At 40.4% G+C, this 72,089-nt stretch overlaps 2 protein-coding genes across 3 annotated transcripts; both read right to left on the bottom strand.

Annotated features, from left to right (window-relative positions):
• Positions 1–220: 220 nt before the first annotated feature.
• slc22a6.S (solute carrier family 22 (organic anion transporter), member 6 S homeolog) lies at positions 221–14,172 on the bottom strand. The gene is given in 10 exon segments (NM_001094194.1): positions 221–822; positions 2,483–2,683; positions 4,462–4,570; positions 5,732–5,946; positions 6,413–6,531; positions 8,234–8,357; positions 9,803–9,971; positions 10,338–10,492; positions 12,393–12,496; positions 13,711–14,172. Coding segments are annotated over 10 exon segments (1,659 nt in total). The 5' UTR covers positions 14,086–14,172; the 3' UTR covers positions 221–734.
• Positions 14,173–26,138: 11,966 nt separating this feature from the next.
• slc22a8.S (solute carrier family 22 (organic anion transporter), member 8 S homeolog) lies at positions 26,139–61,072 on the bottom strand. Of its 2 annotated transcripts, none has more exon segments than NM_001094192.1 (11): positions 26,139–26,794; positions 28,331–28,534; positions 33,309–33,417; positions 34,122–34,336; positions 35,647–35,762; positions 37,112–37,235; positions 40,285–40,453; positions 42,629–42,783; positions 42,962–43,065; positions 49,466–49,953; positions 60,897–61,072. In NM_001094192.1, coding segments are annotated over 10 exon segments (1,677 nt in total). In that variant the 5' UTR covers positions 49,850–49,953; positions 60,897–61,072; the 3' UTR covers positions 26,139–26,697.
• Positions 61,073–72,089: the final 11,017 nt, after the last annotated feature.

The raw sequence follows: 72,089 nt of genomic DNA, 5'->3' as shown, positions 1-72,089 counted from the left end.
TGTCTCAGAATATCCCTCTCTACATCATACTAACAGTTAAACTAAAGGTGAACAACCCCAAGAACAGAATAAAGAGCCACTAAAGCCCAAACAGTAGCCAGGATTGAGAATCGGTGCAGGACATGGAGCTGAGGGTAAGTGTGCGGGTGAGAATACTTCCCGGCTTCAGTAATTCAGAGAGAAAACACACGGTGCGCCTAGTAATCGTATTTTATTTTTATTTATTGCTTATATTTCTGTTTAGGCCATGCCGAGGTTAAATATAATGGTTGGATTGAAACAGTGTCCCTGGTGGCAGTTTATTCTTAGCTGCCATTCTCAATAGGTTTCTAGAGCTTATCTATTATAATAATAATACTATCTATAGAAATTTTTATTTTTAAAGGTATGATGTCCAAACTACAGAAAGATCCCTTATCTGGGCATTCTGGATAACAGGTCCCATGCCTGTAATAATGTTTATTTCCTACCAGGTTGACGGGTTCGTTGCAGATATATATTTTATTAGTCTCTGCTATTAGTTCTCAGTATGAGGCCGATTTTCCCCACGTATCAATCAAGCTGCATTTTAATCCTGATGGCAAGTATCTCTTTACAGAACCGGGTAGTAGTATAAGTAATACTGCAACGCTGTGTAGCTCACAGAGGAATTCAGTATTAGAATGGAAGCTCCTGTGGTTCTCCCTGTTGTGCTTTGTGGCCTCCTACTTTGAGGAGACGCGGGGAATCCATTTTCAAACTTCAGTTTTCATATTGTACAACTCTGTTTCTTTCAGAGGAATCTTTGCGCTGACATTGACATCTTTTTGTTGCTTATCGGGACTAAATACAGAAGGGAAATAGAGTTAATTGCTGGAATTAAATGGGAACTTACCAAAATACAAAAAAAAAATACAATTCTGCATAATGGTATAAGTCCAAAGCAAATATAGATCAATTAGGATTCTAAGGGGCTGATTCACTATGGGTCGAATATCGAGGGTTAATTAACCCTCGATATTCGTCTAGGAACTAAAATCCTTCGACTTCGAATATCGAAGTCGAAGGATTTAGCGCAGATAGTACGATCGAACGATCGAAGGATTATTCCTTCGATCGAACGATTAAATCCTTCGAATCGAACGATTCAAAGGATTTTAATCCAACGATCGAAGGAATATCCTTCGATCAAAAAAAGTTAGCCAAGCCTATGTGGACCTTCCCCATAGGCTAACATTGACTTCGGTAGCTTTTAGATGGCGAACTAGGGGGTCAAAGTTTTTTTTAAAGAAACAGTACTTCGACTATCGAATGGTCGAATAGTCAAACGATTTTTAGTTCGAATCCTTTGATTCTAAGTCGTAGTCGTAGTCGACTAGTTACGAATGTAACTGAAAGCATATCTGTCTTTCCATTGCTATTTCTTGACTCTCCTCCAGCCAAGATGCCCATTCCCACAATACCTTATATATATATATATATATATATGTTCTATTATTTTCTGCAAAAAAAGTCTCCCCAGTCATGGCGGTCAGGTCATTCCTAGGGGTAAATTCACTAAGCGCCGAAGCGCCTAACGCTAGCGTGAATTCGGTAGCGTTGGGCATTTTCGTTACTTTGCAAATTCACCAACGGACGCTGGCGTAAATTCGCTAGTGTTACTTCGCACCCTTACGCCTGGCGAATTTGCGCAACAGACGTAACTACACAAATTTGCAATAGAGTAGATAGGGATTGCTTCAAAAAAAGTTCAAATTTTTTCTAAGTCCCAAAAAACGCTGGCGTTTTTTCTTTATTATGGGTGATAGGCTGAAAACGATCGAAAAAATTTTTGGAGCTCCCCTCCTACCCCCCTACATTTCCTAACTCATGGCAACCTAACTATACAGTGGGCACATGTGTAGGGCAAAATAAACATTTTATTTGATGTTTTAAAAGGGTTTCCCAGGCTTGTGTAGTTCTGCTACGAATACTTCCCTTGGAAATTGAATTGGGCGCCGTATGCAAATTAACCATCGCTAGCGTAACTTCGCTTCGCTTGGCGAATTAACGCTAGCGCAACTTCCCAACCTTGGATTTTAGTGAATTTGCGGAGCACTAGCGAAAATACGCCTGGTGAAGTGCGGCGAAGCGGACGCCAGCGCAACTACGAATCTTAGTGAATGTCCCACCTAGTCTTTCCTATTTTTAAACTGACATGCTCCATGGTGGGAATGACTCTAGACTACTTAGCCATGTTCTACTACCTTCCTTGGTTCCATTGGACACTGACAGTTGAGCTCATTTCTGACAATTGGAAGGGAAATGGTGGGAGAAGACTCAGGTCTGGACTGGCGCCCTGTTATTTCTCCATCCATTGTATATATATATATATCACTTCCAAAGCTAAGCTAAAAAATGTTGCAGTATAATTAAAGGCAGTTCCAATATCTCATTAAAACGATAGAGCATATAATAAGAAGCGTGTATTTTTTTTAAATTAAAAAAGAGAAATTCTTCTGACCTTTCCACCTCTTCTATAGTCTCCGGAAGAGGGACCCCAAGAGTCTCTGGCAAAAAACAGCCAGCAATTCCAGACAGTATGGGTAGACAGCCAAAGATAATGAGCGGGAGGGAGTGGTAGATGTCCCCAGTCATTTGAGCAAGAGGAGCAATAATTCCTCCAAGTCGAGCCATCATTGCACCCAGTCCCATGCCTGTCTGCCTGCAACAGTAATAAAGATAATGGGAAAACAGTCTAAGGCACAGATACAATATATAAATTACATAGTCTCCCCCATTCTGCAATCCTTAAGGATTCTAACATTTTCAGGGTGAACTTTTAAAAATGTATTTCACAGGAAGGTGACCATCATTCGAATAACATTCAACAGACAGAGCACATCGTTCACATTATAAGAAATACTAGTGATAGACATAACAATAGAGTACATTTTGTATTTGGAAAGCCAGAAGATGTATTTACATTCTATTGGACTATTCCGGAGAGCATTGGTTAAGTTCCTCTTCAAACAGGCAACTAAAGCCTAACGCACAAGGTAGACTAGGAATCATGCCCAGTGTTATTGTTCTAGTACAGTGATCCCAAACCAGTAGCTCATGAGTAACATGTTACTCTCCAACCCCTTGGATGTTGCTCCCAGTGGCCTCAAAGCGGGAGCTTGTTTTTCAATTCCTGGAGGCAACTATTGGTTGCATAATAACCAAAATGCCAAACAGAGCCTCCTGTAGGCTACCAGTCCACATAGGGGCCACCAAATAGCCAATCACAGCCCTGATTTGGCACCCCAGGAACTTTTTGCATGCCTGTGTTGCTCCCCAACTGTTTATTTTTTAATGGTTCTCACGGGTAAAAAAGGTTGGGGACCCTTGTTCTAGCACAAGGATCCCCAACCTTTTGAACCTGTGAGCAACATTCAGAAGTAAAAGGAGTTGGGGAGCAACACTAGCATGAAAATTGTTCCTGGGGTGCCAAAAACTGTGATTGGCCATTTAGTAGCCCCTATGTGGATTGTCAACCTACATTGTGGCTATGTTTGGCAGTGCACCTGGTTTTTATACAACTAAAACTTGCCTCCAAGCCAAAAATTCAAAAACAAGCACCTATTTTTGATACTTAGTTTTTATGCAATTAAAACTTTCTTCCAAGCCTGGAATTCAAAAATAAGCTCCTGTTTTGAGGCCACTGAGAGCAACATCCAAGGGGTAGGAGAGCAACATGTTACTCATGAGCTACTGGTTGGGGATCACTGCCCTAGACCATAAGCCAACTTTCCAGCCATCTCTTCTTGCTCATGCTCAACCTCTTTATTGTCATAGTCTCTTTTCTTTACATATACAGCCTTCTGTTCTTCCATCTATTTAGCCTCTTTGTTGCCATATAGAAATAGGGAATGGCCACGAAACAGGCCAAATGGTCGGGAGCAGTACGACCCACTGACACTTAGGACCACCAGGAGGTTTCATGGTATTTGTATCTCATAATAAATTCTTTAGGTCAATGAAATCATATTGAAGGAGTAATATTGTCAGTGTGTGTAATAAGTGACCTTATTTAGATCACAGAATTTTTAAAATCTTCCTGTAGTTTAGAATTTGTTTCTTTATGAAGCAGGTGAACTATTGAGTTTAGTGATGTACTAATTGAGTTTATTTAGTGCCCATGTTCCACAGTGGCTTCTACGGCTGTAAATATACAACATTTGTTGAGATTCAGATCTTTGGGTAAAATATATTCTCCAAACGAATGTAACTGTTGGATCAAGTTAGTTAGCCGTAGTGATGTGACAGAATTGCATGTCTATCTTTGCAATGTATCAGGTTTTGCATTCCCTCTGATAAGTAATAAGTAAAGGAATTGAGAGTTGGCCTTGTACTACACAGCAGGCCGTAGCCGTGACTCCCCGAGCAGCAATCGATTGTGGCTGAGAACATTCACTTACCACCTGTAACCTCAGGCTAATGAACAGAAAGCGTTTGTACCTGATCACTGTTGGGTACAACTCTCCTGTGTATAGGTACAGACAGTTGAATGAAGCAGCTAGACATCCTTTTCCAAAAACAGCCATTGCGGTCCGCACTGTTTGAAAGTCTAGGGAGGAAAAAAATTGTCTCTAATATAAAGAAATTGAAGAAGTATATGCACACGTATATAATGGGAATGAAGCTGGATCATTGGTTAATGTTTCATGGCAGAAGAAACACAGCACAAGCTCAAGTCCAAATAATAAAATAATATATATGCGCAGCAAAGCATTAGACTTACCGGCAACTTTGTGAGCTTATTTCTTGTAAAACTGACTCCGAATGGTTCTCTACATAAACGGCCATTTCTAAATATGAATTGGGGATGGTGTTGATTTTATCACCTTCATAGGACAGTCTCTTTTCCCCATTATTGATTTAAATTCAGGAATCTGATCCTGGCTTTGTGGTTCCAGTTACGTTTTTCTTCCATAAACGGTTTTGTACAGGTATGGGACCCGTTAACCCGGAAAACCGTCATCCAGAAAGCTCTGGATTACAGTAAGGTCGTCTCCCATGGTCTCCATTTAATCCAAATAATAAATTATAATAATTTTCAAAAATAATTTTCTTTTTCTCTTTAATAATAAAACAGTACCTTGTATTTGATCCAAACTAAGAAATAATTAATTTTTCCTGGAAATTAAATAGTAAGGCTATTGGGTTTATTTCATGTTTAAATGATTTCTAAATGATTATAAAGTAGACTTAAAGGGGAAGGAAAGTCGTCTTGCACTTGGGGTGCCAAATGTAAGGCATATATCATAGCGAGCACCACAGAACGCTCCTTTTTCCGCCTTCCTCTGTCTTCACGCGGCTGTGTAGAATGAAAAGCCGAACTTTAACTAAAAAGTCGCTATTTCGTTCTACTGCGCGTGCGTCTACCCCGGGAGCAATTTGAAGAAAGAAGACAGAAGCGGATTGCTCCGTGGTGCTCACTGGTATAACCTCGGGCCGGTGCAGTTTTCTGCTGATAGGAGCACCAACCTGGGGTTTCAGGTAAGTCAATACAATCACTTGGGCTGCCTAACATTTGGCACCCCCAAGTGCAAGAGGACTTTCCTTCTCCTTTAAGGTATGAAGATTCAAATTACAGAAAGATCCATTATCTGGAAAGCACCAGGTCCCGAGCATTCTGGATAACAGATCCCATACCTGTACCTAGTAGCCCAATATTTTTATTCAATATGTGTTGATTGAATTTGGTACTAAGTAACCATTTCCTTACCTTGAGGTACAGATATATTGACTAAGATGGCAATACCGGCCAGGATTAGTGTGATTGCTTGTGAGACACGTCTCCCAACATAAGTCGTGATAAAATAGGAGATAAATTTTGCCGGGATGTCAACAGTTCCAAAAATGATCTGGATTATATAGATACTGACTCCAAAACTCTGCAGGTCCAGTGCCAGCCCATAGTAGGCAAAGCTGGTTGAGAACCTAAAAGAAGCAATAAATGGGAAAGAAACAAGCATATTTATTGAAGGTCGGTATGAAACCACGACTAAACTCACAAACTCTAAACCACGATTGGCGTGAAATTTATTGAAAGTTATGATTATAAAAAGTACGAATAAAAAAAAAATCCCTGAACTATGTGCTAAAAGATATCTCAAAAATTTGAGTTTTTCGGGCAATTCCTAGCAAAAAGAAAATCAGAAAACTTCTAAAAGTCCGAATTGATTTCAAATTGGTCCAATAAGATCAAAGCAGCTCCCATTCAATAGGACGTTGACAACTTTAACCTGGTGAAGTTTTTTTTATTAGGGGTTTGTGTTGTTTTTAGACTTGATAAATTTTGAATTTTTTTTAGAGCTTTTTAAAAATGAGAACACCGTGAAAATTTTGAGGTTCCTGGAAAAAAAATTGAAATTCGATTGTTAGTAAATGGAGAGTGTGAACCTACCAAGTACATGAAATACAAAAGGATATTCGTCGAACTACAGGGGTTCGAACCAAGTCCAACGCAGAATAAGTAGAGTTATGGGAAGCGTTGATTTCTCTCTGCATGCTCGACTTCAGGATCTGGATAGGAAAAAACATCAACATAGTTGATTTACTGCTGGTAAAAATATCAAAAATATTTTATTATTAATTGTCAACACATCATTGAAATACAGTTTTTCAGGTCTGTGATTAATAAATACATCAGTTTTCAAATCAACAGTTTTATTTCAACGGGAAATGATCTAATGCAATTAAACTTGGCTAAGGAGGAGAAGGTGGATCAGAGCAGGTCACAATAGGGTTTAGGGTTACAAGATTGAAATGAGGAGGCTGATGTGTAGGGGCAAACTATAACTATTATTAAAATTCACATTATTATCCAATGGGTGACAAAGTGAGATTAGCTCATATTTTATTATCAAATTATACCTTAATGTAGGGATCCCCAACCCTTTTCACCCGTGAGCAACATTCAGGTGTAAAAAGAGTTGGGGAGCAACACAAGCATGAAACAAGTTCCTGGGGTGCCAAATAAGGGCTGTGATTGGCTATTTGGTAGCCCCTATGTGGACTGGAAGCCTACAGGAGGCTCTGTTTGGCAGGACACCTGGTTTTTATGCAACCAAAACTTGCCTCCAAGCCTGGAATTCAAAAATAAGCTCATGCTTTAAGGCCACTGGGCGCAACATCCAAGGGGTTGGAGAGCAACATGTTGCTCATGAGCTACTGGTTGGGGATCACTGCCTTAATGAGTTGAGTAAAAAATAGAAAACCCTAGAGCAGGTGATTGTATCCATGAACCTTACTGGCTGGGACCAACCTCTGACATATGCCAAGAATTACAGGCTTTAGTCAAGATTTCTAAAATAACCACTGGTTTCTAGGGACAAGCCTGGGACGTGAGCCTCCAAATCTGGCTGCTTGTTAAAGGGACCGTCCAGGTGCAATTTCAAAACGTTTACTGATCATTACAATTTAGGTAACAACCTTTACCCGGATATTTTTGAACTGTGTTCCTCTTGGATTTCCTTTCAACCCTGTTGACTTAAATGTCACTATGATTATTGGTCTGAAGTGTTGCTTGACCATTATAATAGGCTTTAACTCCATCTCTCACAATCACATTGTGTCAACAACCAACACATGGGAGTTCTCCAAGGCCTTGGAGATTTAGAGATTAGACATTTTTTAATCTTTCAAAAAAAAAATTTCAAAAGTTTGTAGACCCGTTCAAAAGAATGACTAGACTATAAATTCAGTGTCTTCAAATTTTAATTTAATTCAATTGGCTTTTTTTATAAATAAGATAACATTTAAGTCTTGTGAAATTTCAAATTTATTCAAATTAGAAAAAAATGTGACAATTTCACAAATTTGAATGAGGCCCTTTAGTTACTAGTAAAGACAGTTATGAGCAGTATGGATATTTCCTGGCTCTGTTGGGTTGGGAAGATCTATCGGTGATGAAGATACATTCCCCTGAGCTTTGGAGAAGCATACATTTGCTTATGTCCTGGTATATAATGACTTCTTTATCTTCCATGTGATGAAGCAAACAAAGTTGCCTATAATTCAATATATTCTCATTTAGCCTATATGCATAGCCAACACTCAGACCCATGCACCCTATTTGATTGACATACAAGAATGGAGTCTGTAGCAGAACTTGTCCCAAAATCCCTTGTGTGTGCTTTGAGAATTGTGGCAGAACATTTACAGCAATGACAGTGATTGACTGTCAAACCAACACACACAATAGTCTATATAAATCAATATATACCTCCACTGTGAGCTTTTCGCCTGCCTCTTTCTTTCCATTAATCTGAGCAACTTTCTTCAGGGCTTTACAGGCAACTTCAGGTTTTCCAGAAAGAACAAGCCAACGGCCAGATTCTGGGATCCACCTATTGCAAAGATGGCGGAAGGACTGGTTAATTATAACTGCATTGCCTTTTAAAGAGTTGGAAATAGTGACAAAAAACAGGTACAGAGCTCATAGGCCAGAAGTGCCCATACTTTACTAATGCGAGGTCTACTTATAGTCATGATTTCCCATTATGATCTACATCCATAAAAGCATTGTTAGTCTTAAGATCTACTGATCACCAGCTAAAGGTCTACTGGTAAATCCCGATCTACCTTTTGGGCGCCCCTGTCATAGGTAGGGTTTCCACCCTGGCCGGTAAAAATTATGGTTGATCCCAATGTTGTTAATAGGGAAAAAAGATAAATATATAGGAAGGCCGGTATTTTTTTCTAGAAAAGGTGGCAACCCTAGTCATAGGCCATTGGATTCTAGGATAGAGCTTTGTATTCATGAGGGGCAGGCAGGTTTAATCACATGGGTATCCCTTTGGGTCACCCTCTAGCATGTGCATTATTCAAGGTACTACAGAGCCCTGTTCCTTACACTCATTCAGGACAGGTATTCAGTAGAGGGCTGATGTACAGTGGGTTTTTAATCGGGTACAAGATGCAGAATGCAGACTGCAAAGGCCATCAGCAGGTAAGTGCATGTACCCTACCCTAGAACCATCATTTTGCCCTCTTAGTGCTCTGTCAATTATGCCTGGATTAATGGTAAGGGACCCTTAGTAACCCTTACATGGGAATATATATCTATAATATATATATATATAAATTATATAGAATACAAAGCAGATTGAGACACTCACAGGAACTTTATTCAAAAACAAAAAATCTTTATTGGGCTCAACATTTTGATCCCCCACAGGGACCTTCGCCAGGAGAATACAGCAGTATTTTCCTGACGAAGGTCCCTGTGAGGAATCGAAACGTTGAGCGCAATAAAGATTTTTTGTTTTTGAATAAAGTTCCTGTTAGTGCCGCAATCCAATAAAATCTGCTTTATATTCTATATATCTAGAGAGAGAGAGAGAGAGAGAGAGAGAGAGAGAGAGAGAGAGAGAGAGAGAGAGAGAGAGAGAGAGGGGTCTTTTTGCATCAAAAAATCAATATATTGTGTTGCATGTAAAACTGTAAAACCGACATTTCGGTCCCTATTGGTGAAAATATATACAGTAGTAAACCCTTAAATAACCACCTCCCACATAGTGTGAACATGTGCAATTTAACTCTCGTATTGCTGGAAATCATCCAGCTTAAATATTGGTGCCTCTATTTGGACACAATAAGAAAGTGCCATTCGGCCAAATAAATATCTTATGGATGCCCTAAGGCATATTAAAAAGTGCTAGTGAATGTGTTAAAATCATTAGAATATATCTATATCTATATATATATATATATCTATATATATATATATATATATATATATATATATATATATATATATATATAAAGAGTAGAAGACTAAAACATATCTTACCATGAATACAAAAAGTAGAAGAAGAAAGGAATTGAAGCTGCCAGTTGGAGCCATTGCCAGTCTCTAATTATGAACGCTAGTCCCACCAAGACCAGCTGTCCCATGGTGTAACAGTACCCAGTGGCAGTACTAGTGAAAGCTCGGTTACCTGTGGGGATCCACTCTACAGCTAGAAAGAAATATAATGTGCATTCATTTATATAGCCATATTTCATAATATTTCAGCAACACAAATTCATCCACCCACTTCCCATAGTCTTTGCTATGTTTTCTTATAACCCATCCTCCAAAATTAAGTCAATTATATTATTGTGCATTTTCCTCCACCCAACTAAATGGCGGCAGGGAAATTGCCTGTGAGTCTATTACCACCAGTCTGGCTTAGTTGAGGATAATGGGAGTTGTAGTCTGAAAGACGGGACCACCCAAGACTCCATTTGGACTTGTACTTCCTTCTTACATTTTATCCTGTATTGAGAATGTCCATATTTTATGAGCTGCTGCTGCCCGAGACCCATTTGAGGAGACCACTTACTCAAAGAGTAGGAGTTCAGCACAATTCCAGAGAACGCTACTCCTGTCAGGAAGCGGAAGATACAATACCAGATGTAATTTGGAGAGAAGGCTGCACAAATCCCAGTCACAAACATCTGTAGGTTTGACCAAATATTCAGTGGCCTACGTCCAAACCTTCGGAGGAATTCAAATATTAATTTATTGTGAGACCAGAGTTCAATTCCTTGTATATATATATATATAATACACAAAAGCCTTGAATATCTTGTAAATTATATCCTTATAAACGGTGAGTTCTGATGTCATCAATTATAGACGGTGAGTTCTGATGTCATTTCTGTCACATGACTCACTGAAATTTGTGTATTATAATAAATAAAGTACCCCCTGTTGCAAAATATGAGGATATTAGAAGTTACCTCGGCCTTCGGCCTCGTGTTTTTATATGGTCATGAAACTCCTCGGTAACTTATAATATCCTTATATTTTACAAGAGGGGGTACTTTATTCACTATATATACTTTATATATATAGTGCCTGATGCACACATTGCAAATTAAAATTCACAATTGGTTCAATATTTGACCAAACTGTTTTTGGATGATTTAGGGGCCAATTCACCAAGCTCGAGTGAAGGATTCGAAGTAAAAAAAACTTTGAATTTCCAGTAGTTTTTTGTGCTCCTCGACTATCGAATTGGCGTAAATTGGAGTAGAATGATTCGAATAGATCGAGCGCAAAAACGTTGCGACTATTCGCCATTCGATAGTCGAAGTACTGTCTCTTTTAAAAATACTTCGACTGCCTACTTCGCCACCTAAAACCTACCGAATTGCTTTAAAAGCCTATGGGAAAGTCCCATAGGCTTGTTTTCCAAGTTTTTGGTCGAATAAAAAGGCATTCGATCCTTCGAGCGAATATTCGATCGAGCGCCTATTCGCCTGGCGAATATTCGCCAATTCGACTATTCGCCAGCTCGTAAATTCGCCCGAATTTGATTCTATTCGATTCTATTCCCCAGTCGAATTTCGAGGGATTTAACCCCTCGAAATTCGACCCTTGATGAATTTGCCCCCAGAAACGTATGCCTAGATTCATTTCCTGTCCAACAGGTTTCTCTAAGCACCAATATAACTTGCGATTTGCAATTAATATGAATTAAATAAAGGCAGAGTGACTACAATATGAATTTAATCGTAGTAAAATATATTTAATTGGGTATGCAATATGATAAGCTACAGATTTATACACTTTCAAATGATTGATCTTCTTGTGTGGCATAAGTCACCCATGTAGCAAAGGTTGTCAAGCAGACAAAGTGCAGAAAAACAGTGTTTTAGTGATGAGCGAATTTTTGCCATAATTTTTGGGGTCATAATTTGACATGTGAGCACAGAGTAGAGATAATATTGATTGCAATTAAGCTACTTCTGGTCTGGTCTAAACCGTCTTGCTAATGCTAGTGTACTGTTGTAGTTCTAGAGGTGGGCAATAGTTGTACCACCTTATTAGCCTTCAGGGTATCACTGTTGATGAAAAACTGAAACTAAAATGCAATCAACCAGTTGACCATCTATAGCCTGTAGCAGGGGTCCCCAACGTTTTTTTACCCATGAGCCACATTCAAATGTAAAAAGAGTTGGGGAGCAACACCGGCATGAAAAAAATCCCTTGGGGTGCCAAATAAGTAATTGGTTATTTCTTAGCCCCTATGTGGACTGACAGCCTACAGGAGGCTCTACTTGGCACTATTCTTCATGTTTATACAATTAAGACTTTCTTCCAAGCCTGGAATTCAAAAATAAGCACCTGCTTTGAGGACACTGAGAGCAACATTCAAGGGGTTGGAGAGCAACTGGTTGGGGATCACTGGCCTATAGAAGAGAGAGAGATCTAGCTTTAATTTGAGAATTAAAATGGTCTAATGACTGTTGGAGAACTTCTATTGAGGTTTTGGAAAAAATGTATTTGACTTGAATAGCCCAGACAAGTTGCCTCATAATTCTCATCTTTGCATTCGAAAATTCTCATAATGTGACAAATGAAATGCTTTCTTTTATAAGGTAAAACGTACTTATCTGATAGTCCACCAAACAAAATGGAACCAACCAGCACCCCTGCCATGTAAATGGACTGAGCCACCTGTCTCATTCTGCGGTGATTGCAGACCAGGTCCCACTGCAAAAAAGGGTTATATTAGTTAGTAATATCATTAATATTATGAACAGATCAATTTTCATATAAGGTAAATATATAAGGGTTGTGCACATACTAAGAACTAAATATGTAAATGTATTCCTTGTTGGCATTCTCTGAATGTTGTTTTTATTAAACAATTTGGTTTGCATACATATTCTTTGTAAATATCCTTTATACTGTGCATATGAGTGGAAGCTGCAGTAATAATACTGCCAGCCAGAGTGTAGACCAGGGGTTACCAACCTTTTTTACCCTTGAGCCACATTCAAATGTAAAAAGAGTTGGGGAGCAACACAAGCATGAAAAAAGTCCCTTAGGGTGCCAAATAAGGGCTGTGATTGGCTATTTGGTAGCCCCTATGTGGATTGGCAGCCTACAGGAGGCTCTGCTTGGCAGTATAATTAGTTTTCATGCAATTAAAACTTGCTTACAAGCCTGGAATTCAAAAATTGCACCTGGTTTGAGGACACTGAGAGCAACATCCAAGGGGTTGAAGAGCAACATGTTGCTCAAGAGCTACTGGTTGGGGATCACTGGTGTAGACTATAACATTTATACTGTATAGGGAGATAATATTAATAATGGACATTTCAGAGAAGGGTTGGTTATGCCCATGCCTTATACATGCTATAGGTTAGTAGCAAGCAGGGATGATATATATGTATATGATATTTAGGGGCCGATTCATCAAGGGTCGAATATCGAGGGTTAATTAAACCTCGATATTTGACTAGGAACTAAAATCCTTCGACTTCGAATATCGAAGTCGAAGGATTTAGCGCAGATAGTACGATCGAACGATCGAAGGATTGAAATCCAACGATCGAAAGAATATCCTTCGATCAAAAAAAGTTAGCCAAGCCTATGGGGACCTTCCCCATAGGCTAACATTGACTTCGGTAGCTTTTAGATGCCGAACTAGGGGGTCGAAGTTTTTTTTAAAGAGACAGTACTTCAACTATCGAATGATCGAATAGTCGAACGATTTTTACTTCGAACCCTTCGATTCGAAGTCGAAGTCGTAGTCGAAGGTTGAAGTAGCCCATTCGATGGTCGAAGTAGCCCAAAAAAACCTTCGAAATTCGAAGTTTTTTTACTTCGAATCCTTCACTCGAAGTTAGTGAATCGGCCCCTTAGAAAGCAAACAGAGAAATGGAGGACAAGAAATTGAAACAAGTGGGAAAGTTTCTTACCTGGGTTATAATAGTAGAAGCAAACTCACTATGATCATAGACCCAACCATCTAAACAAGGTTCTGTCTCCAAGTCATCATAACTCTGGGTAAGGTTGTTCTCAAGCAGTTCATATTGAGGTGTGGTATATCTGAGACACTTTGAAAATTCTCCTGTAGGTGTCATGGGAAGTAAGGCCCGAAGCCATGGTCCCGTGAAGTTAGTCTCCTCATATGTCCCATTGATGCGACAGTGGTGGCTCGGGGTGGCAGCCGTGAAGTTCTGCATGAGATTGTGACTGGCCAACATGAACACAGGAAGGGAAAGAAGAACCACATGAATTACTTGGTAACGTCCCATCCCTCCTAAAGACTCAAGGATCTCCTGAAAAGCCATAACTATCAACGATTCAACACGAATTATAGCGTACGTTCTACTATTACACTTTGCTACACCATTTAGTCCCTTTTAAGAGTGAAATTCTGAGGTTTGAAATGTAACATTATGAAACATATGTAAGTATCGCTGTCATAAAAATTTATCAGTAGCGGAAATCTTGTTAAAGTGTAACTAGACAACTGAAGTATTAACTTCGAAATGTTCTGCAAATGAGAACAAAGGCGCAAGGTTTGGTGATGATTAAAGAGCGAGAAGCGTTAATTAGAAAACAAGCAAGTAACCCTTGGCCTCATTCATGGCAAAGTCATAAAAAAGATGATGAGTCTGAGTTTTGCAAATGTGTTATAGTAGGCTCAGTGTATAGGTAAATTTGCCTTAAAATTAAATATATTGGGTAGCGTTATTGTTAAAGGGATACTGGCATGGGAAAAAATTTTTTTTTCAAAATGAATCAGTTAATAGTGCTGCTCCAGCAGAATTCTGCACTGAAATCCATTTCTCAAAAGAGCAAACAGATTTTTTATATTCAATTTTGAAATCTGACATGGGGCTAGACATTTTGTCAATTTCCCAGCTGCCCCTGGTCATGTGACTTGTGCCTGCACTTTAGGAGAGAAATGCTTTTTTGGCAGGCTGCTGTTTTTCCTTCTCAATGTAACTGAATGTGTCTCAGTGGGACCTGGATTTTACTATTGAGTGTTGTTCTTAGATCTACCAGGCAGCTGTTATCTTGTGTTAGGGAGCTGTTATCTGGTTACCTTCCCATTGTTCTTTTGTTTGGCTGCTGGGGGAAAAAGGGAGGGGGTAGATATCACTCCAACTTGCAGTACAGCAGTAAAGAGTGATTGAAGTTTATCAGAGCACAAGTCACATGACTTGGGGCAGCTGGGAAATTGACAATATGTCTAGCCCCATGTCAGATTTCAAAATTGAATATAAAAAAACCTGTTTGCTCTTTTGAGAAATGGATTTCAGTGCAGAATTCTGCTGGAGCAGCACTATTAACTGATTCATTTTGAAAATTTTTTTTTTTCCCATGACAGTATCCCTTTAAAGATTCTGCAAATGCTCTTTTTTCCTTTATTTTTTTTTCATTCCTGAATCACTTTCTGTTCTGTTCACTGGTCCATCTGGAATTTAACGTGCAATATGATTGATGGGGGTCGCTGACCCTAACGACTAGACATTAGCCTGACAGACTGGAAAATTGAATAGGATAGGGCACGAATAGACGTAAAGTCACAAAAAATAATAACTATAGGAATCTAGCGGTAAAATCAATCTGCTTTCTCGTTGACAGGGTCAGTAAAGGCATTTAAACATTTGGGCAGAATGGAAAGAGGGAGAAAATTCACGAAGCACAAAAGTAAGAATTATTAAGACAAGTTTCCATGTTACTTTAATATTTGTTGAGTCAATAAATCACTGAAAGTTATTTTTTAGGTGAACCTATTCTAGAACTGATGGCCAGTCACAGCATTTTGGTGAAACCCTGGTATTGGTGTATATATATATATATATATATTAATTTCACCAAAAGGAATTATAATTATTTTATATTTATTTGACATTCCTAACAGTCCTATATTTTTCAGGTTGCCATTTTACTAAATCTAGATTAGTTAACATAGGTGGACAGTGATTATTGTGCTTGAGGAGGATATTTAAAGATATTTTCCACCGAGATTCCTGTACCAGGGTAATTTCCAGAACTCATAGCAGGATAAATACATGTAAACTACCCTTTTTTTATATTTTGCAGGATAATTGCAGCCCCAGTTTCATATAAAATATACTAGAGATAGATAGCAAATAAAAGGGAAAGTTGTGTTCACCACTCAACAACTTTGAGCCATTAGGCAGGGATTTAATGAGGGTGTAGCCACAAAATACTTACAGACAAAGACAAGTTCCTCTGCAAAAATCCAGGTAGCATGAGATCCATCTCCAAGTAAAGCAATAGCTCAAGTTTTGATGAATTAAAAAGACTTTATTAGGACATGCATAAGCCTAACGCATTTTGTGCCTGTATGGGCACTTACTCATAGGCTTCCTCTGCACTTACAATATCAACATAATCAGATGATAGTGAGTTTAGGACTGGACAGATATGGGATGACATTGATGTAGTTGGCCAGCTTGAATGTATTGCAATATAAGGACAACAATTGTATGCAAAAAAAGTCTTGATGTTCTAAATATATTGATATGGGTAAGTGCAAAGGCCCTCTTGTCTTTGTCTGCATTTCATACACCCCAGAATACATGGCTTGATAAATACAGTGCCAATCCAGTATATACGATGCCCCCAGAAGACATGTAGTATAGGTAATGTATTTGTTTCATTTATAATAACACCATAATACCTGGCTGTATAAATGCAATTGGAGATTAGAAGTCAGCACTCACCCATAGGGTATATTGGACGCAGGTGCAAGTCTAAGGTGGCCACTTCCACCCGTTCTGTGAACACAATGTCGATAAGCAGACAGCACCACACTTGAGGTAAATTCTTAAAAGGCCTTTATTCCAAAAGGGCTTATTTCAGAATGAACAAATAGCAGCGACGTTTCAGGCGTACAATCGTCTTTTATCAAGCTACTAGATACACATTGGTGCAAACATTTTATACCATTTAACATACTGCCATCTAGTGGCTCATCATAAATGCAATGCCATCCCCATTCTGTTTGCTGTAGGAAAATTGATTGATTTTGGGAGGCTTCATTAAAATCCAACCATGGCTGTTGACAAGAGATAATAATGTCCATGTTAGAATGTTACTCAGGCACCAAGTGGTTGGTGTTTTAAGTCAGATTGCCACGATTAAGAGTAAGGGAACACAGTATTTGTTTTCCCATGCATTTTCACCATATGGGAGGTTGAAACTCTTGAAATCACCCTTAAAAGGACCCTGTCATTGGAAAACATGTTTTTTTCAAAACGCATCAGTTTATAGTGCTACTCCAGCAGAATTCTGCACTGAAATCCATTTCTCAAAAGAGCAAACAAATTTTTTTATATTCAATTTTGAAATCTGACATGGGGCTAGACATTTTGTCAATTTCCCAGCTGCCCCTGGTCATGTGACTTGTGCCTGCACTTTAGGAGAGAAATGCTTTCTGGCAGGCTGCTGTTTTTCCTTCTCAATGTAACTGAATGTGTCTCAGTGGGACATGGGTTTTTACTATTGAGTGCTGTTCTTAGATCTACCAGGCAGCTGTTATCTTGTGTTAGGGAGCTGCTATCTGGTTACCTTCCCATTGTTTTTTTGTTTGGCTGCTGGGGGGGGGGGGAGGGAGGGGGGTGATATCACTCTAACTTGCAGTACAGCAGTAAAGAGTGATTGAAGTTTATCAGAGCACAAGCACAAGCCACATGACTTGGGGCAGCTGGGAAATTGACAATATGTCTAGCCCCATGTCAGATTTCAAAATTGAATATAAAAAAATCTGTTTACTCTTTTAAGAAATGGATTTCAGTGCAGAAATCTGCTGGGGCAGTACTATTAACTGATTCATTTTGAATTATTTTTTTCCCATGACAGTATCCCTTTAAAGATTCTGCAAATGCTCTTTTTTCCTTTATTTTTTTTTTTCATTCCTGAATCACTGTTTGCTTGAGAAATGGATTTCAATGCAGAATTTTGCTGGAGCAGCACTATTAACTGATTCATTTTGAATTTTTTTTTCCCATAACTGATTAATTTTGAATTTTTTTTTTCCATTTTTTTCCCATTTTGAATTTTTTTTCCCTTTAATCACTTTGAATGGGAATCACCTTCAAGCACCTGGTGCTGTGAAGTGAAAATTTCCCCATGTGCCACTATAAAATAAATATACTATATAGAAAAGGTAATCTTCCACTTAAGAGTAGTTAAGAGTAGTCTAAAGGACTGACATCGGTAGCTTTAATCTGCCTGTGTATGGCCACCTTTATAGAACAGAAGATACTTCCCTTCAGTAGATCTAGGTAGCGGTCCATTATATAGATGTTTCAAGGTAAGTGGACTCTTGCTATGTATTATGAGTAAGAAGAGCATCAGCAGCTGTACCTTACATACAAATATCATGACTTCTCCCCTCTTTAACTGTCTACTGCTCTTACAGATGTTCGTGAAAAGTGCACAGAAATGGACATAACTGGCCTTTAGCATGCAACATAGTGTTTTTTTCTCCCAGAATTCCACCATCCATGTGTGTGTGTGTGTGTGTGTGTGTGTGTCTGTGTGTGTGTGTGTGTGTGTGTGTGTATGTGTGTGTATGTGTGTGTGTGTGGGGACACTAAATACAAGCTCACTTGTGGCTTGATACAAACGTTGACCTTATCTTGAATGAACATGGGCTAAAAAAATCACAAGATACTTTGCCCATTAATAAATCATATTTGCTACTTACTCTCCAATAATTATATGAGGAATCATTCATGAAATCTGAGGCAGTGTGCAAAGTTCATAACATCCCTGGCCTAATTAAAAGGGAGCAGTTTGTGGGCTAGAGGTGGATCTCAGAGTGAGGATTTGGGTAGGTTGTGGTGCATCGGAGTCGGAGTGCATCGGACATTTTGAGGGCCTTAAAAATAACTTGTTGTAGGGCCCAGTAATATCTAATTATGACACTGAGTGGGACGTCAAAATAATTGTTCAGTGTGCAAAAATGACTAGTACTCTTTTGTAGCAATGCAAAGTTCTTGTACAGCATGAAAGTGATATCCAACTTGCAGACCTCCAGCTGCTGCTGACGGACAACCCCCAGAATGCCACTAAGAGCCAAATGCAGCTGATGCTCCTACATTGAGTGCAAGACAAACTGACGGTTTTGGGCCAAAATTCGTTTTTTTTAAACCGCTGCTCAGTTATAATGTGATGGCTGCCAACACCAGCTTGTACATTGCCCAGTAATTATAAATATTTCACACTTGTTCTGAGATGGCAAAACAGGATAAAACAACAAAAGTGTTTAAAGGCAATGCCTCTAATTACTAACTGAGTGGCCAATCATTACACGGCTTTAGAACACCCAAGTTCCTTCGTCTGCGACACATTCCCCGGACTTGTGGAAATTTCCCAACATATAGGGGGTTGGTTATCAAAATCCGAATTTATCTGATTTTTTTTTTTAAAATAAAAGAAATCTTACCAAACTTTTCTTTAATTATTTATTGATTTTTACATGCAAGTTACAATCAGGTGTATTTTAAACCATATAGAAGTCATAATGTAACAGGTACAGAATGGCAGTTCCGCTCCGTAAACATAGTCAATCAGATACATATTCACATTATTTACAAATATCCTGATATTGTATGAAGCAACCCTTCTCTGAACGACCATATATTCCAAACTTCTTCAAATTTGCTTATTTGATTGTTTCATTAATGTTGTGAGTTTCTCCATCTCCATCGTCCACCAGAGTTTGTTCCGTATCTCTTGTATTGTTCGTGGGTTTCCTTTCCATTTTCTTGCACCATGTGGTTAGACATATTTGTATAAATAGTTTATGTTCATTTGATGAAAACTCCCATTTTTTCGAGTTTTTGGCATTCTGATTTTAAAAAATAACCCCCATAATATTCACTAATGCAACAGGGATTAAGGGGACACAGGCTTCCTTTTTTAATACACCCTAAAAAATAGGGATGCACTGAATCCAGGATTCGATTCAGGATTCGGCCTTTTTCAGTAGGATTCTTATTCCGCCGAATCCTTCTGCCTGGCCGAACCGAATTTGCATATGCAAATTAGGGGCTGGGAGTGAAATTGCGTGTCTTTTTGTCAGAAAACAAGGAAGTAAAAAAAATTTCCGCTTCCCACCCCTAATTTGCATATGCAAATTAGGGTTCGGATTTGGTTCGGTATTTGGCCGAATCTTTCGCGAAGGATTCGGGGGTTCGGCCGAATCCAAAAAAGTGTATTCGGTGCATCCCTACTAAAAATGTAGCAATGAGTTTCCCTCCCTAAGAAATACCAAGATATGTGAAGGGAAAACCCCACACTAGGGGGTTATTTAGTAAACTCCAAATGCAAAAATCACAAAAAATTTGTGATTTTTTTTTTTTATAAAATCGGACTTTTAAAAAAATCATGAATTTTTCGGAATTTATTAAATCCCGAGGATGGAAAAATCCAAATCTGAAAATCCGGCATCTCAGACCTGTCGAGGTTCATATAAGTCAATGGGAGTAGTCCCAATGATTTTTTGATGTGTGATGGGTTTTGTGCAAAACCCTGAAGTTTTCGGGTGAAAAATCCAAAAAATTCATGAAAATCAAGAAATTGGATGAAAAATCCTAAAATTTTTTGAAAATCGGAGAAAACATCCAACAAAATCACAAAAATTTGATTTTTTTTCCCACAAAGCTAATTTTCGGGAAAATGTTATAATAAATAAGTGTAAAAAACCTGAGTGGGTTTGACTGGAGTCTGTAGCAGAAAATATTGAGATAAATTTGGACTTTGATAAATAACCCCTAGGACACCAAGGTGCATGTTAGGGTTGTCACCATTGTTCTGGTTAAACTCCGGACTGGGGGTGGGACTATGATGTTGAGGGGGCGGGGCCATGATGTCACAGGCGGATCATCGGGGGCGGGGCTATGATGTGATGGTCGGCGATTGGCTGATCGCCCCGTCAATCACAGGGAATCCTGCCCGGTTTTCCAAATTTGGAAAACCGCAGTTTTGACCCGAGCAAAAAAAAAAACCGGGCTGTCCGGGTCAAAACCAGACAGGTGGCAACCCTAGTTCACGTGCGTCCTGGATTGTGTATTCTAGTTTGTGATGCACTCAACCCTGGTGGTTAACAACTGAATTTGTGGGATTTCATTGAAACAGACGAGAGCACATTATAAGCAAAAATATATTTTACATGAAGTCTTTCCTAGATAGGACCAGTTTTAGGGATAATGGCACCTAATTTGGCCTTGGGTCCTTTGGGGAACTAATTAGATAAAGATGCAATGATTGCACAACAATTGTATGCAGACCCATAATCCATCTATAATAGTTTCCTCCCATGGAATTCCGGCATTGTCACAGCTTCTTACTTTCCAATAATGTTTCTTGTGTATTTGCCATTGTTCCCGATTGTGGAAGCGATGCCGGGAGATGCCATAAACCAGTAGCAGCGGTGTAGACTGAACGTTCTGGAAGTCGAAAGTGGGGTTTGCTAAACAGAGGGGTAACTGACTGAATACTGTGAGATGCTGATAAAAAGAAAACATGAAAGTATAATAATCCTCTGCTAGAGACCTAGGGGTATATTTATCAAAGAGTGAAGTTAATAGTGAAGCTCCGCCACTAGAGTGAAATTCCGCCACTCTCCATTCATTTCTATGGGATTTTTATAGGCGTATTTATCAAAGGCTGAACTTTCACTTTCACCCATTGATAAATACGCCTTTCAAAATCCCATAGAAATGAATGGAGAGCTGCGGAATTTCACTCTAGTGGCGGAACTTCACTCTTTGATAAATTTATCCCACAGACTGTTAGGGGCCGATTCACTAACTTCAAGTGAAGGATTCGAAGTAAAAAAACTTTGAATTTCGAAGTTTTTTTTGGGCTACTTCGACCATCGAATGGGCTACTTCGACCTTCGACTATGACTACGACTTCGAATCGAACTATTCGAAGTAAAAATCGTTTGACTATTCGACCATTCGATAGTCGAAGTACTGTCTCTTTAAAAAAAAACTTCGACCCCCTAGTTCGCCATCTAAAAGCTACCGAAGTCAATGTTAGCCTATGGGGAAGGTCCCCATAGGCTTGGCTAACTTTTTTTTGATCGAAGGATATTCCTTCGATCGTTGGATTAATAGGATTTTATCGTTCGATCGAACTATTTGCGCTAAATCCTTCGACTTCGATATTCGAAGTCGAAGGATTTTAATTCCTAGTCGAATATCGAGGGTTAATTAACCCTCGATATTCGACCCATAGTGAATCGGCCCCTAAATGTCATGAAGCTGGAGGAACTTATAAAGAAGATAACCCAGCATTTCCAAGAAACTCCGGGGCGGTGAATTCCTTGAACTGCCGAGTGCGACTGCCAGATTTCCCATGGTACAGCCAAGGCATAAAGCAATATCTGCCCAAGTAGTAAGAAAACAAGGGGCTCAAAGGTCCACCGATCACAACTGATAGAACTCAATCGTTTCTGTGATTAAAGATGAAAGTTTCAGGGTTCAGTAGATGGTGCACTTTCTGCAACCCCCCCCCCCTGTTGTTACGCCCCTTTATCCCAAAACCCAAACGTAACCCTTTCATCCATTAATAATAACACACATACATAGGAAGAGCTTCCAATGACGAACCACTTTTAATTGATGCTAATTAATGTATTTTTTATATTTGACAGCACAAACATCTGTGAATATTTCTCACAGAGGGAGAGAGAGTAGATTTTTTCTTTAGTAGAGAGTCCATGAGTTATTACATCCCACCCAAGCTCATTATATTCTTTCCTTACATGTCTCCATTTATTTAATCGCATATGATTTGAGAGAACCACACTGCACCCCTAGAGCTCATACTCAGAATGCAGTATATTAGGGTGGTTTATCTTTAAGTTAATTTTTAGCATACTATAGAATGGACAACTTTTCAATTGGTCCTAATTATTTTTCTTTATAGTTGTTTTAAATACAGGTATGGGATCTATTATTCTGAAACCCATTATCCAGAAAGCTCCAGATTACGGAAAGGCTGTCTCCCATAAACTCCACTATAATCAAATATCCCAATTTTTTAAAAATGATTTCCTTTTTCTGTGTAATAATAAAACAGTCGCTTGTACTTGATCCCAACTAAGATATAATTAATCCTTATTGGAAGCAAAACCAGACTATTGGCTTTATTTCATGTTTATATGATTTTCTAGTAGACTTAGGGGCCGATTCACTAAGTTCGAGTGAAGGATTCAAAGTAAAAAAAGTCGAATTTCGAAGTGTTTTTTGGGCTACTTTGACCATCGAATGGGCTACTACGACCTTCGACTACGACTTCGAATCAAAGGATTCAAACTAAAAATCGTTCGACCATTCGATAGTCGAAGTACTGTCTCTTTAAGAAAAAACTTTGACCCCCTAGTTCGCCACCTAAAAGCTACCAAACTCAATGTTAGCCTATGGGGAAGGCCCTCATAGGCTTTCCTAAGTTTTTTTGATCGAAGGATATTCCTTCGATCGTTGGATTAAAATCCTTCGAATCGTTCGATTCGAAAGGATTTTATCGTTCAATCGAAGGAATAATCCTTCGATCATTCATTCGCACTATTTGCGTTAAAATCCTTCGACTTCGATATTCGAAGTCGAAGGATTTTAATTCCCAGTCGAATATCGAGGGTTAATTAACCCTCGATATTCGACCCTTTGTGAATCGGCCCCTACATGTATGAAGATCCAAATTACGGAAAGATCTGTTATCTGGAAAACCCCAGATCCTGAGCATTCTGAATAACAGGTCCCATACCTGTACTTGCCTTCTTCTTCTGACTCTTTCCAGCTTTCAAGTGGGGGTCACTGACCCCATAAAAAAGCAAATAATTTTTCAGGCTACAAATTGTTATTGTTACTTTTTATTACTCATCCTTCTATTCAGACCTCTCCTATTCATATTCCAGTCTCTTATTTAAATCAATGCATGGTTGCTAGGGGAATTTGAAGAAATAATAATAGCTCAAAATAATAAGTAGTGATGGGCAAATTTATTTGGCAGGCACGAATTCGTAGTTTGCCCGTTTTGCCGCCGGCGAATACATTCGTGACTTTGCAGTGAGAATTCAGTAGTGAAAATTAGTTGGAATCACGATTTCGACGCTGGCGTCAAAGTTTTTTCGACGCTGGCAATGGTTCTGGCTAATTGTCAAAATCGCTGTTTCGCTGATTTCACTGGGAAACTCGTGAAATTCATGGTGAAGCAAAACAGGACAAATTGCCCATCACTAATAAAAAGCTAATTAACTCAAAAACCACAAATAATAAAAAAATGGAATCCAACTGCAGGTTGTTTGAGAATATCAATGCCTACATCATATTAAGAGTGACAACCCGTTTAATAATATTATATTATATTACTATAGTGTTATATTAATAATATTACAGTCAATAGTATCATGCTAATAAATGTATGGCTGGTTAAAATCACTATGGGAATCTTCTAAAAACAGGGGTTTATTTTATTTTCTTCTACTTTGGAATCAGATATTCTGTTATAAATAAGAACACACAAATCATTTCCTAATTCTGCTTAACCTTCCTCTTGTTTTGTCATTAAATAACTAAGATGGGAATGGAAAAAGCTCCGAGAGGGAACTGAGTGAGAAAAGGAGAGAGAGAGTTGAGGCAAGAGAGTTGGAGCAGAATGAAGAAATAAAGAACAAGGAGTCCGGCCAAGAAACACACATGAGCAGGCTGAAATCCAAGCTTTTAATGTATTTACACAGACAGGAGCAATGAAATTGGATTGTTAATTGCTGTGCAACCCAACTACTTACACAGAAACCCAGAGCCTCTCACATCTTCAAATAAACATACGCCAGAGCCACATACCTCCCATGTCTTTATAAAACACATACACCAGAGTCACATATACCAGAGTCACATATAGCAGAATAACACCTAGGGGCAGATTTATCAAAGGTCGAGGTGAATTTTCGAATGAAACATCAGACTGGGGTGTGTGGCTCAGGGCCGGAACTAGGGGCAGGGGCGCTCCGCCAATAAGGTGAGTTGATCCACTCGCCTCTGGCAATAGCGCCCCCCCTGGTTGCCAGGGGCGGCAAAAATGTTGCTCCTGGCAACTAAGAGCCGAATTTTAAACCATCTGCACAAGTAACGTGGACCCCCCGCTGACCCCCATCTGCCGCTGAAGGTGAGTGCCGTGGGGAGGCGGGGGCGGCAAAAACGAAGGCCTCCTCGGGTGGCAAATTGGGTAGGATCGCCCCTGACTGGGGGTCGGCAGAGTAGGCACGTGCCAATGGCGCAAAACGGGGGGGGCAGGCACACACCTTCTCTGTTGCCTACCCATGTCCAGTCCCCTCTCTCCCCGACTGCCGCTGCTATTTTTCAGTGTAATTCCGGTTCTGCACATGCGCCAACCATTTTGGGGTTGCAATTGAGATTGCCTAGGGCACCTGACCGGCCTGGCCTGGCTCTGGTGTGGCTGCAAACTCAGGGACCCCCCATCCAACTGGGGTGTAAAGCAGCCACCTCAAGGGCCCCCCATCCGTTGGAAGCCCCCACCCATTGCAAGCCCCCTACCTGTTGCAAGCCCCCCAAATTCAACCTGGTTATCCTCCTGTGCACAATTGCCCACCTGCATATGTTTTAGCTTTTCCTTGTCGTGATCAGGAGTGGGGAGGGCCTGGGTCCCCCCGACTATTTTATCCCAATGTCCCAGCAGCCTAGTCTGACCCTACATTCATGTCTATGATTAGCACTTGTCATATCAAACCAACAAGTGTCACAAAGCTGATTCCAATATGGAGACTCCATGTCCTACGACCTGACACTCACACACGCTCCTATAGTCAAGTAATTAATCGTGGGCTTCAGTGACACAAACAGGCTGCAAAACTTCAGCCGCTAATGAAAATTTTCGGTTTGCCCTCAATAAAATCATCAGGTCCACACCACATAGTACAGGTATGGCATCCGTTATCTGGAATCCCGAATTACGGAAAGGCCGTCTCCCATAGACTCCATTTTAGCCAAATCCAATTTTTTTTTTAAATGATTTCCTTTTTTTCGCTTGTACTTGATCCCAACTAAGATATAATTAATTCTTATTGGAGGCAAAACCAGCCTATTGGGTTTATTTCATGTTTATATGATTTTCTAGCAGATTTAAGGTATAAAGGTCCATATTACGGTTAGATCCGGAGAGCCCCAGTTCCTGAGCATTCTCGTCCCATAACTATACAAATAAAAGTTGTGAATAGCAGCTACAGTTTTCATCCTTGTTATACACAGTCATCCAGTACAGACAGAAGTAATTCCCCTACTGCCCAGATACGTTGCCTTGTTTAGACACATATACAATATACAAGTAGTGCAAGTTATAAGACTATATTTATTCTGCAGAATGCTTTATCATACCTGAGTAAACCGCTCTAGAAACTTTCTGTTTGTTTAGGATAGCGGCTGCCATATTAGTTTGGTGTGACATCACTTCCTGCCTGAGTCTCTCCCTGCTTTCTCATAGCTCTGGGCTCAGATAACAGCAGAGAGGGGAGGAGCTAGGGGGAGAGGGAGAGAGGAGCAAACTGAGCATGCTCAAGCCCTAGCCCTGGAGGTTTAAGCTGAAAACAGGAAGTCTGATACAGAAGCCCATGAGTACACAATAGAAGGAAAGAAATTGTGTTTACTTTGAGGGTTTACGGGTGTATTTATATAGACCTTTCTGATAAAGCTTACTGAATTTTAGCCTTTAATTCTCCTTTAAATAATATCCTTCACTAATCATGCACCAAGTATGTCTCCAACTGTGGCCATTTCCTTGCGTCAAATTTCTTGCAGTTCCTTCCAAATTCCCAACTTCATTTGCAAATTAGGAACTAGAGCAAAGAAGTGCGTTCAGCGTTGGCTTCGGGGAGACTGTCCTGCACGGGGTCACAACACGTCATTCACTGGATTCTCCTTCATTCCTTCCTTCTTCTTTAGAGATACAATTTCGTTCATCTCATTCTCTTTTTTCGGTGCCTTTATACTGTAGGGAAACCATTAAAAGGACACTTTAGTCACCAGTGGGGTCGAAGGGAAAATTCGAAGTTTGAATTTTTGAGTTTTTTATGGCCAAAACTGTCAAATTCAACTAGGGAATTATTAAAATTCGATTTGAGTTTATTTAAAAATTCAAATTAGATTTTTGAGATTTATCATACACTGGCCCTTTAAGAACTCAAATTCGACTATTTGTCACCTAAAACCTGCTGAAGGTCGAGGTGAATTTTCGACTGAAAAAAAAAAATCGAATTACTAGCTATTTTTTGTGCACTTCGACTAGGGAATAGTCCAAATTTGATTCGAATTTGAAAAAAATGTGAAAATTTGAATATCGAAATTTATCATGTGTTGTCTCTTTAAAAATTTGACTTTGAACATTCGCCATCTAAAACCTGCCGAATTGCTGTTTTAGCATATGGGGGACCTCCTAGAACCCACTCGGCGTCAATTGGTGGATTTTGAAAAACTGGGGAAAAACGTTGTATTGAATTTGATTTAATGCGCTATTAATTTGATTCTAACGATTCGAATTGGGCCAAATATGGACCTATTTGATCGAAAACTGAGCTATTCGACCCAAACAGAACTTCAACTTCATTTCGGTTGGTCTTTTTGAGTTTGAATTTCGAAGTTTTTTAAATTCCTTGATAAATATGCCCCTTAAGTTTTTTCTAAAAAAAACTTCGAGTCCAGTTTTCAAAACTCGATTACAATTCGATTCGAGTTTTTGGCTTGATCCTATTTAACTGAGTTTTGAAAATTCTATTTTTTTTTAAAATAAATTTAGATTGGTTGAATTTCGAGTTCATGGGAGTTTTTGGGAGTTTTAAAAAATTCCCATGAATTTCGAAATTCGACCCTTGATAAATCTGCTCCTTAGTGTGTAAAGGCTGAAGATTAAAGAGTTAAACATTCCAAAACGGTATCATCATTGTTTGACAAGTAAAAGTAAATTAATAATAATTTGGGGAATATCACTTTACAAACATCTAATTCACAAGGGACAGATTTATCAAGGGTCGAATTTCGAAATTGAAAAAATGAAAAAGACCAACCAAAATTAAATCAAAGGTTTTTTTTGCCTGAATAGGTCCGTTTTCAGTTAATTTTGAATCGTATGAATCGAAGTCATTTCGCTTTCGAATCATGCGAATCAATGTTTTTCCCCCCCAAAAAAACTTAGATTTTTCAAAGTCCACCAATTGACTCCAAATAGGTTCTAGGAGGTCCCTCATAGGCTAAAACAGCAATTTGGGAGGTTTTTGATGGCAAATGGTCGAAGTTGAATTTTTATAAAGAGACAGTACATGATAAATTTTGAAATTCGAATTTTTGAATTTTTTTCAAATTCTCATCAAATTTGAACTATTCCCTAGTCGAAGAACACAAAAATTAGCTTGAAAATTCAAATTTTTTTTCAATTCGAATATTCAATTCAACCTTTGATAAATCTGCCCCTAATTCACATACCGTATATAGACCTTTCATACTTCGTCTCATCGTTACCATTTTCTCTTACCGTTTCTCTACTTCTTCTATGGTGTCTGGCAGGGGTTTATTAACTGTCTCCGGCAAGAAGAAAACACAGAGTCCAGATATGATGGGGGCACCTCCGTATATCACCAGCGGCAGAAAAGGATAATATTCACCCAGAATTTTCACGAGAGGAGCCACAATGCCGCCAATACGTGCCATAGTACTGCACAAGCCCAGGCCGCTTTGTCTGAAAAGAAAAATACTTTTAACGTAAGTAAAATCAGTTAATAAAAAGTGCCACAAGGGCCTCTTTATATAAAATTCACTCCAATACTAGAAAGTGGGATATTTTGGCGGCAGCTCAGTAGTAGGAAAAGTATAAAGGTTTCTATGGGGCAGATTTACTAAAGAGCGAAGTGACAATTCGCTAGTGTTGCCTCCCGCAGGGACATCACCAGTTCACTAAGATGAAAGCGTCAATGCGCTAGCGAACCAGACCGTCACTAGCTGCTTCAGACCCTATCGCCAGGCGTATTTTTGCTACGGTGAACAGGCGCTACTCCGAATATTCACGAATGTGCGGATTTTACTGAACGTTACCTCTTTCGCCAGATTTGACTTTGCCACGTCAGACCAGACGAAGTGCTAAAATAAAGCTACATCTTCCTCAATCTTCTGTCACTTACATCAGGGGTCCCTAACCACCGGGCCGCGGGCCAGAACCGGGCCGCCGAACAATGAACGCGGTGCGCCGGCGCACCCAAATTGGACGCTGACCCCTCCGACCCCCTCTGACAATCGACTCCCTCACAGATCCCCTCTGACCCCTCCCGACACCCCCTCCCCAACTCCCTTGACCGCCCCTATGCGACCCCCTCCCGACCCTCTCCGACCCCTCCTGACTCCCCTCCCTGACCCTTCCCAACCCCCCTCGGCCCTTGGAAAAAAAATTGTCTCTTTTCTGGTCCCCGGGCCAAAAAAGGTGGGGGTCCCCTGACTTACATCATATCCTGTCTGCCGAAAATGCATTAAAGTTGAAAAAACGTTGGCGACTTTTCCTCTTTTTTAAGCGGGATTGGCTGCAAAAGTCCTGACTTTTTTTGGGTAACCAGTTTTCTCCAGACATTTCCTAACATATGGAACATTCATTTTACAGTGGGGGCAAATTCACTAACATGTGTAGCTCATGTGTAGGGCATTATATTAACTCTTTCGCTAGTCACAAATGAACGCTAGCGCATCTTGGCTATGAAATGTTCGCACAGCCAAAGTACCGCTAGCGAAAAGTCGCCAGTATTCGATGCCCAGGAGAAAATTCGCATTTTAGTGAATTAGCGTATTTGTATCATATTTGCGCCTGGCGAAGTGGTGTGAGGGGTGTGAAGTTGACACTGGCAAAGCTCACCTGTTAGTGAATCTGCCCCTATATGTTGGAGGCTGCATGGAGCATTATCAGACGAGGAAATGATGTGGAGCAAAAACACCCTAATGACTTGCTGCAATTCTAACCTGAACAATCAGGGGCACAGGGTATTGTTTCCTGACCATGGTTCACCACAAAGATAATGGGCCTTGTATACAAGTTAAGGACCCAAATATATATTGGCGAACCACGCTGCTGTCCCCCATTGCACCATGACGCCCCCACCACAATTGTAGGGTCTGCACTTCAGTGGCCAATCGGAACAAAACAAGGGGACGATGCACTGGTGGTACAATACAGGTATTATATCCTTTCATCTGCAAACCTGTTATCCAGAAAGCTCCAAAATATGGAAAGCCCATCTCCTATAGACTCAATTTTATCCAAATAATCCATATTTTTAAAATTTGTCTCCTTTTCTGTGTAATAATAAAACAGTTCCTTGTACTTGTTCCCAACTAAGATATAATTAATCCTTATTGGAGGCAAAACCAGCCGATTGGGTTTATTTCATGTTTATATGATTTTCTAGTAGACTTAAAGGGATTCTGTCCTGATTTTTATGGTGTGTTTTTTATTTCTAAATGACACTGTTTACACTGCAAATAATTGACTGTACAATATAAAATGTCATTCCTGAAGCAGCAAGTGTATTTAGTTGTAATATTGGTGTGTAGGTGCATCTCAGCTCATTTTGCCTGGTCATGTGATTTCAGAAAGAGCCAGCACTTTAGGATGCAACTGCTTTCTGGCAGGCTGCTGTTTTTCCTTCTCAATGTAACTGAATATGTCTTAGTGGGACCTGGATTTTACTATTGAGTGTTGTTCTTAGATCTACCAGGCAGCTGTTATCTTGTGTTAGGCAAATCCATGTACAAGAAGAATCATGCACCATGGGAAACGGCTACTACTGTATGCTATAGGTAGGTTCCACATTATAGTGCACACAGGGTGATATATTATAATTATATCGCCATATGTTATGTACTAGTCACATGGTAATGGCTATTATAAATGCACACTTTTGAGCACTTTTTGAGCCTTTATAGTTGGGAATGATTACTAATAGTGCACCATCTTAGAACATTGGATTGCCTTGTGCCATACTGATTCAAGAGGTCAGCAATTTATCAAGCTGTTAAGGGGATGTGGATACATTAACTGAAGTACTTAGTGGTTATCTAATATCATTTTTAAGGCTTTGCATAAAAGGCATATTAAGAAGAAAGTTAATGTAAACACCGTAATGGGCCATTATTTAATTGCACAAGAAGGAAACGCACACTGGCAAAATAACCACAGTCTTAAATCATGTTTGAAGAGCCCTAGTTCCTTAACAGACAATTGTGTTGAGTTGCTTCCGGCTGCAGTCGGTTGCGCAAGAAAATGTTATTTATACAGTTCCAACAATGTAGTCGGTGAATCCCATAAGGACTAAGGTTTAGAAAGGAAGAAGGTTTAGGTCAATGTCATAAGACTTCAGCCATGTCCAATACATGAATAAAGAGACAATAACGTAGTTATGTTGGTGACAGGGAACCTTTCCAAACAAAACAATGCAGGAATACAGTAACTTTTTTTATACCCGTGAATCCCAATCAAATGTAAAAAGAAGTTGAAGAGCTACAGAAGCACTTCCACCTAAGGACATATCCAAAATACCATCATTTATCACCCAAGATGCTGCCAAAATTCTTATTCACTTTCTCATCATATCGCGTCTAGACTACTGTAACTCTCTTTTAATTGGCCTCCCCCTCCAGAGACTGTCAGCTCTCCAGTCCATAATGAACACTGCTGCAAGGCTCATACACCTCAGCAACCGCTCCTCCTCTGCCTCACCATTCTGTCAATCCCTGCACTGGCTTCCGTTACCTTTCAGAATCAAATTCAAATGAATCACCCTGACATTCAAAGCACTTCATAACTCTGCCCCACCCTACATCTCTGAACTCATCTCTATATACTCACCCAACCGCTTACTACGCTCCTCTACTGACCTGCTCCTCAACTCTTCTCTCATTACCTCCTCACATGCTCACATTCAAGACTTTGCAAGGGCTACACCCCTCCTCTGGAACTCTCTCCCACGTCTGTCCCACTTTCTCCCAGCCTTTCTGCTTTCAAGAAATCTCTGAAAACGCACTTCTTTCGAGATGCCTACCCTCACTCTGCTTAACTACCAAACGCAACACCACATACAGTATCACATTTCTCACCCACTTAATTCGATCTTGCCCACTCCCACACCTTGTTTATTACTCCCTTCCCTTTAGAGTGTAAGCTCTTTTGCATAGGGCCTTCCTCACCTTCTTGTACCGGTATTGATTGTGATGTATGTAACTCCATATGTTCTATGTATATAATTCATGTGATTTAGTTGTATAATCACATTTACTTTACAGTGCTACGCAATATGTTGGCACCATATAAATACATGATAATAATAATAAAATAATAAATGCAACAAGTTCGGGGGAGCAAATTATGGGCTGTGATTGTGCACTTGCAGCCTACAGCAGGCTCCGTTTGGTAGTACGCATGGTTTTAATGCAACTAAAGTTTGCCTTCAAGCCAGGAATTCTAAAAGAAGCCCCTGGTTTGAGGTCACTGGGAGCAACATGTTGCTCATGAGCCAGTGGTTGCGGTAAGTACAGCGCCGGATTTCATTGACGGACGTCCCTAGGTCCAACCAGGGGGCTGCGTGGTCCTAGCGCCCACCTCACCTCCCCTTCCCAGCGCGCCAGCGAAAAAAACGCTGGCGCAGCTGTTGTAATTGAATGGGACGCACACGTCCCCATAATGCGGCTGGGCGGCATGCCGCCCCTATTTTTTTGCCGCCCTAGGCCCGGGCCTATGCGGCCTTGCCGCAAATCCGGGCCTGGGTAAGTAATGCCATTCTTTTTTATACATGATCCATAACAATGGGCTGTTTAACCAGGGTCTAGGTGCGGATTGGCCAGATATGTTAGTGATCCCCAACCAGTGGCTTGTGAGTAACATGTTGCTCACTGACCCCTTGGATGTTGCTCTCAGTGGTTTCAAAGCAGGTGCTTATTTTTGAATTCTTGCCTTGAAGGCAAGTTTTGGTTGCATAAAAACGAGCTGTACTGTCAATTAGAGCCTACTGTAGACTGTCAGTCCACACAGGTGCTACCGAATAGCCAATCACAGCCCTTATTGGGCACCTCCAGGAACTTTTTTTCCATGCTTGCATTGCTCCCAACTCTTTTTTACAGTTGATTATGGCTCACAGTTAAAAAAGGTTGGGGACCCCTGAGATATGTTTTGGACAGGTTTGAAAACCTGTTGGGAGAGGACCTCAACAGACTGTGTGTGTGCGAGGTTTTTGTAGATCCCCGTTGTGACCAAAGATGTCCACTATGGAGAAGGGTTGGAGACAAGTTCTAGTGCAAAATGAAGTCTTGCATAGAAAACGGTCCTGGTACGAGAAGGCTGATATGATATAGATGTTCTCCCTAGGGGTTTCCTTATTTTTGTAAGATGCAGACTAATATTATATCCTGTTTGTATTACAGAAAGAGAAACCATATAAAATGCAGTACAGTGAATAAACCTTGAGATAAGAAAGAGGTACCTTATAACTGTTGGGTAAAGCTCTGTTGTGTAGAGAAAGACACAGCTGAACGAAGCAGCGAGACAGCCCTTTCCAAACACTGCCATGCCGGTTCTCACAGTCTGCATCTCTGAAAGGCATTCCAAAAACGGAGTAAATGTGTTATAATATAATGTATAATAAGATAGTGATAGGTTTTCTAGGGATCTTGCACTCAGGTCAATTAGCATAGGGCAGGAAATTTAAAGTTAGCGCCTGTCTCTTTCACTAGCGAATTGTCGCCTGTGTTAGTTAGTAAATTGGCGATGCCGCTGCGGGCGGTAACGCTGACGAATTCGCCACTTCGCCCGTTAGTAAATCTACCCCTGTGACTGGTATTTTAACAGCATAACCCTATTATAAGGGTGGAAGAAAGATTTGTCAGCGCCTGATAGCCTACATTGATAACTCTATTTCCATTCATGGTGTGAATTGGGGCTTCTATGGACCATTACAGTGAAATCAATGATATAACATGACAAAGATACCAGGATGGGAAGAAGACAAATCAAGAGAATTCACAACAGTACAGAGAACCTGAGATACTGAGACCTTTTAGTAGCACTATGTGTTTGAGTATTGATCTTACACTTTTAGAGAAGTCAACAAGGAGCAGGTAAAGTGTATTTAGTGTATTCCAAATCTGTATTTCTATATAGTAAAGCTGGAGAAGATGTAAGAGTTTGCTGCAGAGCCCCTGTCAGCACATGATTAACAGCACCTATATCAGCGGCACCAGACTGTTTTCTTAATGAATGGGAGGCCCCATGGATGAATGACATTAGACTTACTCACCATGAGGAACAAAGCTGTTGGCTAAGATAACAACCCCTCCAAGAATAAGTGACATTAACTGTGTGAATTTCCGTCCAACATAAATCATGGCTGTTGTAGAAAAAATTTTGGCTGGGAAGTCAACAGCTCCAAAGATGACTTGGATTAAGTAGATACTGACATTAAAGTTTTGCAAGTCCATGGCGAGTCCATAATAGGCAAAACTGGTGGAGAACCTGGAAAATCCAAGGAGGTCAAGTGAGTTTTTTCACAGTTAATGAATAGAAAAAAATTGCATCTTAAAGACAATGTGGTCTATTCTGTCATGGCCTGATTTATATTTTGTGTGAGCACATGTAACTGTACAATTTACACTGTATAAGGAAATGGAAATAAAGGGCAACTACACTGTGGAAGGTATAAAGGAATAATCTACAAGCTAAAGCTCAGACACTGGTGTTGTAGCACAGCCATCGATCGAATGCCACTATTCTCAGCCTTATTGGGGTGTAGCGCAGGGGTTCCGAGTCAGCAAATGTAGATCCAGGGAAGTGCTTCCACATACTGTATATGGGCCCTATCCCCATTTGTATGCAAAGCAGAGGTAATCGTGGGGAGGAAATCCAGTTTAAAGGGATCCTGTCATCACTAGGGCCCAACAATCGGATCAGAATGGATGCCATACTGGCGGTCGGAACACAAAGATGCGGCCACGATCCGATGGGATTTTTTACCCTGCCCAAACGGCATATGGCCAATTTACGACCAGATACCGATTGAGGACACTCATCGGATGGCACCACATCCAAGGAGCCAATAAGCTGCCGATTCAGTCTGTCGCCAGCTTATATCGGCCCGTGTATAGGGACCTTAAAGGAGAAGGAAAGGCTTTGTGCACTTGGGGGTGCCAAATGTTAGGCGCCCAAAGTGATTGTATTGACTTACCTGAAACCCCAGGTTGGTGCTCCTATCGGCAGAAAACTGCACCGGCCGGGGTTATACCAGTGAGCACCACGGAGTGATCCTCTTCCGTCTTCATGAGCAGTAGAACGAAAAACCAAACTTTAACGAAGTAGTTGGCTATTTCGTTCAACTGCGATTGCCTGGTGAAATTCGAAGAAAAAAGAAGCAGGAAGAGGATCACTCCGTGGTGCTCACTGGTATAACCCCGGGCCGGTGCAGTTTTCTGCTGATAGGAGCACCAGCCTGGGGTTTCAGGTAAGTCAATACAATCACTTGGGGTGCCTAACATTTGGCACCCCCAAGTGCATGAAGCCTTTCCTTCTCCTTTAAGGCTAATAGCACACAAGGTTGCACTTCTCTCCATCTACATTTCCTCTGCAGGCAGAGAAAAGTGGATGGAGCCCCATCTGCTCCATTGTGTCTCTGCAATGACCAGGCAGTGCAGACACACAAATATTGGTAAGTTTTACATAGGAGAGAACAGTGAATCGCTCAGTGACCTGAGAGTGTTATTTATGTGCGACACCAGGGAAGAAATAAACCTCATTCAGCCAAAAGAATTGCCCCCCTCCCCCCCACTTACCACACAAGGCTCAGTGCACAAGAAATTCTCCGTATGGTGCTGGTTCGAATCAAATCGATGACGGTGTAGCTGGATTTCGCACACGCTAATTCTTTTATCATGTCGGATCTCATTGACTGTAGCAGGAAAAACAGACATATCATTCAGAGGGAGGTTTGCCATCAATTGATAAGATTAAGGGCAAGGCCAGACGTGGCGTTTTTACGTTGCGTTTTTAAAAAAGACCAGCAGGCGTAAATACGCCACTGAAACCACATGCGACCGTCAACATGCGTTTTTCATGCGTTTTTCAGCACATAAGATTCTTTTCCCAACATGCACTTCTCATTGAATTTGGACGCCATATTAAAAATACTCTGTGTATTTACGCAAAGTGTGGTTTCAAACATGCAGATCCCATAGAGTCTATTGATTTGGTAGTTTCTTGACGTATTGGCGTTTATGCTAAAAAACGCCAATACTGGCGTCCTGTGGTGGATTTCAGCTTGCACGCGCCCTGTGTGAATTGCCATAGTGCGTTTTCCATTAGTTTCAGTGGTAGTGCAGTTTAGGCGTATTTACGATTGCTGGTCTTATTTAACAACGCAACGTAAAATCGCCACATCTGCCCTTGCCCTAAAGTTCATTTTTAGTATGATATAGATTTCCTGAACTCGTTATTAGTATTTGAATTAGCAGCCAATAAGCTATCGCTCCAAAGTTGTGTTTTTATTTTTATTGATTAATTTTCTATTTAAACCATTGCCTGGTTGCTATGGTATATTGGACCCTAACATCCAAACAACTGCTGAAAAAAGCCGAATAATTCAAAATCCACAAAAAACAAAAACGACTACCAATACCAATAATTAATTTAAAGGCAAGCTACCCTTTTAACCCTTTCACACCTCTCAGGCTGCTATCATTGTTTAAAGGATAAGTAAACCTTTAACACAAGTGAATGGGACATTGACGAGAGGGCTATTCTAAGAACATTTGCAATTTACATTGAATATATATTTTCTTTTTATTCCAAGATATTAAGGGATACATGTGCTGTTGATATGAATGAATTTTGTTACAACAGCGCCACCTGCTGGTCAGTTTCCCACCAGTCTGACCACCAAGTAGTCAAGGAAGTTGTCAGGAGAAAGAAAGAGGCTGATGTTCTTCTGCTTAGGAATAAAATTAGAAACCTTTCTCACATCTTTCCTCGCTTCAAAAAAATTTGGACTTTGACTTTAACACTGGCGTCAATTTTCGAGTTTCGCGAAATTTCCGCAAATTTTCCGAGAATTTTTTGGCAAAGTGAAATGGTAGAAATTCACCCATCACTACTTACAGATGCACTTTTGCTTTTATAAACTTTTTCTTCACTAACAGATAAGTGTTTATAGATCCCATTCACTTATAAGACTTAGAAGACTGTCTATACAAAGGCCACACAGCAAAACTCTGACTGACGCGTTTCATGCAAACCCCATACCTCCAGTGTGATCTTTTCCCCTTCTTCTTCCTTCCCGTTTAGCTTGGCTACTTTCTTCATCTCTTTAACAGCTCTTTCCGTTTTTCCAGACAGAACAAGCCAGCGAGCAGATTCGGGAAACCACCTAAAACAGGAATAGGTTTAGGTAAAGCTTCTAGAGCCACTATAGAAGCTTCTGGGTTATCTTGAGTCTCTTTATGTACCAGCTCCATGTTTGCCAGATACCCCTGGATTTTATTCTTACTCCCTTGGAATATTTGCCCCTAGGAAAGTCTAAAACTAAATGAGAATTTCAATAATCTTGTTGCCATAATTTCTGCTTTCAGTGTGTCAATGAAATTCTTAAAAAGGGTTGGTAAAATCCTTAAATTACTCCCATTAAAGGGGAAGTAAAGTCTAAAATAGAATAAGGATAGAAATGCTGTATTTTGTATACTAAACATAAACATGAACTTACTGCACCACAAGCCTAATCAAACAAATGATTTATGTTTTCAAAGTTGGCCACAGGGGGTCACCATCTTGTAACTTTGTTATACATCTTTGCAAGACCAAGACTGTGCACATGCTCAGTGTGGTCTGGGCTGCTTAGGGATCGTCGTAAATGATCAAAACAGCACAAGTCAAATAATATCTGCCAGAAGCCGATACACAAGACTGATTAATAATCAGAATATACAGACTGCACTGGGTCTTGTGTTGTCATGTAATCTAATGTGGATTTTATAGTTTTTGTATTGTTTAATATAAACTTTCTCCAACTGTGCAGAACCAGTGGCTGTAGCAAAATAATCCTCCAAATAGAATCCCAGTTTATCTGTTTAAATCTGGCTCCATGATCTTTGTCCCTGCAGCTGGAGTTGGAAACAGTAAAGGGGATGTAAAGGCAAAAATAAAATCCAATACAAAGTCGCCGACTGCTCTACAGGGAAACAAACAAAGCTGCTTGAGTTCTGCATGGCTGGGAAGTAAGGCGGGGGCTCCCCCTGCTGTACATAAGTATGATTGTTTCCCTGCAGAGCAGTTAGGGACCGTCTGACAATTCCTATCCACAGCAGTAAATGAAGGGAGAATTTCACTGCATACAGTCAGGTTTCATATAAAAACGGTACAGATTTTTTTAAATTTAAGTATATTGGAGATAGGTTTCTTTTTCATTAAAGAAAGTAAAAATGGGATTTTATTTTTTTGCCTTTACATGTTATATATGATTGATATGCCACACTATGCCAGTTTTAATGCAAATAATACAGAAGGTGCCACAAGCCAGTGTCCTTGTTATTTTCAGATGTTGGCAGTCCACATGTGCTGCATAGATAAGAGGTCTCTTATGTTTGTTTCTAATATGATGGCTCCACAGTGCGGGAATGCATGAGTTAACTGTGTGTCTCACCTGTGTTTGGCAGTTTGTGGCTATAAGCAACTTAGGGAAAAACAGCATCTGTTAACCACATATTCCCACGCAATAGAAAGCATAAAAAAGCCACCATGGAGGAACACATGAAGGAACGTCCATGTGTAAAGTGTAAGAAGTCTCTTAAAGGGGAACTCTGCTCAAAGAAATACAATGCAATTCTGACTCTCATTTGTTTATTAATGAGCGTGAAAAAGAGACAAACAACTCTGAATTTGAAAAAAAGATCACCTTTTGTACCTTTTATAACTGTACCTTTTACTGTATATACCTTTATATTTTCTGTAGGGATGCACCGAATCCAGGATTCAGTTCGGGATTCGGCCTTTTTCAGCAGGATTCGGATTCGGCCGAATCCTTCTGCCCGGCCGAACCAAATCCTAATTTGCATATGCAAATTAGGGATGGGGAGCGAAATCACGTGACTTTTCGTCACAAAACAAGGAAGTACAATTTTTCTTCCCCCCTTCCCACCCCTAATTTGCATATGCAAATTAGGGTTCGGCTTCGGTTCGGTATTTGTACGAATCTTTCACAAAGGATTCGGGGGTTCGGCCGAATCCAAAATAGTGGATTCGGTGCATCCCTAATTTTCTGCCTCCCTGATCCCCCTGTGGGTGACAAATATCCCGAAATTGCCTCTCCATTTGAAATAATTAAAATCGCTGGTGCTCTGACCAACATATCGCTAAATTTACTCCAGAGGCAATTTCGGGCGACTTAGCGATATGTAGCACATAGCACCAGTGATTTCAATTATTCAAAATGGAGAGGCATTTTCGGGAGATTTAGCACCGACAGTCGCGCATTAATAGTCGCGGGCGACAAATCTCCCCTTCTGCCACTGTCCTTATTAAGAGGAACAGGGAGGCAGAAAATAAGGAGCTTTTTCTATAAAAGGTACAAAGGTTGATCATGATTGACATGTGTCTTTTTTTTCAAAATCAGAGTTGTTTGTCTCTTTTTGAATTTCCGCATTTCGCCACCTGCGAATTGCTTTGCGAAACCGCTGCATAAATTTGCTGCTGACAAAAAAGTTGTGCGTGTAAAAAAATGCTGCGCATAAAAATGAGTTGACTTTAATGCACTTGGACAAAAAAGTTGCACATGTAAAAATAGAATAGTCATGCGCATAAAACATTTGAGGGTCAAAATGTTCTTCACACCCTTTGACTTTAATGCTTTGGACAAAAAAATCACGGATGTAAAAATTTTGCACGCTTAAAGAACTTGCGCAGCAAAATAATTTTTATGGGCATTGCCTTCAATGCGTTTGGCATTTTCTTTTGCCATTTTGCGACTTTTTTCAGAGTTTCGCGAATTTTTCAGGGCAGATTTGCACATCACTAGTTCAACCCATAGAGCAGAAGGTTCTCTGCTGACCTGTAATGGCTTAAAGGGGTAGTTAACGTCCCACCGGCTTATTATTAACATGTATTGATATAGCGCCAACATATTGCGTAGCACGGCTAGAATCTAAATCGCCGGCCATATGGCAGCTCTTCGTTTTCTGAAGTGGCCCCAAAATTTCCTCGTCAGGCAACTTTGGGCGACATCGGAAAACAAAGAGCTCCGAGTGCCATCCCAACGGCGATTTAGATTCTAGTTAGCGGAAAGGTTTTCAGAAGATTAGTCGTCCGAAGGAGAGGCAATTAGTCACTGGGCGACTAAATCTCCCTGAATCTTTGTGTGTCTCCGCCCTAAACATACAATGGGGGTTCTGCTGTGTATCAACAGTGTCTCTGTATCTGATACTTACCAAGAGTACATAAAAAAGATAAAAAACGGTAAAGAAACACAAAGCTGAAGCCAACGCCAGTCTCGCATAGCATATGCCAGCCCAGCCAAAAGAAGTTGCCCAACTGTGTAAGAAAATCCTGCAAGGGTCCCAGTAATTGTACGAACCCTGGTTGGAACCCATTCCACAACTGGAAAAGAAAAAAAATCAGCAATATTTAGTACAGAATTATCAGTTTGCCACAGTTCAATAAAAGTTATTTCCTACATTCGTTTTCACACATTGCTAGAATTTCACACGTCAGCAGAAGCGCAACGTCTTTCTTCCCATGACATTTAATTCAGGGAGAGTGTGGGGATCAATATGGCAGCCAAGCATGGAGAAGGGACGGGAAAGTTGTGTAGGATTTAATTGAAGATTATTGGTCAATATTTAATAAATAGGAGAGAATGTAGGGAAACTGCGTATTTTATCATTTGTCACATATTAGCAAAAAATAATACAGCCTACAATTATTATTCGGCATACTTCGTTATTATTATTCTGAAGGTTACTCTACAGCCTATATTAACTATGCAAGGCTGGATTTATAGAAAAGGGGACCTCAGGGCAAAATAGAACATTTATGTAAATTGTAAAAGAGTTCCATTTTTTTAATTTACGTCTCCTTAAAGGGGAACTATCGCGATAATGAAAATTTAATATAAGCTTCATCATACTGAATAGAAACTTTCTAAATACAATCGATTAAATATTCTGTATCATTTCTGAAATAATCAAGTTTATGTTCACTGTTCCTCTCTCAGCATCTGTTTCTCTTCATTCTCTCTTCATGCAGCAGTTGGGTGTCAGATATTCACTGACAGTTAGATCCAATATATCTTATAGGGAGGCTCCTTTTGCCTAGAAGATGTATTAGAGGTCATTCTATTAAACTCACCAGACATCATGTCTCTCTACATGCAGAATTTGTCAGTTATTCATTGACAGTTAGATCCAATATATCTTATAGGGGGGCTTCTTTTGCCTAGAAGATGTATTAGAGCTCACTCTATTAAACTCACCAGACATCATGTCTCTCTACATGCAGAATTTGTCAGTTATTCATTGACAGTTAGATCCAATATATCTTAGAGGGGGCTCCTTTCCTATAAGATGTATTAGAGCTCACTCTAGATTCCAGTACAAACAAAATCTAACAAAATTACTGCCTTTTGCACAAATTCTGCATGTAGAGAGACATGATGTCTGGTGAGTTTAATAGAGTGAGCTCTAATACATCTTCTAGGCAAAAGGAGCCCCCCTATAAGATATATTGGATCTAACTGTCTGTGAATATCTGACACCCAACTGCTGTATGAAGACAGAATGAAGAGAAACAGATGCTGAGAGAGGGATAGTGAACATAAACTTGATTATTTCAGAAATGAGACAGAATATTTAATTGATTGTATTTAGAAAGTTTCTTATTTCAGTATGCTGAAGCTTATATGGGATTTAAATTTTTCGTGATAGTTCCCCTTTAAGATCATTTATAGTTAAATAGTGGGGGCAGGTTTACTGCAGGGCAAATTGTCGCCAGCTTCGCACACTTCGCCAGGCAAATGCGCTATGAATATGCTAATTCACTAAAATGCTTCATTCCAGGTGTCGAACGCTGGCGACTTTTCGGCTGCGTGAGCATTTCAAAGCGAAGTTGAGCTAGCATTCACTTGTGCCTAGCGAAACGTTGCTAGTCATTTTACGCTTAGGTCTCTATTGTAAATGTTGCTGCAAAGTTACCGGTTTATATTACAAATGTCAAGGGAACCTTAATAAAGACAAGAGAGTTAATATCATGCCCTACACATGAGCCCACTGTAAAATGAATGTTCCATATGTTATGAAATGTCTGGAGAAAACCGGTTACCCAAAAAGGTAACCGCAGGTAATCCCGCTTAAAAAAAGCAAAAGTCGCCAGCGTTTTTTTGAACTTTAATGCCTTTTCGTCTTGCAGGATATGATGTAAGTGACAGAAGATGGAGGAAGATCTCGCTGCTTTATAGCACTTCGCCTGGTCTGAAGGGATGAAGGCAACTCTGGCGCAAGAGCTTACGTTCAGTAAAATCCGCATTTTAGTGAATTTGTGGAGTAACGTCCATTCGCCAGAGCGAAGAGTTGCGATGACCGCTAGTGACGGTCTCTTTCGCTAGCGAATTGACGTTAGTGAATTGGCGATGTCCCTGCGAAAAGTCTCTAGCTTAGCCACTTCGCTCTTTAGTAAATCTGCCCCATAATGTTTATAGTTAGCGCACACAATAACCCCTGTATCATGCGCATACAGTTTAATCATATTATAAAGCATAACATGATCGTTCCAACATACTTAATGCAGTAGTGTTCAGGCCAATTCCAGACAGCGCCATTCCGGTGAGGAAGCGAAAAATGCAGTAGGAGAGGTAATTTGGAGAGAACGCACTGCATAGTCCACTAACAGCCATTTGAAAGTAAGACCAAATAAGCAGCGCCCTTCTGCCATACCTAGACAAATAACACAATGCATCAACACATGCCGCACAATGAGGAAAGGGGGGGTTGCTGTTGCAGGAAAAACAGCAGTGGCAACACCAGAGAGGAACAGGCGGTAAAGTAGGAGACAGTAGTATATGTCAAGCTGTGCGAGGTCAGCCGAATATACTCACCTGTCCATGTCACTCACCTGTCTGAGAGACCTCCGAGGATAATGGCGCCCACCAGCACTCCTCCCATATAAACGGACTGAGCCAACTGTCTTCTGTTTTTGTGTCCGCACACCAAATCCCACTACAAAGGCAATTACCCGATGAGCTAATTCTGCTTCTTACTTTATACAGTTGATACATTTCTCTACTTAAAAGGTCTCTAAAGCACAAATATGCCTAGAAATGTTGTATTTTATATACTGAACTCACTGCACCAGCCTACAGGTTCAGCATCTCTATAACAGTAAAACGTTGCAGGAGTGTCAGTGACCCTGCACATGCTCAGTGTGGCCTGGACAGCTACTGTATTGAGAAGCTAAGCTTAGGGGTCGTCACTAATTATCCAGCAGAAAATGAGGTTGGTCTGTAATATAAGCTGATGCTACAGGTTTGCTGATTATTAAATTCTGATGCTAATTGCACTGGTTTCTGTGCTGCCATGTAGTGTAGTAGAATTTCTATTCTATGTGTACTGTATATTGTGAGTGGCTCCCTAAGCTCAGTAAGTGACAGCAGCACAGAGCATGTGAATCAGTGAATCAGCAGAAAAGAAGATGGGGAGCTACTGGGGCATCTTTGGAGACACAGATCTTTACTGCTAAAGGGCTCAAAACATAATGTGCAGCATTTCTGCCCTACTTCTGTGTTAAGCCTTAGCTCTCCTTTAATCACAATGCATACTTTTATTAAATTACTGATTCTAATGACCCTGTATTACTGCTTCTGTTATTAAAGGGATACTGTCATGGGGAAAAAATGATTCAGTTAATAGTGCTGCTCCAGATTTTTTTATATTCAATTTTGAAATCTGACATGGGGCTAGACATATTGTCAGTTTCCCAGCTGCCCCAAGTCATGTGACTTGTGCTCTGATAAACTTCAATCACTCTTTACTGCTGTACTGCAAGTTGGAGTGATATCACCCCCAGCAGCCAAACAACAGAACAATGGGAAGGTAACCAGATAGCAGCTCCCTAACATAAGATAACAGCTGCCTGGTAGATCTAAGAACAACACTCAATAGTAAAAACCCATGTCTCACTGAGACACATTCAGTTACATTGAGAAGGAAAAACAGCAGCCTGCCAGAAAGCATTTCTCTCCTAAAGTGCAGGCACAAGTCACATGACCAGGGGCAGCTGGGAAATTGACAAAATGTCTAGCCCCACGTCAGATTTCAAAATTGAATATAAAAAAATCTGTTTGCTCTTTTGAGAAATGGATTTCAGTGCAGAATTCTGCTGGAGTAGCACTATTAACTGATGTGTTTTGAAAAAAACATGTTTTCTGATGACAGGATCCCTTTAAAGAGAGTTACAAGTTTTACATCTTCTTGGTTACTCATTGCATGAATGATAATAAAACCACCCATGCAATTAGGTTGGGAAGGAAATTGCAGTCTAGTGACACACACACACACACATATTTATTTATTTTAGGGATGCATCAAATCCAGGATTCATCCTTTTTCAACAGGATTTGGATTTTGGCTGAACCTAATCCGAATCCTTAATATCATATGACTTTCCATCAAACAAACAATGGAATTGTTATATTATTCTGTGCAGACAGCTGTGGTTGTTTCTTACCCTGATTTGCAATTGCTGATAGAGGTTCAGATTCAGTTCAGTATTCAGCCAAATCCTTTGCCCCAATCCCAAAATAGTGGATCCGGTGCATTCCTAATGTATTGAAGGGCCCTTACTCATGGGCGTTTGAAGCTGCGCTCCCCTGCATTCCGGTTTTATGCGTCCAGCCGCAGGGGAGCGCAGGAGTAGATGCGCTGAATTCTTTTCCAGGCGGCTGTACTCACACAGACGCATGTAAGCGCAGGTTGCGACGCAGCATGTTGCATTTTACCTATGTTCTGCGCTTACATGCGTCTGTGTAAGTACAGCCGCATGGAAAAGAATTCAAGGCATCTACTCCTGCGCTCCCCTGCGGCTGTACGCATAAAACCGCAGCGCAGCTTCAAACGCCCTAAAAGTACAGCTGGTGTAATTCTAAAATTTGAGGCACAGGAGTCGTATCTTGATGGGACCCACACAGTGCTGACCAAACATGTTCCTATCCTCCTTTTTATTTATTTAAACCTCATGTGTAAATCATATGTCCTGCTTGTCAACTGGAACCATTATATGATTATGTGCTAATAGCAGAATTCATTTTTTGAGTGTTTTGCACTCAAGGTTATAATGTGATATTCCAGCAAACCCAGGAGGCACGATTACTAAATGACTCCAAACAGTTGTCCACACAAACTAGTGCTCACAAAATATATAGTTTATTTCTCTCCATAGACAATTTCCATTGGGCATATTGTAAAAACAAAGGAAGACAGTGTATCCGATATGGTGTTAAAAAGTTTTATAGGGAAGTTGACTTTGACTCCAAATAACAGCAAAGTTTCAGGCCTTTTTTCAAGCTCTTTGTCCCATGAGCATGGGCTTTACAGAGCAGAGGATACACAGTAGATAACAGATAAGTACTACTATAGTTTATATAAACAAGCTGCTGTGTAGCCATGGGGGCAGCCATTCAAGCACAGGATACACAGTAGATAACAGATAAGTACTACTATAGTTTATATAAACAAGCTGATGTGTAGCCATGGGGGCAGCCATTCAAGCACAGGATACACAGTAGATAACAGATAAGTACTACTATAGTTTATATAAACAAGCTGCTGTGTAGCCATGGGGGCAGCCATTCAAGCACAGGATACACAGTAGATAACAGATAAGTACTACTATAGTTTATATAAACAAGCTGCTGTGTAGCCATGGGGGCAGCTTTTCAAGCACAGGATACACAGTAGATAACAGATAAGTACTACTATAGTTTATATAAACAAGCTGCTGTGTAGCCATGGGGGCAGCCATTCAAGCACAGGGTACACAGTAGATAACAGATAAGTACTACTATAGTTTATATAAACAAGCTGCTGTGTAGCCATGGGGGCAGCCATTCAAGCACAGGATACACAGTAGATAACAGATAAGTACTACTATAGTTTATATAAACAAGCTGCTGTGTAGCCATGGGGGCAGCCATTCAAGCACAGGATGCACAGTAGATAACAGATAAGTACTACTATAGTTTATATAAACAAGCTGCTGTGTAGCCATGGGGGCAGCCATTCAAGCACAGGATACACAGTAGATAACAGATAAGTACTACTATAGTTTATATAAACAAGCTGCTGTGTAGCCATGGGGGCAGCCATTCAATCACAGGATACACAGTAGATAACAGATAAGTACTACTATAGTTTATATAAACAATCTGCTGTGTAGTCATGGGGGCAGACATTCAAGCACAGGATACACAGTAGATAACAGATAAGTACTACTATAGTTTATATAAACAACTCCTCTCCTTACTCAACCCCTTTATTCTCCTAGTCTTTTATATCTACTTATTATATTCTTCCATTATTAAGCATTTTTTCCCATAAAGAAATAGGGAATGACCATGAAGAGGCCCACTCCTACCAGGGCCCACCGGGAGTTTTCCTGGTATCCCGGTGGGCCAGTCCGACACTGGACTTACTGACCTATTTCATTTATATATATTATAAAGTTGAAAACAATCTCTCTGAGTTTGACTTTACAAGTTGTAAAGTCAAACTCAGAGAGATTGTTTTCAACTTGTAAACTACAACTGATTAAAGTTGTTTCCAATGAGAGAGCAGATAGACGTTGGGCACTCAGGTGCTGGATATTTAGAGTTAAATGGCTCAAGAAGAGAAATTCCTTATTTTGTTTGAATGAATTCAAGGCGACGACCTTACTGCCGCTGAAATAGACACGAAATGGGGATTTGATGTGAGCGTAATGTTCAGAAATATCAATACGTTTAAGCCTTTCTGTAATAGGAAATTGGACAATAAAATCTCTCAGCGGATCAACAAGTAAAACTACAACGTCACCGAAGTTAAAGCAGCAGGACATGTTACTAAATTGAAAGCTTTATATACTGAATATGTAGAATGATGGCTGAACAACGTATGAAACCTCTGCAGAATAATGTACTTTTTGGAATGTGCGGAATAAAGGAACGTGTTCCTTTAACGAAGTGTCTGTTCTCTGACAAGAACAATATTAATTAACAACAATTCCACAGGGACATGGGCCTCGTGGGCCCCCGCCGGGCCAGAACCCTTCTCTAGATATTTCTCGAACGGCGCTCTTGCGCATGCGCGGCAAGCGGCGGTGTTGCTGGACCGACGCATTTTAGTAGGGGTGCAGTGGGCCGGAGGGGGGCCCCTGGACAGTAGTCCCGGTGGGCCCCGGGCCCCCCAGTCCGACCCTGGTGGCATTTGCCCTGGGTACCAGGTAGGCTGGGGGGGGGGTGGAGGAGGGAGGGGGATCTACATAGGGTAAGGTTTTTTTATGTTATAGGTTGAATTCTCCTTTAAACTTTATCTTATTGAAATATGGAGCTTTCTAAATCATAGAATTATCTGTAGAGGTCTAATATATCTATTAGAGAATTCCCTGTCCTAGCAGATGCATTAGAGCTAACTTAAATAACTGACTCCAGCACAAACAAAATAACTGACTCCAGCACAAACAAAGTAACTGACTCCAGCACAAACAAAATAACGGACTCCAGCACAAACAAAATAACGGACTCCAGCACAAACAAAATAACAGACTCCAGTACAAACAAAATAACGGACTCCAGTACAAACAAAGTAACTTTCTCCAGCACAAACAAAATAACTGACTCCAGCAAGAACAAAATAACGGACTCCAGTACAAACAAAATAACGGACTCCAGCACAAACAAAGTAACTGACTCCAGCACAAACAAAATAACGGACTCCAGTACAAACAAAATAACTGACTCCAGCACAAACAAAGTAACTGACTCCAGTACAAACAAAATAACTGACACCAGCACAAACAAAGTAACTGACTCCAGCACAAATCCTGCATGTAGAGAAACAGATTTTCTGTCAGCTTCAGTTATTTATAAAAGCTCACAGGCGCACATTTATATGCTTTGAAATTGTCAGATGGATTAGGAGTAGAAAGCAGGGAAGGTGCCTACCCCTGGTTCTGGCCCTGTTTCTACCAGACTTGGATGGCTAGTAAAGGCTAAGGATGGCTTTTGAAGAATAATTTAGTCTTTGGGTGACTCTTGATTGTAGAAAAGGGGAAAGTTGTGGGGGGCAGATGTGTAAGAGAGTTCAGTAAAGGTTTAGTTTTGGGATGTGAATGGAGGGGAAATCTGGTTGTAAGGTGGCAAGGGGGTCAGAGGATCAATGTAAAAGAGCTTGGTCTTTGTTAGAATTCACTTTCTAATAGGGAATAGTCACTAAAATGGGTTGTTCACCTTTAAGTTAACATTTAGTATGTTATAGAATGGCTAATTCTAAGCAGTTTTTCAATTATTTGCTGCCTTCGTCCGACCCTTTCCAGTTTTCAAATGGGGATCACTGACCCCCATCTAAAAAGCAAAAGCTCTGTAAGGCTACAACTTTATTGTTATTGCTGCTTTTTATTCCTCATGTTTCTATTCAGGCCTCTCCTATTCATATTCCAGTCTCTTATTCAAATCAATGCATGGTTGCTAGGATAACGTGGGCCCTAACAACCATATTGCTGAAATTGCAAACTGGAGAGCTGCTGAATAAAAAGCTAAATAACTCAAAATCCAAAAAAAAATTTCTCAGAATATCCCTCTCTACGTCAGGGTCAGACTGGGGGGGCCCAACTTTGACACAAAGCCCCCTCTGGGCCCCCACTCCAGCCAAAACCCCCTTCTGCGCATGCACGTACCTTTTTTTTGCCACATTGGGAGCAGAAAGAGGGGTCAGGGGGAGCATCACTAGATTTGGGCCCAGTCCGACCCTACTCTACATCATACTAAAAGTTAACTCAAAGGTGAACAATCTTTGTTGGAAGGAGACTGGTTGACCTGTATAACAGAGTAGACACTTGGGTAAAATATGCTGTGATCCTAAGGGACATGTCTTAAATATATGATGATGCACTAGTTCTATCAGCTAAAAGAGCTTCTTCTTTTACAACACACACTTAATTTTAGCTATAGTTTCCCTTTAAGGCAGGGGTCCCCAACCTTTTTCACCCGTGAGCAACATTCAGATTTAAAAAGAGTTGGGGAGCAACACAAGCACGGAAAATATTCCTGGGTGGTGCCAAATAAGGGCTGTGATTGACTTTTGGTAGCCCCTATGTGGACTTGCAGACTCTAAGAGGGTCTGTTTGGCAGTACATCTGGTTTTTATGCAACCAAAACTTGCCTCCAAGCCTGAAATTCAAAAATAAGCTCCTGCTTTGAGGCCACTGGGAGCAACATCCAAGGGGTTGGAGAGCAACATGTTACTCATGAGCTACTGGTTGGGGATCACTGCTTAAAGGTGTATATCAATTCACAATTATTCTGGAAAATGAATATCTTCTCTTACAGCTATGATCTTCTGGAAAGCCCTACGTTATCATTCCACTTACCTCAGTAATAATGGTTGAATTGAATTCATCTTTACTATATTCCCAGCCTTCTGTGCAGGGTCTTGTTGCTAATTGTGAGCTATTGGCCCAAGTTCTGTTAGTTCCAGCTATCATCCATTGAACTTCAACATACTCCAGGCATCTATCAGGTTGTCCATTGGCATCCAGTGGAGCTGACAATCTCACGTATCCCATTCTGTCAGTATTGTTGCTTTGGTACCAAGTGTCATTAGCTTTGCATTTGTGGTCTGGAATAGCGGCACTGAAGTTCTGTAGAAGGTTATGGCTGGCCATCAGCAGAATGGGAAAGCACATAAGGGCAACCTGCGTTATTTGAAACCTCCCCATACCACCAGTTCTGTCCAGAAGCTCAGCAAAGGACATTTCTGAAAAATATTATAAACTCTTTAACTTGTCAGAGAGAAGCCACAGGTTTGTGTCTTTTTTAGTCCAGAATCGAAAGATCGAAAGGAAAACTCTGCATGCCCCTGTAACAAATAACAAGACAAGTGTGATTATGATAAAAACACTTTTCATTAAAACCACGAAAAGTAATATTTATACTAATAGGGCTGATGTAACCCCTGTATCTATATATCTATGTACCGTATATACTTGAGTATAAGCCGTCCCGCGTATAAGCCGAGGTACTTAATTTTACCTCCAAAAACTGGGAAAGCTTATTGACTCGAGTATAAGCCTAGGGTGAGAAATGCAGCAGCTTCTGGTAAGTTTCAATCAAAAAATTTAGGGTTTCAGCTCCCATTGGAGGTGCCGGCGTCTCGTTTTTTGGATGCCGGCGACCATTCTTGGACGCCATTGACTATTCTTAGGCACCGCGACTATTCTTAGACGCCAGCGACCATTTTTGCACTTGACCTGAGTATAAGCCGAGGTAGAGTTTTTCAGCATATTTTGGGGGCTGAAAAACTCGGCTTATACTCGAGTATATACGGTATCTGCATACAGTGGTTACATCAAGTAAAAGAACAAATCTAAAAGCACAATGAACAGCAGGTTGTATTATAAAGAACCAGAAGAGTAAGAAGAAGTGGAGTACACATTATACTACTATATATTATATTATACTATATGTTCCTCAGTACTGATGAGCGAATCCAGGCACGGATTTGCAGCGAATTTCTGCATTTCGCCATCTGTGAATCCGCTGTGAAATATTTTGTCTCGACTATAAAGTTGCCAAGACAAAAGTGTTGCAGAGACAAGATGAGAAAAAACGCCCATCCACTTTAAGGCATTTGGACAAAAAAGTTGCGGAGACAAAAAAGCCGCCACAAGAGAAAAAATGGCCACTGACTTTAATGCATTTGGATCAAGAAAACATTGTTGCGCGTGTAAAAATTTGTCGCACAGAAAAAATGTTTGAAGCCCATTGGATTTAATGTAGTTTTGAAATTTTTGGCCTTTTCATAAATTGTTTTGCAATTTCAAGAATTTTTTCGGGGACCCAAAACAGGACAGATTCACTCATCACTATTCCTTAGCAATAGAAGCAGATCTGAATGTGGGCATAGATCTAAGTTAAAGGGATCCTGTCATCGGAAAACATGTTTTTTTCAAAACACATCAGTTAATAGTGCTGCTCCAGCAGAATTCTGCACTGAAATCCATTTCTCAAAAGAGCAAACAGATTTATTTTTATATTTAATTTTGAAATCTGACATGGGGCTAGACATTTTGTCAATTTCCCAGCTGCCCCTGGTCATGTGACTTGTGCCTGCACTTTAGGAGAGAAATGCTTTCTGGCAGGCTGCTGTTTTTCCTACTCAATGTAACTAAATGTGTCTCAGTGGGACCTGGGTTTTTACTATTGAGTGTTGTTCTTAGATCTACCAGGCAGCTGTTATCTTGTGTTAGGGAGCTGCTATCTGGTTACCTTCCCATTGTTCAGTTGTTAGGCTGCTGGGGGGGAAAAGGGAGGTGGTGATATCACTCCAACTTGCAGTACAGCAGTAAAGAGTGATTGAAGTTTATAAGAGCACAAGTCACATGACTTGGGGCAGCTGGGAAATTGACAATATATCCAGCCCCATGTCAGATTTCAGAATTGAATATAAAAAAATCTGTTTGCTCTTTTGAGAAATGGATTTCAGTGCAGAATTCTGCTGGAGCAGCACTATTAACTGATTCATTTTGAAAAATAATTTTTTTCCCATGACAGTATCCGTATAAGGTAAACCATCCAAAACTCATACAAAATAATTAATGAAGACCACTTGCAAAGTGACTTAAAAAAGGTGGCTCTGTGATATTAACATTAAAACGTTTCCTTTAAACGGTTTTCGAGGAACCAGTGCAATTTTTTTAGTTTGATGATAGCGCCCCATAATTTTTTAACATTTCATACAGGAATGGTGTGGTTTCCTCATGACAAAGATGGCCTCAATGAGCCAAAAAAGGAGGTTGCTAAGCGAACACGATGAATATTTAGAAGAGGAATCTTATGGTTGGTGAGGCATCTGACACCATATTCTATGAAATGTAAATAATAGCCTATGAATAGCGATGCCCAACTGTAATTCTAACGATGCCAAGATATCAGACCATTTGATAAATCTAAATGTAGACACAGAACATGGCTGGGTGGAAACCATTATAAATGCTAAAATAACAACCAGCATTAGAGGGAAATGCTGCTATAAATACACGGTGGAGTTAGAGGTGTTAGCAACTGATAGAGACATAAAATATATTGAATAAGCAGAAGATTACCTTAGAGGGTCATACCACTGACCAGTTATGGATTATGAAAACAGTTATTGTTTTGCTTGACTTATCTTGTGGAATAAATCAGGCTCCCATGTATCAGTTTTATTTCATGAAAGGTTATTGCCGTTTTTATAACAATGAAACTAGCAGGGTGCCCTGTTCTATTGGAGCCTGTGGGAAGGTTTTTCATTTCTTCTACTTAGTGAATAATGCTTTTCATTCAAATAAGCAGATAAATAAGGCTCTGTGCAGACTTATCTTAGAATGTGTTACTGAATGATTAGAAAAAATACAGTATAAACCCTCATTACTAATATTTTCCCTTAAAGGAGAAGGAATAGCATTTTACACTTGGGGGTGCCAAAAGTTAGGTGGCACCCCTAAGTGACTTCTTTTACCTACTGGACAGCCCAGGCCGGTGCTCCTATTGGCAGAAAACCGCACCAGCCTGGGGTTCTTCTAGCGACCAATATGGAGAGGTCCTCTTTCTGCTTCTTCAGGTCTTCTTGCAGTTGCTCATGTGCAGTAGAGCGGAAAGCCGGACTGTAACGAAAAAGCTGGATATTTCACTCTACTGCGCATGCATTTGAAAACCGAAGAAGCAAGAGGAGGATCTCTCTGTGGTGCTTGCACCGGCCCGGGGAGGTCAGGTAAGCAAAAATAGTCACTTGGGGGTGCCTAACTTTTGGCAACCCAATTGTAAAATGCTATTCCTTGTCCTTTAAAGGGGAACTGCTTGATTTACTGTAAACATGTTAAGACTATAGCTGATGTAAACAACTCTTGTGAGTAGTGAACTGCAAACTGATAATAGACAGTGGCTTGATTAATAAATTCTGGAAGATGCCAAGGTCAGACTGGGCCAGCAGGACATCAGGGGAAAAATGGCTGCCCCATGGCCCCTGACGACCCCTAGGAACTGGGGGTGCTGCAAGGAGGAAATAAGGGATGCAAAGAATGGGAAGGGGTAACATTTGGAGGTGATAGAGCTTGCGACTGGGGCGAGGGGCCCTTAGAGGCAGCCCCTGTGGGCACTGGACGCTCCAGTCCAACACTAGAAGATGGATAGCAGAGGATATGAATAAAAATATTAAATAATAGAAAATAATAATAATTAAGATTTATATATATTTTATATAACAAATCAGTGCAGGATTGTAGAGGGACCATATGACACATATGAGTGGCCCAAGTACTCCTAAGTGGCTCGATATATTTAACTGGTCCAGAAAAAATCTCCTGTCTTTGCTCTGTATTTTAAACTTTTTTTCAATCCAAAAGTATTGAATTGTCCTTACTGCTCAGTATATTTTTTTAATCCTGTGTGGCACCTTAAGAACATCTAAATCGATCACAGCCACCGCATCTTGGTTCCTACTGACCTCCTTACAGAAAGTTATTAGGTTTATGTGACTAATCAACAAATCCAGAATGAATGGTGTCCCCTGCAAGCCCCAGGTCATAGTTTAACTAACCGCATTGTAAGAAGCATTTTCAAATAAACAGATTTGCACCAAAGAAACCGAAGGAATTCATTCTCTTTTGTTCCCCGTAGATTGATTTCTCCAAGCTGGTATCATTTCTACTGGTATCAGATTATTAATAATCATTGTACTTGGTTTAGGCCTTCAGTTTGAGAATAAAGTGCATAATCTGAAAGTGGCCGAGCTATTTGTGTATTTTATCCTTTTTACCGATAATCAGGATATAGATTTGGAGATGTGCTTTAATATAGATAAGCCTTTCTGATTGTTGCTGTTTAGTGTTGTATATATCTTAACAATGTATTATGAATTACAACTCATTTTGTTTGTTACACACATTATTATGTGCTGTTTTGGCATATGAGCAACCAGTGACTCACTGTTTCAGCCAGAGGATCCTGGTGCAACATTTTTTTATTTTAATAAACACTGAATTTTAGACAAACATAAGAAGCATTGAGGCCATCTACCAGATATTGTAATGGCGAGGAACTCAACCTAGTGACGGCTTTTGAAAGTGGTGAAGTTGTCAGAAGCTCTACTTTTTGGAGCAATGCCCTTCGGCAAGATGGCGGCACTCAGGGCCGTGAAGCTGCATCATCGTACTGGGCACGTGACGTTATCACATAGAAGATCGGTGCAAATTTTGAAAATAAAAGGACGCAGAGGTCTCGGGTTCAATGCCCGATTATAGGTCACTATTACTTGTGTTTCTGGGGGTTTCCTGAAACTCGTTTACGATTCTTCTTGACCCCTTGGATACCACAAACTGGACTTTGTTAGCCTGGTGCTTCCTCCTTGGTCCGAACTGCTTCGCTAACTGAGCCAAGAAGCCCTGACAGAAGTATGATATGGCCACATGGCTGACAGCAGTAGATAGGAGAAAACTAGAAATATGTATTTATTATCCATTATTATATAGCACTTGTATATTTTGCAGTTCATTGGGGATTAAACTCAGTCCCTGCCCTGACGGAGTTTTCAGTCTTAACTCTACACTAAAGCCACATAAATGTTTACACACTAATGTCATTTTAACAATGAGCCAATTAACCTGCCTTTATGTTTTTGGCATTATGAAGGAAACTGGCACATACCAAGGAAACCCACTCAGATATGGAAAGAACATACTGCTGGTGGTGTAAGTAGAATTTTGTGGGTCCTACGGCAAAATAAATTTAGAGCAGTGGACCTACTGGGTCTCCTATACTCTTGGTCCCCCTCATGATGCCTCCCCTCCCCCTCATGATGCCTCCCCTCCCCCTCATGATGCCTCCCCTGCAAACTATTATACCTCCTCTCCTCACTCAACCTCTTTATTCTCCTAGGGGTATATTTATCAAAGAGTGAAGTTAAAAGTGAAGTTCCGCCACTAGAGTGAAATTCCGCCACTCTCCATTTATTTCTATGGGATTTTTATAGGCGTATTTATCAAAGGGTGAACTTTCACTTTCACCCATTGATAAATACGCCTTTCAAAATCCCATAGAAATGAGCTGCGGAATTTCACTCTAGTGGCGGAACTTCACTCTTTGATAAATTTACCCCCTAGTCTTTAATATCTACTTTAATATCTACTATATTCTTTCATTATTAAGGGGCAAATTCATCAAGGGTCCAATATCGAGGGTTAATTAACCCTCGATATTCGACTGGGAATGAAAATCCTTCGACTTCGAATATCGAAGTCGAAGGATTTTGCGCAAATACTGTGATCGAATGATCGAAGGAATCATCGTGCGATAGAATAATCCTGAGATAGAACAATTCGAAACGATTTTAAGTTCGAATCCTTCGATTCGAAGTCGTAGTCGAAGGTTGAAGTAGCCCATTCGATGGTCAAAGTAGTCAAAAAACACTTCGAAATTCGAAGTTTTTTTTCTTCTATTCCTTCACTCGAAGTTAATGAATTGGCCCCTAAGCATTTTTTCCCATAAATAGGGAATGGCCATGAAATAGACCAAACGTTTAGAAGCAAGAGGCCCACTGACACCTGGGCCCAACGGGCATTTTCCTGGTATCCCGGTGGTCCAGTCCGACACTGGTCTAGGGATGAAATAGCTTGTTAATTAGTAAGTCTTATCCAACATTTTCTTGCAGTGGATACATTAAACCCTATATCACATGCTAATGGACCAGATAATAATAAAATAATGAGGCCTTACAAAAGAGACATAGCAATGTGATGAATGTTAGGGACCCTAAATATGCCTTGAAGGCCAAGTTCAGCCCCAGGTACCTAGCTGGTTCTGTTATAAAGTAGGGATGTCCAACCTTCCTAGAGGCTATTCGTTCCATTGCTACCCTCACTTTTATATCTGTACACAAACTGTTTTGGACTGGCCCACTGGATACCAGGAAAAGTCCAGGTGGGCCCAGGTATCAATAGGCCCTCATGCTGCTAGACATATTGTCTATTTCATGGCCATTCAATGGATGGAATAATAAGAGTATAATATGTAAAGAAAAGAGACTTAGAGAATAGTGGTTGAGGAGAGGAAGAATAATAGTACTGAGAGGTGGCTCTTGGTCTAAGATTAATTGGTGGGCCCCTGGTCAAAGTTTTTTGGGTAGGCCCCTTGTGCCCCAATCCGACACTGCACTCAAATGATACATTTGTGGAATTTCTCATCTCTTCCACCATTGGCACTTCACCCAGGAAGTCTTGAAACCCTTATTATATTACATTTAAAAAAATAACATTCCGGAAAATTTAAGGATCTCTGATACCATCATGCAATGCCATTAAAGTATATTGTGTACCTTCAGCGTTTCTGGAATTCTATTACGGCCATTCATTTAAGTAATTTAGCCTTTGACTCCACAATAATTAAAGCTTAATTATATACTGCCCTCGGCTGCAGCCTTACCTTTAATAGTAATCAGCACAATAAGGCAAAACTTTCTCTCGGCTTCACAACTCTCTTCTTTACCGGGCAGCCTCGTTTCTCTGCATAACCGACAGAAGCAACACAAAGCACAAAATTGGGTCGCTGAGGGCAGGTGTTTTCTGTCACTTGGGGGGGGAACGTACTCTGGGGTGTTCACTACTTTGTTTTATCGGCATTTCTTTGTTGTGAGTTCAGTCGGCTGCGTGTGTAAGTATAAGAATGGGATAACTTGGGAGCAGAGAAAGTGAATATTGGGCTCCCAGTCCTGTCATGTATATGTGAATTGAACTGTGGCCAAATACTAAGGCAGAAACCACCTACAGAGAATTGTTTCAGCCGTGTAATGCTCATCAGTGCAGGGAAGGGTTTCTGCTCAAGATCAACGAGGCATTTAGCACATGGTTTTACACAAAATTAAACATGAAATACTCCCCACGTACAACTAGGGCAAGTCTTCTCTGTTTTCTCTTAAACAGACAGCAAGCTTATCCTCTGTACAGAACATTCATCTTCTTGCTCTGCTCTATTGCTTACAGCAGCCAAGGCATTCTCCATAGGGAAAGTAAAATTACAGTCAAACAGCGTAACTGAAACTTCTCATGCAACCCGATAGGTTATCCTGGTTAAAGTAGAACGAAACCCTTTATATTAAAATCCCCTACCCTCCTACTCTACATAGACCCCCCTCCCTCCTTCCCCCCAGCCTAGGTGTTACCTCTGGTAAATGCCCCTAACTCTTTACTTTCCCCTCGTTGTAGATTCAGGGCATCAAAGTTCATGGCGCCATCTTCTTCTCTTCGGTAATCTTCATGAAGTAAGCGCCGTCTTGGTGCATGCGTAGGTCTTCTGGTTTTTGATAAATGCGCATGTGCCGAAACTGCCGAAAATTGCAGAAGAGCCGGAAGAAGACCCAAAGATTACCAAATAGAAGAAGATGGCGTCCGTGAACTCCGATGCCTGAATCTACAAAGAGGGGTTAGTAAATAGTTAGGGGCATTTATCGAGGGTAACACTATGGGGCCCATTTACTTAGTTCGAGTGAAGGAATAGAATAAAAAAAACTTTGAATTTATTTTGGCTAATTCGACCATCGAATGGGCTATTTCGACCTTCGTCTATCGTTCGACTTTTCGACCATTCGATAGTCGAAGTACTGTCTCTTTAAAAAAAAACTTCGACCCCCTAGTTCGCCACCTAAAACCTACCGAAGTCAATGTTAGCCTACGGGGAAGGCCATAGGCTTTCTAAGCTTTTTTAGGTCGAAGAAAAATCGTTTGGTCGATGGATTAAAATCCTTTGAATGGAACGATTCGAAGGATTTAATCGTTCGATCGAACAATTTTTCGTTTGATCCCAGCTGCCCCTGGTCATGTGACTTGTGCCTGCACTTTGGGAGAGAAATGCTTTCTGGCAGGCTGCTGTTTTTCCTTCTCAATGTAACTGAATGTGTCTCAGTGGGACCTGGATTTTACTATTGAGTGTTGTTCTTAGATCTACCAGGCAGCTGTTATCTTGTGTTAGGGAGCTGCTATCTGGTTACCTTCCCATTGTTCTGTTGTTTGGCTGCTGGGGGGAAAAGGGAGGGGGGTGATATCACTCCAACTTGCAGTACAGCAGTAAAGAGTGACAGAAGTTTATCAGAGCACAAGTCACATGACTGGGGGCAGCTGGGAAATCAACAAAATGTCTAGCCCCATGTCAGATTTCAAAATTGAATATAAAAAAATCTGTTTGCTTTTTTGAGAAATGGATTGCAGTGCAGAATTCTCCTGGAGCAGCACTATTAACTGATTCATTTTGAAAAAAAATGTTTTTTCCATGACAGTATCCCTTTAAACTAAATTGCAGGCCCAGGGGGGATCCTTTTGGTGTAACACATCATTTTAAATTACATTGATATACAAGAAATACATGTTAAAAAGTTCCATTTATACAATGTGAATGTTTAACTGTGACACAGACATCCTGGGGGATCATTTAATAACACCCTGACATCCCTTAGCGCTTATTTACCCAACATTTGCTTTGGGGATATTGTTTCATTCGCAACAACATAAATAACTTGTATGGGGTGGTTGCACCCTTGTCCTTACCCTGCCATAAGGCTCCCTTGCACCCCGTCCACTCTGTAGCACCCCAACTTGCTCATCATTTAGACAGGCAATTTAGAAGGCAGGTTATGAGCCTGAGTGGGGAATGCACCCCAGCCTACCCTTCAAAAATACAATGTGGTTGAATGCAAGAAGAATGCCGAGTCAGATCAACACTATTTAGACGCCCATTGACTTTAACGCTGGTGTGAAAATTGACACGGGCGACAATTTTCGAGTTTCGCAAATTTTTTTTGCAGTTTCGCAATTTTTTGGTGAAGCAAAACGGGAGAAATTCGCCCATCACTAATGACGAGCTTTCTGGCCATATGCTTTCTAATAATAATAATAATAATAATAACTTTCTCCTGCATTGACACTGGGCATTACAGGTAAAGGTGTCATACTACCATTAAAGGGGAAGGAAACCCCCTGGGCGCAAAAATCCTTCCCCCCTCCCCTATGTTGCTTCTCCTCCCTCCTCCCTCCTCCCTCCCTCCCCATGCCCCTAACTTGTTACTTACCCTTCTGCGCAGGTCCAGTCTATGGAGTTCACCGACGCCATCTTCTTCCAAGCGATCTTCTTCCTGCTTTGACCGGCGCATGCGCAGTAGGAGCATTTCGCCAGTACGGATCTACTGCGCATGTGCCTAAAGTCACGAAGTGAAATCGGAAAACTTTGTGACTTTTGGCGCATGCGCAGTAGATCCGTACCGGTAAATGCTCCTACTGTGCATGCGCCAAACGCCGGTCAAAGCAGGAAGAAGATCGCGTGGAAGAAGATGGTGTTGGTGAACTCCGTAGACTGGACCTGCGCAGAGGGGTAAGTAATAAGTTAGGGGCATTTGCCCAGCGGGACGGGTAGGCCAGGGGGGAGGAGGGAGGGGAAGCAACACAGGGGAGAGGGTTTTTGCGCCCAGGGGGTTACCTTCTCCTTTAATGAAATGCAACATAATACAAGGGCTATAAAGGTGTTAACTTAATTGGCTAACTGAGAGGCCACTCAGAGCAACATCCAAGGGGTCAGAGATCAACATGTTGCTATTGAGCGACTAGTTGGAGACCACTGTGCCCATGATCATATCTGCACAGAGAACCGGATCATTTTAGATTTATTTCACTGACGAAATGGCTCTAAAAGCACACAGTGCACCTCTTCCATATATGTATATATATATATTTATATATAAGTGCCACTTTATTACATCTCAACAGACGTAGGTTAATGTAATAATTGTCTCAAGGTTTTCAGTAGTCAGAGAAACCAACCGGAAAGTAGCACAAATCATTAGCGACGCAACACATGAAGGATTTGGTTCAGGATTTGGCTAAATGCTAACACTTTTTTTTTAAAGGATTTACAAGAGTTTGGTCAGCTGGTTCTGTACCTTTAAAGTCATATAACTTGAAAGTTAACATTTTTTAATATTCACAACTGATCCGTTTTTTTTGGAATTTTCTCAAATTAGGGTTTGGATGTGGTTAGGTGTTCAGCTGAATAGTTTATGGAGGACTTTTATTAAAACAAAGCCAAATATTATGGATTCAGTAGATCCCTACTAAACATCAGATAACATACTAGACCTGGTGCAAACTTTGAGACCTAAATTGCATTTCCCTCCTGCATTATATTCCCCCATCATGTCAAGTTTTTCCAGCTGGTGTGCCTGGGGGGTAATGGATCTCAACAGGTTAGCACAACCAAGTGTTATGCATTTGGGTTGGTTCGTCACCCAACAAGGTGCTGGTCTACCACCTGGGTAGAACTCCTTCCACATGTGGCTAGTGAAATGGAGCTTTGTACCTGTAGATGCCTGAGCCAATGTTGGGCTCAGGTTTAAATACCCAGATGCAATAGAAATCAGTGCAACAACCTTGTATTCTGTCCTTACTTTGTAAATGATGATCCGTCTTAGCCCCACAGCTACCAGGTATTGTATAACCAAACTGCTGTCTGTTCAAGGAATCCCTGAGTACTGTATGTTAGTCTGTCATCTGCTAATCACTTAATAATGTTTAATTTTGTTCCTGAATCTTGTTTCATATACAGGTATAAGTCACAACATAGACAAAGACCTCATTGGCAGAGAATTGTAATTTTTGAGCTTCTGCTAAAATTCATTTCTTCGCACCAGTATCAGCCCAATGTACCTACTGAACAGAATGATCTAACCAAAAGAGAATTCCACAATTCCTCTTAATATTCACAATAATATGTCTTAGAACCAAACATTACCTGAAGATTTCCGGGATCCTTTCAGCAGTGCAGGAACCCACTCCGCGATGTTATGGAAACATAAATCCAGCAACAACTTTGTGTAACAAATTATTGGTGGTAATTTTTTCTTTCTCCTGAAAGCCCTGTGCCCGAGATTGCAGTGACCCTGGCAGCACTTGCACCCTCCGAATTCCGGTTACTGCCACAGGTACTTCTGCATGAGGACTCTGGATTATATAAGGAGCAAGAGTCCGCTAGAGTTAAAGTGTCACTTCAGTCAGAGGAGATTAATTAGGAGAAGTAGAAAATGTGGGGAATGTTGTGCAGCAGGGCAAAGGACAGGGGGTTAGAGGGTGACAATATTACCTTATGCAACAGAAGGTTTTCTCTCCGCTCACTACCTTTGTTCTACATGTACAATATAAACGTACAGTATATCTATATGTAATAAAGATGCTTTGTTCAGAGTACAGGAATATGCTGCTCTTTGTAAAAGTTGTACTATATGATATATCAACTACATGATACATTCTGTAATCCAATTTATAAGGAGTACATCATTCAGCTGTTTTACTCTTTACTTTTTTATATATATATATCCAAAAGGATCCACACTCACAGGACTTATAGGTAAAAAGTGATTTTTATTTTCAGAACTTCGACCTGACGTTTCGGCCCCACCAAGGCCTTTCTCAAAGTCTCAAATATATATATATTTGAGACTTTGAGAAAGGCCTTGGTGGGGCCGAAACGTCAGGTCGAAGTTCTGAAAATAAAAATCACTTTTTTCTCCTTGGGAGCAGCTGGGAAATTGACAATATGTCTAGCCCCATGTCAGATTTCAAAATTGAATACATAAAAATCTGTTTGCTCTTTTGAGAAATGGATTTCAGTGCAGAATTCTGCTGGAGCAGCACTATTAACTCATTCATTTTGAAAAATTTTTTTTTCCCATGACAGTATCCCTTTAAAGTACATGTAGATCCACCTTTATTTGTAAGCAGGTCCGGACTTTGAATTAAAATAGGCCCTGGCATTTCGGGTACACAGAGGCCCAATCAGCCCCTACCAGCCCACTAAATAGTGACTTTTTATGGCACCTTATAGCGGCCACTCAGAACCCACAGATTGCCAGTCTGGGCCTGATTGCTCTAGATCTTCATTGCAGTCCTGGCTCCCCTTTTCCACTAATTTTCATTCATAAGAAGTCAAAAGAACATGGGGAATAATTTAAAAGTCAATGGCACTGCAGCCCACATTTGGGGGTGACTTAGGATTGTACTAATAAGTGTACCCCTGCGACATGTCCTGGGGGAACCCTTGAGACCCCAGAGTACAGACACCGACACAAGTAGCAAAACCAAAGGATCCGGATTTATTTGTCAAGAACCGTACAACTTTAAAAAACTTTCAACGATGCTCATTTGAAAGCTGCAAAGACTCAGAAGTATAAGGCAAATAACTATAAAACAATAAAAAAAATAATAACGAAAACCAATTGAAAAGTTGCTTCGAATTAGCCGTTCTATAACATAATAAAGTTACCTTAAAGGTGAACCACCCCTTTAAAAGGATCTGCTGCTGAATAAAGTATAATTTATTAATTGTATGGTCCACATTTCCAGTAAATGTGCTGGTAGTATTGTGGTGCCGATCAATATCTGGGTAAATAAAAGCCCCATTATTAAGACCTGCCCCAAATGTTTTCTAACAGGAGCTGAGCCTCTTCCCCTCCTCCAATTAACTTGCTTGTTGCTACTGTTGCAACTACAGAAGAAGCACACAATGTAACCTCGGGGGACTAGAGGGGGACAACCCACAATTTTACTTGCCTTGTGAGTTGCCCACAATTTTGTTCATGGGGGGCAGGATCATTTTTTTTCACACAAAGTTGTTCCAGTGCCTGTAAAAAGAAAGTTCACCCATAAGGTATTTGTGCTTTCCCCCTGACAGACAGTGTTTGTATGGAAACAGTAACTGCCCAGGGCTAATCTGAAGTCTGTAAGGACTGAATTTATCATTTTATTTTTGTTTTGCAAAAGGAAACTTTTGTTAGGAATCAGTGTTGGACTGGGACACCAGGGGCCCACCCACAAACCTTAGACCAGGGGCTCACCAAAAGTCCTTAGATCAGGGGCCCAATCTCAGTACTATTATAATTCCTCTCCTCACGCAACCTCTATTCTGCTAATCTCTTTTCTTACAGACTATAATCTATTATTCAATCTATTTAGTCTCTTTGTTCTCATAGAAATAGTACATAGCTATGAAATATGTTAAATGTTTTGAAGCAGGAGGGGCCACTGACACCTGGGCCCACCGGGAGTTTTCCTGGTATCCCAGTGGGCCAGTCCGACACTGTTAGGAATGTATCATTTCATGTAAATAGGTTTGCCACCTTTTGATAAAATTTCAAAAGTTTTGGGGACGGAACCAGAGGTGGGCCAGGCAAACCGGGAGCCCTAGGTAGCCCAGCCGCCTGCTCGCCCCCTCCCTTCCCCCATCACATGCGCAGTAACACCAATGGCGCGCATGTGGTGCAACAACGCTCGCACGCATGCGCAATATAGTGCGGGCGCATATCGCACGCTGAATTCCAAATGAGTCCGGTCTAGGGGTAGGCAGAAGAGGTACAGTAGCTGCAGGGTCGGACTGGGGGGCCCGGGGCCCACCGGGACTGCTGGTCCAGGGCCCCCCGCCGCCCTACTGCGCCGCACCGAGTTCGGCGCGACTGTGCATATGCGCCGCTCGAACGCCACCATGCACATGCGCGAGCGGAGCTTCTCGGTGCGCATGCGCAGCGGCGATGCGCATCGCCGAAAACTTTTATTTTTTAAAATGTTTTTTATATAGAGGGGGTCTGGCCCGGCGGGGGGCCCACGAGGGTCGGGGCCCACCGGGCCAGTCCGACACTGGGTAGCTGTCCAGCGCCCCCTAATCATTGCGCCCTAGGCAGCTGCCTCCGCCTACCCCTAATTCCGGCCCTGGCGGGAACAAAAGGGGTGGACCGTGGCGTAAAAGGGTGGGGAGCCACATCGCGCGATGGCCAGAAAGTGGGTTGAGGAGCCATCCTGGCAGAGAAAAGTTACGTTTCGAGTGGAATAGGGGCAGGCCAAGGACTTTTGTTTAGGGTATTACAAATTTATCGGCAACTACATTGCCGGTAAATTTGTAATACCGACCCTGGCCTTGGCAGGTGTTTTACCTACCTAAAGTGTAAATGATACTATTTAATGCAAACTATAAGATAAGTTCAACCAATAATTATTTCCATGGCAATTTCGAAGGAGTGATATTCATGATGCCTGTCTTGTGTCTTATATTGTACAGAATATTGTCCAGATGAGCGGACAGCACAGTATGTAGCGCCGGACACTGTCCAGATGAATGAACAGCACAGTGCGCACTGCCCAAGACAAGAAAACATCTGCCCAAAGTCCAACCAGTAAATGAATGTTCCATGATATATTTACAACACAGTAAAGCTTTCCAAGGACACATACTCACAGGTGTTTGGAGCTATTTTCAGATCTTAGGTGCCCACATTAAACATCAGTCTTATACAGTGAATGGAAGATATTTGCTGGCTGGATTATACTTGTTTACATGCAGTGTCTACAACACACTACGGGGCCGATTCACTAACTTCGAGTGAAGGATTCGAAGGTAAAAAACTTCGAATTTCGAAGTTTTTCTTGGGCTACTTTGACCATCGAATGGGCTACTTCGACCTTCGACTACGACTTCGAATCGAACTATTTGAAGTAAAAATCGTTCGACTATTTGACCATTCGATAGTCGAAGTACTGTCTCTTTAAAAAAAACTTCGACCCCCTAGTTCCCCATCTAAAAGCTACCGAAGTCAATGTTAGCCTATGAGGAAGGTCCCCATAGGCTTGGCTAACTTTTTTTGATCGAAGGATATTCCTTCGATCGTTGGATTAAAATCCTTCGAATCGTTCGATTCGAAGGATTTTATCGTTCAATTGAAGGAATTATCCTTCGATCGTTCGATCGAACTATCTGCGCTAAATCCTTCGACTATCGAAGTCGAAGGATTTTAATTCCTAGTCGAATATCGAGGGTTATTTAACCCTCGATATTCGACCCATAGTGAATCGGCCCCTACAAGTATGTGACTACAGTGTTCTCCAAATGTTGTTTTTAATTGAGATGAAATGCCATAAAAGTTGTAAATAGAATACAAATCTCAAATTAACAATGGCAGTTTTTACATTGTAAATCTGAACTGCGCATTTCTGAAGTTGTGCTTGAAGGGGCCATCGGGTCAGTAATTTAGAAGCTGAAATTGGAGAAGGAGATGCACTCGGACGGTCAGATGCGGTGTACGTAAGGGGACCCCATGGCCTGAATAGGGGCAACAGGGTCTTGACGAGGCCTTAGGAGACAGCTATCCCCGCCCCTCACCCTTTTTCTGTTGCAGGTGCTGATTGGCTGGGAGTCCCGGGCGAATCAGAAGAGGAAAGGAACAGCGGTAATACTTACCATTCGGCGCCGGGACGTGGAGGAAGAAGGACGCAGCATCCCACCCTCCCTCCCTATATTATGTGTGTTAGTCGCAGTTGAGGGGGTATCTTTGCAAGGACCCCCAGGGGAAGTTAAAAGGGGGGTCTGTCATAGTCAGTGGAAATAGCCTGGTAGGCCTGGGTCCTCATATTGTGGTATGCAGCCCGGTTTAGGGTTGGGAGAAAGGAACAGGAACCTATCTTGGCAGTTTGGGTACAGATACCCCACCCCCATTCCCTCCTCCTCGGGTGGGGGAATAATATGTTAAAGGTTTAAAAGTTTGTTATACAAACGGTTGTTAAAAGGTTAAAAAATGTTATACATGATTATAATTGTATTATTGGTTAAATAAACAACTGCGGCCATCTCTTTCCAAACCAGCGGTGTGTATGTATTATTTGGGGTAGGAGATTTGTGGTGTGTGTGGGGGGAGGTAGAGGGATAGGTGTGGAATCGACGCTGCACCCGTCAAGTACCTGCAAACTTTTATTGGTGCGGAGTAGGAAAGATCATTAAACATGAATATGATATGAAATATGATCTTTTGTACTTCATGTACCCTGGATATAACCATCCGAGTGCATCTTCTTCTCTCTCCAATTTTGGATTACATTTGCGTCGAGTCACCAGATAATCCAAAGGTAGCACTGACAAGGAATAATTGTTTTAAAAGTTGCAGCTAATCGTGAGTGTATTGAATCCCTAATTTATTGACAGCATTTAAAGCAGGGCCAGAACTAAGGGTAAGCAGAGGAGACACCTGCCTAGGGTAGAACGATAGGGGGGTGCTGGGCAGGTACCTGTTAAAGGATAAGTAAACCTTTAAAATAAGTGAATGTAAAATTGATGGGGGGGACTATTCTAAGCACTTTTGCAATGTACATTCATTATTTATTTTATTTTTATTCCAAGATATTAAGGGATACATGTGCTGTTACCAGCAAGTAGTCAAGACAGTTGTCAGGAGAAAGAAAGAGGCTGATGTTCTTCTGCTTAGAATTAAAAACCTTTCTCACATCTTTCCTAAGCAGAAGAACATCAGCCTCTTTCTTTCTCCTGACAACTTCCTTGACTACTTGCTGGTCAGACTGGTGGGAAACTGACCAGCAGGTGGCGCTGTTGTAACAAAATTCATTCAAAGTAACAGCACATGTATCCCTTAATATCTTGGAATCAAAATAAAATAAATAATGAATGTATATTGCAAAAGTGCTTAGAATAGTCCCCTCATCAATTTTACATTCACTTATTTTAAAGGTTTACTTATCCTTTAAAGGGTCTAAACAACGAGGTGGAAACCAATTTGAAGTTACTTTATAAGGAAGCATTTTGCATTCAGAAGTTAAAAGTTGAATCTCAAAAATGATTGCAGGAGAATAAGCAATGTGTTATTTAGTATCTGGTGTAACAAAGTGATTGAAGTGTCAGCTATCGGACTGAGCTGTGTGCAGTATGAAATAGCTCTAGGTAGAGGGACCACCTTAAATATTTCAGAAATCACAAGAAGTTAAATAACCGAATGAAAAACTCAGGTTTCCTATTTAGCCCATAGAGAATAATAATAATAACAGTTCCCACAATATTTCTGATATACAAAGTATAAAAACTGTTTGCTCCAGTCGTTTCATTAGTCTGATAAGAAGCCTTGAATGGAACGCGTGGTTGCAGGTGGATTTAGCAGCGGGGGTTGAACTGTATTAAAATTCCTCTCGGTGTTAATTAGAACAAATGCAGAAACCTCAGCGTGTGCCGGAGACAAACATCTACTGCATAGGACCAACAACCAAGGGACAGAGAGACAGACACAAACGAAGCTTGTCAGTCGTAACGCTGGGCATCTTTAATAGTATTACAGGTATGGGACCTGTTATCCAGAATGCTCGGGACCTGGGTTTTTCCGGATAATGGATCTTTCCGTAATTTGGATCTTCATGCCTTACGTCTATTAGAAATTCATGTAAACATGAAATAAACCCAATAGGCTGGTTTTGCCTCCAATAAGGATTAATTATATCTTAGTTGGGATCAAGTACAAGCGACTGTTTTATTATTACACAGAAAAAGGAAATCGTTTTTTTTTTTTAAAAAAATTTGGATTATTTGGATAAAATGGAGTCTATGGGATTAATTCTGAGCTTTCTGGATATCGGGTTTCCGGATAAGGGATCCTATACCTGTATATTAAAATGTTTTGTAGCCGTGTATGTAAACATAATAAAGGAATTTTCCCATATATATATATATATATATATATATATATATATATATATATATATATATATATATATATATATATATATATATATATATATATATATAATATATATATATATATATATATATATATATATATATATATAACCAAAGGAATGGTGCACTCCGTAGACAAAATGAATACCTGGGTGCCAGCATGGGAAATAAGCAGTGAAAAAGGATTGCGGCACTCACAGGGTTTTAGTGAAAAAACAAAAAATGTTTTATTATTAAGCCTCAACGTTTCGATCCCCCACAGGGATCTTCGTCAGGAGCAAAATGTTTGTTTGTTTGTTTTTGCTCCTGACGAAGATCCCTGTGGGGGATCGAAACGTTGAGGCTTAATAATAAAACATTTTTTTGTTTTTTCACTAAAAGAGTGCCACAATCCTTTTTCACTATATATATATATCTATATAATACACAAAAGCCATGAATATCCTGTAAATGATATCCTTATAAACGGTGAGTTCTGATGTCATCAGTTATAAACGGTGAGTTCTGATGTCATTTCTGTCACATGACTCATTGAAATTTGTGTATTATAATAAATAAAGTACCCCCTCTTTAATAAATATGAGGATATTAGAAGTTACCTCGGAGTTCCATGACCTGTATAAAAACACTCGGCCTTCTGCCTCGTACTTTTATATGGTCATGAAACTCCTCGGTAACTTATAATATCCTTATATTTTACAAGAGGGGGTACTTTATTCACTATATATATATATATATATATATATATATATATATATATATATATATATATATATATATATATATATATATATATATATATATATATATAAGATAATACACAGGAAATTCATTTTTGTTCCCATATTTTACTATCAATCATAATACTAAAAATGTGCACAACTTAATATAGTGCAGTGACAGCCCTTTCAGGTCTAGAAATGATATTTTCAGCTTCTTCTGTTTCGAGTTCAAAGTCTTGCAATAAAAATATATTGATATGTATTTATACAGCCGGCACATGGGGGTCCAGTGGCCCGGGGTCAGCAGTCTCCCACAATCCAGTCCTGTTCCGATCACATGTCACGTTCCGCCCTGACACTGGGAAATGTCTCTGCCAGTCTGACCCCAGGGACCCTTATTACATCTGCTGAGTGATAAAGGAAAAATGAAGGACCGGAGGAGGCGAGTAATGGAAACGAGGGTTGGAGTTCTATTGCAAAGGTGTTAGGAGACTGGGTGGGATTTTCTGATGTAGTATATACTTTTCTAAGAACAGGGTATAATTAATGGACGAGTAACTGTGATTCTATAAGGAAAATGGATATGCTCATAGAGGGAAGCGTGATGCTTAGCAGAAGAAATGTCTGGATGCATCTGGGGAGGCTAATTTTACCAATATTTTTACCAATATTTTACAACGACCTACGCCATAGAGATGTAAATACAGTTTACTTTATACACACCTAATTATTTTTTTTACAATGTGCCGTACCCAGCTACTAAATACAGGGGGTTTACTTCTGGGAAATGGATGAATATTGTGTCGCTGCGGAGCCACTTTAGTATCTTAATAAAAAGCAGAAGATGCAATTCAATGACAAACATATTACAGTCAAACCTCGATTTTTAGTACCTTGATTTTGTACCGTAGTGTAATATTAACGCTACAATGTTTAACCCTTTCTAATAATACAGTAAATATTGTACCTCAAAGTAAAAGGACCCTCCTGTGCTTACTGTATATCCTTTCACTACTTGAACAAAAAGTTACTTTAATACATTTCCCTGATTTTACATTTTTCCCGGATTTTACATAATTTTTTCCTGGTCCCCTGAAAAACGTAAAATGGGGTTTCTACTGTATTAATATTATTAGCAGTTACTAGCCCTTCACTACAATGCTGCTCACCTTTAAAGCGATGCTGTCATGGGAAAAAATGTTTTTTTCAAAATGAATCAGTTAATAGTGCTGCTCCAGCAGAATTATGCACTGAAATCCATTTCTCAAAAGAGCAAACAGATTTTTTTATATTTAATTTTGAAATCTGACATGGGGCTAGACATATTGCCAATTAACCAGCTGCCCCAAGTCATGTGACTTGTGCTCTGATAAACTTCAATCACTCTTTACTGCTGTACTGCAAGTTGGACTGATATCACCCCCTCCCTTTCCCCCCCAGCAGCCAAACAAAAGAACAATGGGAATGTAACCAGATAGCTGCTCCCTAACACAAGATAACAGCTGCCTGGTAGATCTAAGAACAGCACTCAATAGTAAAATCCAGGTCCCACTGAGACACATTCAGTTACATTGAGAAGGAAAAACAGCAGCCTGCCAGAAAGCATTTCTCTCCTAAAGTGCAGGCACAAGTCACATGACTGGGGGCAGCTGGGAAATTGACAAAATGTCTAGCCCCATGTCAGATTTCAAAATTGAATATAAAAAAATCTGTTTGCTCTTTTGAGAAATGGATTTCAGTGCAGAATTCTGCAGGAGTAGCACTATTAACTGATGTGTTTTTGAAACATGTTTTCCGATGACTTGATCCCTTTAACTGTTCTAATTCCCACTACAAATAGACAGTAATGACAGTGTAAACCTATATATGGCAAGTATCTTAAGGGGTGCAAATTCGGGGGCTCACGGCTTTTTGGCAACTCTTTAGCGCCCTTGCCAATGATCCTAGTTGCAATCCACAGCAGGTGGAATGATGAATTACAGCTATAAAAATGTCCATATGTGATGTACCTGAAAAGTACCCTTTTCAAGCAAACAGACTAAAATAAAAACACACATTTAGAGAAGCTGATCGGGTCGTATTTACAGAAACAAACAAACTTACATGAACCAACCCAATACACAATGCCCTTATACAGGGGTTCTCATACATATGCACAACCTATACAGACACATTGTGTAATAAACAAATTCACGCTGATGCACACACACAGACTGGAGCAGATCATAAACTCATAATAACCTGGGTAAACACACAGAAACACATGCACAGACACACAGCAAGATATTTTCTCCCTGCACTTTGCATATGACAAGCAGTCTCCAAAAATGTGTAGAATATATAATTCAGATTGGGCTGCTTCTCACTCACAGCAGTAATACCATTCCCTCCTGTGCTTCCTCCTCTTTGACTTGCCCACCTGTAATTCACCTGATCAGATTCTTCTGCAGGTGTTGTGCTTGATGCCCCGCCCCCAACAAAACCTAGAATTAACTCTGATACAGACAAAACGCTTTAAAGGTATAGTTCAGTGTGAAAATAAAAACTGCATACCTCCCAACTGTTCCTTTTTCAGAGGGACAGTCCCTCTTTTGACAGCTCAACCTGAGGTCCCTCATTTGTACTGGAAAGTCCCTCTTTTCTCTGCACTGAACAGCCAGAAAAAAAAAATTTCTAACTTAATTGGCTTTTGGCAGAGAGGCCAGTACAGCTAACAGGTGCAACTAAGATACTTTGTAACAATTTTGAGATAAGAAAATAAGTAATTTTAACAGTTTAGATAAGGAGAAATATTTTCAAGCTTTTATAACCTGCCAAAATTTGTAAAATGAACATGGTAATTACGGGGTGTGGCCACAAATATGGGTGTGGTCAAAAATGGGTGTTGTCCCTCTTTTTACGTCCAAAATGTTGGGAGGTATGAAACTAGGTAAAAAGATAGTCTGTGAAAAATAAAAAATGTTTCTGATATAGTTAGTTAGGCAAAAATGTAATGTATAAAGGCTGGAGTGAGTGGATGTGTAACATAATAGCCAGAACACTACTTCCTGCTTTTCAGCTCTCTAACTCTGAGTTAGTCAGTGACTATAAGGGGGGCCACATGGGACATATCTGTTCAGTGAGTTTGTAATTGATCCTCAGCATTCAGCTCAGATTCAAAAGCAACAGTTATGACCCATGTGGCCCCTGCTCAAGTCTCTGATTGGTTACTGCCTGGTAACCAATCGGTGGAAAGCAAGAGAGCTGAAAAGCAGGAAGTAGTGTTCTGGCTATTATGTTACACATCCACTCACTCCAGTTTATATACATTACATTTTTGCCTAACTAACTAACTATATTAGAAACATTTTTTATTCTGCACAGCCTATTTATTTATCCAGTTTTTATTTTTACACTGAACAATTCCTTTAAATCAAATAATGGAATAAATCCCCTCCTGAGGTCAGTGAAGCTGTACCTATAATTTGGTTTGGGGAGGCTAGGATGTTTTATGTGCACAAAGAATTTTGGTTGGGCAAAATGAAATTAAGATTCTAGTTGCTTTGTAGAGTTCTGGTAAGTTACAGTGAAGATACATTTTGGAAATCAGAATGAAAAATTAGCTTTGCCTAATAAATGCCAAATAATGGAGAAATTTGAAAGGGATTCTTAACATGATGTTTACAAAATGCATCAGTTAATAGGGCTCCTCCAGCATAATCCTGCGCTGAAA

This window comes from Xenopus laevis, chromosome 4S (genome assembly GCF_017654675.1).
Source record: "Xenopus laevis strain J_2021 chromosome 4S, Xenopus_laevis_v10.1, whole genome shotgun sequence".
Taxonomy (NCBI): Eukaryota; Metazoa; Chordata; class Amphibia; order Anura; family Pipidae; genus Xenopus; species Xenopus laevis.
This window is presented reverse-complemented; position numbering and strand designations above follow the sequence as displayed.

Excerpts from the sequence above, each read along its gene's own strand:
- slc22a8.S (XM_041591363.1), bottom strand. The coding sequence starts at position 49,849 with ATGTCCTTTGCTGAGCTTCTGGACAGAACTGGTGGTATGGGGAGGTTT. Across the intron at positions 37,236-40,284 it reads ATCTTTTTTATGTACTCTTG|GTGGTTTCCCGAATCTGCTC; the intron begins GTAAGTATCAGA and ends TTCCTGTTTTAG. Across the intron at positions 34,337-35,646 it reads TGTGCACTGAGCCTTGTGTG|GTTCTCCACCAGTTTTGCCT; the intron begins GTAAGTGGGGGG and ends TGGATTTTCCAG.